The following is a 72,089-nucleotide window of genomic DNA, read 5'->3' as shown; positions in this document are numbered from 1 at the left end:
ATCACACCTAAGAAACCAAGGGGAGTTTTCCTCTTAAATGCTATTGAAACCAAACTAAGCTAAACTGAAGAGAAATTTAATGGTTGAAAAGCATGGATGGGACTCAGAAGAAAACATTTTGTGTTTATTTTGTTCTATTCTGTGATCATTTATGAAGCATTTATTTTCAGTCTCTTAATATGTAACTTACCAATATCTGTAACTTACAAATACTGTATCAGGAGAACATAAGGAGCTGCTATCCTCTTCAGCGTGCTACCAATAGGTGCAATAATGCTTATTAATTCAGTGAAAGAAAAAAAATTCCAGAAAGTCCTTTCAGTTATTTCAAGATTAAGTAAAAAGCATCAGGCATTTTTTGATGAACCAGCACAATTTTTTTTATAACCTGAAATGGGAAATTCCAGTCATTCATGAAGCCAAAGAGAAGACAGGATCCTCCCCCAGAAACACATTTGTAATTAAATCGCTTAGGATTAGTACTCCATCTCCTTTTCCCTCCTACAGACATTCCTTTTTTAGATCTTTCATCACATATCTTTACTAGAAGGAAATAATGAGGCTGGACAAATGAGTCTACCAATACTTAATCATTCATAATTTTTCTAATCTAGTAAAATTTCTCTTCAAAAGATCAGCTGAAGGATAGCACATCATGATAGGAAGCATTTTAAAGCCTGTATTTTATGTAGCATTAGAATAATGATGTAGTACAAAATCTCCAGAATTTAAGCACAGCTAGTATAAACCTCCCTCTTCCTTTAATTAAAAACAACTTACACTGATAGCTGATATTTTCACACGTACAGATGCAAATCAGATGGTTCTAGCCCTTAGAAAAAATTTGACATTTGCTGCAATGAATAAGTGCTACTTTAAAATAAACATATTGTATATTACTAGTTACTCATTTCTGTGTTTTCATATTTATGCTTAATATGGGAAGCTGAACCTGTAGACAGACTGTTTCTGAGGACCAGCAGACTCAGATTTACATTAATTAATTATATGTCTCTGGGAATGTTGCTTAGTCTTTCTAAAACTTACTTCCCAATATGTAAAGTTTGGGCAATTCTAATGGACATTTCCTATGATTGCCCTAAGGATTACATAAGAAAATTATGTGTGTGTGTGTGTGTGTGTGTGTGTATACTTAAATTTCTTCTATCTTTTTAGCCCCTACCCTCATTATGTACACTCCCCACCCCCTGCCTCTGGCAACCACTAATCTGTTGACAGATGACGAATGAGGTCTGTAGAAGATACTAGGTGTAGGTTTCCACCATAGCCATTTTGTGAACTTTAGAAGTTTTCAATATTGTAAAGGATTATAAAAGAGAGTCATTTAAAAAAACATTTTCACCCATGAGGGCAATGCCTTATTTGATGCTCAGGTGTAAATCCTGATTAAACTCATCATGGTAATATGGTAACAAGGCATATGTGCAGCAGCATAAATCTGGCAATGACAGCAAAAAGCAAATCCTCTGGTAAATTCTAGGAATGTTTTCCTTATTCTCAAAAAAGTGAATCTCTTCCTACTCCAAATATTGTCTTATTTGATTGTGACATCTGGAAATGGGGAAGTCATCTTGGAGGAAAAATAAAGAAATTATAATGAAATCAAAATGCAAAAGTTAAAATAACCAACTCTGGAATAATTCTACCTTTGTACGTTTTACTATGGGAGATAGTTTTGGCCTTAAATTTTAATTATTTTGAGTGGAATTTATCTTATTTTCAGTGGAAAGTAATTCCGTCCATTCATCAATTGGTACCATTAGCTGAGGAGAAAAGGGGGCTAACCTCAGTATTTGAGGTTTGGAGGCTGGTAGTTTCATTTACCTGGTGTAATGCACTTAAAAAAATATTATGTCTGTCTAAGAACAGAGACTATGTAATTGTCAAGCTGTAGCTTTAGTGAAAGAGAAAAGTCAAAATCTAGATGTCGGTAGATTGTTGGCCAATACCTGCCAAGGACCTGTATTTTATGAAAGTAAACTTTAGTATTTATGACTAAAACAATTTCCAAATCTTTGGTAAATAAAATATTTTATATATTAACTAATTTTCTTTATCTTGATTGAATTTACTATGATAAAATGCTGTGATAATTTTGTGGTCAAACATCTTCCACTTAGTATATATATATAGCTTTAAAAATACTTATAGACTTTTGTTTGTAACAATTAGGTAAATTAAGTACGCAGCCTTATACTAAAAACAACTGAAGAATGGTAGCTAACATATAGTTAACTTAATCAATCAATTGGAAAGGAGGTGTACAATACTTAAAAGCTAAAACCTAATTGAAGGAGAAATCCAGAGAGGTCAGCAGAACACTGAAAGTTTCTTTTGCCTTGAAAACATTTGATAAACCTTACTAACTTTTAGGCCACTATGGATGAAGCCCACAGCCTACTTAAATGTGAAGAAGCTCATAAGGGACCCTTTGCCCCATTAAACTGAGATTCAAGAAGAGTCAATCCTTACTGTAACAGTTAACTGTAACTATAATTATCCAATCTCAGTGCCAAAGTACATAGGAAAAGTGCCTATGTAAACCTTGGCTCTCAGGAGGGGAAAGTATTTTTCATTAGATTTCATAACCACAAGTCAACATCACACCAGGTTTGCATACCAAATTCACACTATCTGGATATCAGGCAATCTCAGGTGTACAATTTGTTTGAGGTGGTATTGCTCCCATATAAAATGTCAGAAACTGGAGCAATTTATTTCCAGGGTAAAATACCTTCCACTCTGGCTTCAAATTTTTCCTCAAACAAGGCTCAAAAAAAAAAAAAAAAAAAAAAGAGCTCATAGTGTAAACAAATCATAAAATATCCAAGAAAACAATAAGCCCCATGCAAGTATCACCTGGATATATATTGTTAATTGATACTCATTACTTTGGTTGTTTGTCTAAAATCTTCAATGTATCATCTTTCCTAGAATTCTTTGCTAAAAGTTTCCAGTTCAGTCTCACAAATAAACATACCTATGTGTGAAAGGAGGAGAACAGTAAGAAGCAAATCTAGCAGATGATACTGCTGTAGGGTACTTGTACTGGTGGAGGTGCAAGTCTACGACTCGGTCATTTGGTCACCCAGTCAGTGGAGGGCATGAGCTGCAACATCCCTCCTCTTCCCACAGCTTCTGCATGTCATCTTGAATCATCCTTGTCAGGGTTTCAGACAGGTGAGATCATTGGCTAAAGGTGCTAGTAATTGCTATATTTCTGGATTTTCTGGAAGCCATTGTCAGTAATCACTGGGGTTTAGTCTACCAGCCTTTCCAAGTTAGACTTTACTCTGCTAATCTAATCTCCTGCTCAAGACATGTCTTTTTCTACTAGACTCTGAATGATATACAAGGTAGGAAGCAAACAAAAAACAAAAGAAACAGATGTTACATTCAGAAGTTAAAATCCCTGAGGCGGACTATAAAATGAACATTTTGAACAATGTTTACAAAAGTAGAGGTAAGATTTAAAAATATGATTAAAGAGTAACAGACTATATTAATGATTGAATTGACCTGAACAAGAACTGATTACAACTTTTAGAAGTTAAAAAAAATGAAAATATTGTTTTTGAAAATAAGAATTTGATGAACAGTGTGAAGAATAAACAGACCTGAAGAGGGAAATAATGAATTTGGAATACAATTGGACATTAACCAAATAAAAAAAATTTTAATATGAAAAAGGGTAAAGAATATGGAGAATTAGTGAGAAGATCCAATATATATTTAAGGTGGTTTAAGAATAACAGAGAAAAAAAAAGGTGAATATTTGAAGAAATAATAGGTGACAGTTTTCCAAAAATGATGAAATTTACAGATTCAGGAAATTCTGTGAATCATAAGCTATATTTACACACACACACACACACACACAGAGAAACCCAGAGGAGATCGCTTTTATATTGTTAAGAATTCAAAGAGGTACTACCAAAGATATGGAGAAGATTTGTAGAATATCCAGAAATGAAAAACAGCTCACCTGAAAGCAGATTAGACTCCTCAATAACTGCCCAAAATTGATTAAATCATGTATGTAATGAGTTGAGAAGAACTATTTGGCAACTTATCATCACTTACAGGGTGTGTGTGTGTGTGTGTGTGTGTGTGTTTGTGTATGCCTGTGTATTTGTTTGTATGTGATTAGAATAGCACTTGGCAAAACTACCAATAGAAATGAAAATATCTTTTTGTTATTTTAAATTTGTTAAATATGGCTGTCAGTGATGGATCGTTCAAGCAGACAAAAATTCAAAAATGATACAGAAAATATAAAAACTGAAATACCAGATTAACCTGATACATGAAAAATGATTCGGCACAGTGAAAAATATATATTCTTTTTCAAACAATTGACCTCATGATGGACTGATCAATAAAGGAAAAACAAAATTCAAAATATTAACAACATACTTCAGCTACAACACACTTATGTTAGAAATCAGTAATAAAGAGATTGCCAGAAAAAATCCAGATATTTGAGCATGAAGAAACAAAAATAATGGATCAAAGAGAAAAATGTAATGGAGATTTTAAAATGATTAAAGTGAAAGATAAGGATGATGCTATTTAAAGAAACTTGTATACAGTTAAATGGTACTTAAAAGTGTATGTATATGTATAATAAAATATATGCCAGTTAGCATATGAAATAAACAAAGGTTAGATTATTGAAATAGAAAAGAAAAATGTAATAGGGAATGTCAAAATTGCCAAAAAAGTATCTTCACTGACAATTGCTAAAATAAACAAATATTTGGGAAAGATTAAGGGAAAAAATAAGGGATCTCCAATAAACGAAAATGGAAAAAAATGTTTTTTTGCAAATTAAATATAAAATAAAAATGTATTAACTAAAATTTATTTCAGAGGAAAATTTGCATTTCTCAATAATTTGCTAAAAATGGTTCAAAAAGAAAAACTTACTAATCTTACAATAATTTATTAAATTGAAGCAATATTCTAGTATCTTACAACAAATTAACAGGCCCAGGTTTTGTTTCCAGTGAATTCTACCAGCTTTATAAGGAACATGTAATTTAAAGCTTACTAAAACTATTCTAGAACCTTTATCTTATTTTATGAGGAGTACAACCTTAACCCAAAGACTGCTGAAGACATAGCCAAATGGAAAATTTTATGCTAATTTCATTCATGGTTATGAATATAAAAATCTTAAATAACACACTCGTGGTATGAATCATGAATCTGGAAATAAAATTGGATTCATTTCAGGAATGCAAGATTGATTTAACATTATAAAATTAAATAAAGTAATTCACTAGCATGTTAGCAGAAAAATAATTCATATGTTCACTTATTAGGCACAGAAAATATATTTTCACAAAATTTCAATCCACCTGTGATTAAAATTTAATCTAGTTATTAAACAGTATTCCCACAGCTTGATACTCCTATCAGAATAATTATGTTGTATAATAGATTAAAAAATAATAAGTTTATTTTTCACTCACTTGACAGTTTAGGGTGGATTCATATTGTTGACCAGCTGTCCCTTAGTGACCTCAGAGGTCAGTTGCTTTATTTCTCATTGTGTGATACTTAAATAAGATGCCTGTACAATATGTTATTCAAAATGGGATATCTTTGAGAGTGACTGGGGAAACTGTTGGTCATTCTTTTAGAATGCCAGGTTCAAGTCATTATTGTCCGAGACAAACTAGGGTAGGTGATCCTCCAGGAGGATCCTTCTCTGGTCATAATTTCTGTCTTTAGGATGGATCATAAAGCGTGAAAGAACAGAAAGATTTTACCTGATAAATTTTAATGAGTAATCTTGAAATTATATGCATCATTTTAAACAGCTTCATTTGCTATAATTTGTCACACAACCTATGAAACTGCAGGGTTGAGTAGAAAATTTGGTCAAAATTTTTGCTTAAAATAGGAGAGCATAGATTTTCATCAACAGTTAGTGGTCTTTGCCATACACAGCATGTCTAAAAAAATCTGGAGCAAGTATTATACTTAATCATAAAATATTTTTTAAAAATGACCCCTCAAGACCAAGAGCAAAGCAAGGATACACAATCTTATTTAATACTGTTTTGGAAATGCAACCCAGAGATAAATCTTTGTATGAACGATTGAAAAAGTATTCAAAGTGTTACTATTTACAGATAATATGTTTGTTTTTATAGTAACCCCTAAAATACTATATACAAATTATTATATCTAGAGAGTGTAACATGGGTTCTGGATACAAAATTAATATTAAAATATGTTATTTTTGCGTATTTTAATGTTATTTTTGTATCTGGAACCCATGTTAAACTTTGCAGCAACATGTATGGACCTGAAGAATGTCATTCTAAGTGAAACAAGCCAGAAAGAGAAAGAAAAACACCATATGCTATCACTTATATGTGGAATCCAAAAAAAAAAAAAAAAAGACAAATGAACTTATTTACAAAACAGAAACAGACTCATAGACATAGAAAACAGACTTACAGTTACCAGTGGAGGAAGGGGATGGGAAGGGATAAATTGGGAGTTTGAGATTTGCACATACTAACTGCTGTATATAAAATAGATAAGCAACAAGTTTCTATTGTATAGCACAGGGAACTATATTTAATATAGTGTAGTAACTTATGGTGGAGAATAATATGAAACAGATATATGTATGTTCATGTATAACTGAAACATTATGCTGTACACCAGAAATTGACACATTGTAAACTGACTATACTACAATAAAAAAATTTATATATACAAAAATTACATATCTGCACTCCAACAATGAATAAACACTATTAAAAATCACATGAACTGTTGGCTACAACAGCATTAATAATATGAATAAACCTAACAAAAGCTGTATAAGACCAGGATGGAAAATATTACAAAGTTTTATTAAAATATATTAAATAAGATCTCAATAAATTGAGATATATTAACACATTATCGATTAGAACACTTTATGCTAAGATATCAATTCTCAAGAAATTGTCCAGTATATTTATTGTGATACATATTAAATATAATCTATAATAAATAAAGTCAAACTAAAATCTGCAAAGAATTTCTCTTGGCAATCTGAATCATACACACACACACACACATATAAATGCACATGGAAGAGTAAAGAGCCCAATATAACTAAGATACTATTTACTTTTAGTAAAGTATTTCACAGATAACATTTTAATAAATTATGCATGGATATGTTTTTATTATGCTGTATATTTTATTTTTTCTTCCCAGTATTTTAGGGAAGAAGATGCCAGCTGGTTTAATGGATAATAAACTTAGACCACACGTATAGATAGGTCAAATATGCATGCTCAAACTTTTGCATGAGAATTCTGCAAGTGGCTTGACCAGTAAACAGTCAAGGATCCAGATCGATAGTTTTCACCTGTAGAGAGTAAAAATGCAAACAGGCTTCTCTCTTTCACAAATCTTTATCTTAACTCATGTTCTGTTGTGTTACAGACTTGTATGTCAAAGTCATATCTCTGCGTAGAATTTGTATGGGTACTTAAATTTCTTTAAAATTTTAATATATTATGTGTATATCTTCACTTCTCATCACACAAGATCTGGTTCAACCAGCTGTCAAAGTAGACACTTGGATGTCACCCTGAAGTCTTTCTATTCCTTCTCCCATTCTCCCATCTCTCCTACTGTGTAAAAATCAAACACTGCCAGAAAATAGACTGGACAGTAAAATATTTTGTCTTTCTAGCTGCCATTTTAAAATCCCCACTCGCTGGTTCAGGCTATTATAATTTCATAATGATTACTGAGACCCTGATTTGACTTCAATGTTGTGTCCCTTTAATCAGTACTTCTCACTGCGTATGGAGTACAGTTTCTAAATCAGAGTTGATGAAGTCACTCCCCTTCTTTAAATTTTCTAATGCTCCAAGTGCTCAAGAAATGTATAAATCCAATTATATAGACAGATTAGGGTAGATTAGGCTGTAGTATCAAATAAATTCCCCAAAAAGTATGCAATGACTTGGTGACAGAAGATGTTAAATTTCTTGCCTATACATCAGCCACATGGATATTGCTGGGTTTTCAGACAGCTCCTTGCCGTATACAATGATACAGGGACCCACATTCTTTCTATCTTCTGGCTCTTTATAATCTACTTCAAGCCATCAGAAAAAAAATCATAAGCAACATAACAAGGCACTACTACTTTCTAAAAGCCTAGAAATGATACTATGGCCTGGAAATCAATTCCATGATAACATCTAAGTGCAGAGGAGCCTGAAAAATGAAGTCAGGCTATGTTCTCAGGAGAAAGAGAAGAACATGGATTTTGGTAACCACTTAGTTTTAACGGTTTTATGATCTGGGCCTCTGGTCCTGCAGGCTTACAATGTCTCTTGCTGCTTCCTGGCTCCTTCCAAGTCTGTTCTCTGTCCATGATAAATTACTGTAATCCCATACGTTCTTTTTCCTCAGTACTTTTAAAAAAAAATATGTTGGCATTTTCTTATTTAGTTTAACTTTCCATCCCAGACCCATTGTTAGGAGCTGAGTTGTGTCTCCAAAAAAATCATATTTTCAGTCTCAAACCCAGTATGTCAGAATATAACCAAATTTGGAGATAATCTATTTAAAGAGGTGATTAAGTTAAAATGAGGCTATTAAGAGTGGGAGCTAATCCGGTGTGACTAGTGTCCTTCTTAAAAGAGGAAGAGATACTCGGGATGCCTGTACAGAGAAAGGCCGTGTGATGACACATTGAGAAGGTGGCCAAGGAGAAGTCTCAAAAGAAACGAAACCATAGATTTAGCTAACACCTCTGTCACATTTATGGTTTTCTCTATGGACTGATAGAGATGTGATAGATGAGTGTATGGGCCAGCCTAATCAAGTGTGGGTTGAGACGGGTCCAATGGAAAGAAAATAAGAAATCGATGTGAAATTCAGACATCTTATTCCATGAAAGGGAGAGGACTTTATTTCAAGACAGCAAGATGACCTAATGCATAAACTCTGATGAATAAAAACTAATTGTTTCTACAAACTTTGAACATACACATGGTTAGTTGATTCATTAGTACATTACCCAATACTGATGCGTAGTTTTTGCAAAGTATAATTACTGTCTTGGGGAGGGGCACCTTAAGAGCCCTGCACTATACCTTGAAATAACATGCTTGTATTTTGCTTGAGCAGGCATAAATTAAAAGATAAACACGAATTTACTAGGACTAGTAATTTAAATGTTGTATCCATTAATGTTATTTAGGAGGCTTGGTGAATAAGAGCTAACAAATTTGTCCCTCTTGTCACCAGAGTTCTCTTAGTTTGCTGAGTAAACAAGATCTTTGAAATTTTGGTTGTGAATATTTCTATGCTACTATATTCTTTGGCTTAGAACACAGATAATTTTTTCCTGCCTGCTCTCTTAAGCAGATAAATGCATGATCTCAAAAGTTATTAGCATATCAGTGTCTAATTGACTGTAATAAAAAATGAAAAATCCTAATAACATTCCTATATGTCATTCCCATAGACCTCAATTATTCAGAAGTTTCATAATGCTGCTGCTGCCTAGTAGAGTATAACCCATTAAATATGCAACTGGGCTAAAATATAAAAGTTTCTCAAATGCTCATAGGATGAAATCATGGTGGTGTTTTAAAATTTAATGTTGCTTAACCTGAAACACAATGAATTCCTCTGCCCAGATATAAAGTTTATGGTGTGAAAGTCGAAATTAATCCGCAGTGTTTTGTAAAACTGGTCACATCAAATTTTTTATTTTTCTTTTTTTGTTCAACTTTTGATTTCTGTTCTAAATATGGAGTTTGCTCTATCAAAGTTTTAACGTTTGAAAAGAAGAAAAGACATTTAATAAATTATTGTGGATGTTATTCACCTAAATCACAGGTAAATAAGATCAAGAAAAATTAAATAGGGAGAAATTAATGAAGTTTTTGTATATTTTAAACTCTAACATCTATCTTTGTATCTATCGAAGAGCAAAGAACCAAGAGGAAACCTGACACATTAAAAAAAAAACTTAAAAACTTAAAAGGTATTTCTTCATAAGCTTTATAAAAAATAAACATATTAATTACTACATGTTAGGTGACATTCAGCAAATTTATTAACTAGCAAATATGTTAGGTAACTTTTATCATTTTAAAATAAGCTACATTTTTGTCATATGTGATTAATATTTTATAATTTTTATTAAAATAAAAGTATAAAATTAAAAGAAAGTATAGGCTATTTTGACAATAAATTTGAATATACAGATGAGGAAATATTCAAGTCTACCCTTTGTAGCAATCAAAATCTGTAATTTAAAAAATATGTAAGAAAAATATTATGATATATGTCCACAGGACTTTAACAAGACTATAGATAATTTGCATTCTAAATATTATTCTTGCAGAGCAGTATTTCCAAAATGAGCTTAAACCAAGAACATTATTTATCATATTCAAAATCCATTCCTTGCTTAAAAATGCTTATCATTTTTAGAATTTATAGCATATTTCATACAGCTACTTTCCCTCCATCTTTTTATAGATATGGACATTTTGAAAAACATTCTGAGTTCAATTATGCAGATGATTAATTGCTCTGGGCAATAGGTCATAGGAAAGTTAGATTTTTCTATTTTTCTCTTTCTTTTCTAATTTCTGTCTTTCTTTCTTGTCTTTCATTTTCTTTTCATTTTGTTTTCTTTTCTTTTCTTTTTCTTCTTTCTTTCTTTTTCTTTCTTTCTCTCTTTTTCTTTTTCTTTTCTTAAATACCGCCTGGAAGCATAGATAAGGGGGTGAGAGAGGAAGAGAAGGGTAATCTAGTCAGGATTTGGGAGAGATTTTCTAATTTAAGATGTTCAAAGATAAATTTTCTTCTTTTAGATGTGGTGAATTGTATAATCAACTGAGGATGTTTTAAAATAGGCTAGGACAATAGTTGTTGCTGGTTTATGCTGAAAGGATTAAGTCATAAGATAATTCAACTTAGATTTTGATAACCTCAGTCTTCATTTTCTGCCTTCTTAGAAAGCAATGTTGTAAAACAAGAAAAGCCACAAGAGCAGTCTCCTCTCTTGGGTGGAGAAGCGATAACTACAACTTTCAAATAACATGGTCTGTGTGTTCCTTTCAAAAATCAGTACTCTTTTTATGCATTTCTACTTGTTTCACTCTATTAATATATCTTTACTTATATGGTATCAAAGAGAAAAATTAAAAGTCATGTCAATGCCCCAGTGGCACTCATGCCTTTCTGCGCACATGCACACATGCACACATGCAAACCCACCCACCCACCCACACACACACACACGCACACATACTTACACTCCCTAAAATTTAGTGTGTGAAAGATATTTTATTCTATGCCTTTTGGGTTAAATGGAGCAAATCAAAGGGATTGAAGTAATAATTAACCTCCAGTTAAACTACTTTTTCTTATGGAACGTGTGGAAGAAATCCACTTGATTCTGCTTTCAAAGAAGCAGTCATATAGAACATTTCTTTATTATTCTAGGAGTTGAGACATTTCAAAACTATGAGTAATTCATAGAACCTGTTGGTAAAATGTATAAACTTCCAAAACACAGCCTCCCCCATATATGCACATATATGCACACACTCTTACTATGCTAAAAAACTGAAATGTTCATCAACAGATGATTGGATAAAGAAGATGTGATACATATATACAATGGAAATACTACTCAGCCATAAAAAGAATAAAATAATGCCATTTGCAGCAATATGGGTGGACCTGAAGATTCTTATTCTAAGTGAAGTTGGTCGGAAAGAGAAAGAAAAATGCCATATGACATCATTTATATGAGGAACCTAAAAAATGATAACAATAATAATGACACAAATGAACTAACTATTATTTTGATTTCTTGAATATGTGTAAGCACATCCCACATTCTGTTGATTCTTATTTTGTAGTTGGCTTTATTCCTTTGATAATTATGTAAGTTTAAAAAGCTAAAGATCTAATCTGTTCTTAGAAACAATAATTAGTACATATATGTAAACCAAAAAAATGTGCAGTATACTATATATATGTATTTACATGCAATGTAATGTGTATGTGCTGTCGAACTGCAATAATTCTACCTAACAAAACTGAAAAAAGAGAAAAAAAACACTATTAGGTTTCCTTTATTTTTAAATCTTTTGGGTTTCCTGTGTCTACTTCAAATAGTTAGCATCTATATGTTTACTTGCTTGCAATATTACCAAATGAAGTTATGAAGTTATGTCAGTGAAGCAACTGTGTCAAATGATTATTTGATATCTTATGTAAAATAAGTATATAAATAAAAAAACATTATTTAAAATAAAGGCTTATTTATTTATTTAAACAATTGTACAGTCATTGAATCTTTTAAGTTCTGAAAATAAAATTCAGATGAGAGAATCAGGGCCATTTCCAGATTAAAAAACAAGTTTGTAGTAGAGGACAAATTTACAGTTTTTTAAAAAATTTAAGTACAAACATTTTAAAGGATGATTTGAAAGCTAACCTTTAAAAAAGTTGTGATGACAAACCAAAATTTTCTTTGTAATTTTCAATGTAAGTATATCTTACCATATTTTAAATTCTTTCCCCCCTTTTTTCCAAATTAATATCCCATACCTTGAAAAAGAAAAAAAAAAGCATTTGTATTTGTAGCAAAGCTTACATATTCTTTGTAAAGGGAAAAATATTTGAAGAAAATATGTTAGTTTATTCATTATAATTTCCATTGATTGTTTCAAAGTAAAACTTTTTAAAATTTAGAAGAGTTTTAGATTTACAGAAGAGTTGCAAAGGAATGGAGTGTTCACATACCCCACAGCCATATTCACCTTACTGTTAATACTTTGTTAATATGGTATGTTTGTCATACTGTACCAGTATTGACACATAATTATTGACTAAAGTACATATTTTATTCAGATTTCCTTAGTTTTGTTTAATGTTCTTTTTCTGTTTCAAAATCCTATCCAGGACTACATTATGTTTATTCATTATGTTTCAGACTTTCCTCGTTTTTGATGACCTGCACAGTTTTGAAGAATACTGATCAGGTAGTTTTTAGACTGCTCCTTAATTGAAACATTTTTGGAAATGTTGCCATGAATGGGTATTGAATTTTTCAAATACCTTCTCTGTGTCAATGAATATGATGATATGATTTTTTCCTTTAACCTGTTGCTATGGTAGATTATATTTATAGCTTGAATTTTGAAACAGCCTTATATACTTAGAATAAATCCCACCTGGTCTTGGTGAATCATTTATACTTTGTGGGATTTTTTTGAGGATTTTTGTGTGAATTTTCTGAAAGAGTTTGGTCTGTAATCTTCTTTCTTATAATATTTGAATCTGGTTTTGTTATCTGGGTTATTCTGGCATCACAGGATGAGTAAGAATTGATCCTCTTGCTTTTTTATTTTCTTGAAAAGATTTTAGAAAATGAACATTATTTCTTCCTTAAATACTTAATGGAATTTTGTGAAATCATCTGAGTTTGGTGCTTTCTACTTGGAAGATTTTCAGTTATAGATAGAATTTTCTTTTAGGTAACGAGCTATTGATGTGATCTATTTCTCATTTTGTGAATTTTGGTAAATGTGATATTGGTCAATCCTATCTAAATCTTCAAATTTGTATGCATGCATTTATCTATTATTTCCCTTATTAACCTTTTAATGTCCATGTATTAGTAGTGATAAACCATTTTTTACTTCTGATATTTGTAATTCATAATTTCTGTTTTATTGATGTTTTACTAAAAAAAAGCTTTTGATTTCTTAAATTTCTCTGTTTTTTTTTTCCTCAGTTTTGTAGAGTTCTGTTATAACTTTATTGTTTTGTTTTTTAATTCTTGGTTTAGGCTTAATTTGCTCTTCTTTCTCAAGATTTCTAATGCTGAACTTAAATTGTTGTTTTTATATATTTCTTCCTTTCTAATACATGTATTTATTTAAAAGTGTGCCATTTAATCTGCGGATATTTGTATTTCTGTTTATCTCCCATATATTGATTTCTAGTTCAGTTTCATTGTTATCTAAGCACTTAATTTGTATGATTTCTATTTGTAGCATCAGGGTTTTAATTTGACAAGGAGTTGGACTGTATATATTGGGTTATAGTTATAGTTCCTTGAGGCTTCACATTTTCCTGGTGTCCTTAATTTTGTCTTTCTTCCCATTTGGACCTCCCTAAGTATTCCTATGCAGAAATAGTATGTATCTGTAATCTTCTATTATTACACTGAAATTTTGCTGGTGTTGGTATAAGTATGAGTGGATGACAGACTTCCATAATCTTCTGAATAAATTTGTCTTTTCATGGACCTGAATCTCAGGACTGTAACCTTCACAAGGGTTTCTACAGTAGCGTAGCTTTTTATTCACGGTTCCTTTTCCCTTTCCTAACTAAAACATTCCCATTCTGTTTACATGAAGATGTGTTGGCTGTTTTGTTTTCCCTTTCTTCCTGTTAGGTGGGACAGAAGAGCTTGAGGATAATGGAGTGGAATGAAACTCCCTGTCTCCCAGCTAGCTAAGGCCCTGACAAAGTCTTTTCTGCTAAAGAGTAAACTTTTGATGTGGAGAATGACATGAAAATATTTCATAACGATACTCTTTGCTCTCCTTGCCAGAGCTATGAAGGGATCTTTCTCTAATCTTTACTGTGAGAATGGGGTGGGGTTCCTGGAAGGAAAGCCCAGGAAGCTGTGGGCCCTTCTAAAACTGTAGCTCCATTCAGTTTCCCTTTCATCCTTGTCCACACTTACCTTCCAGAAATTCATCACAGTTACCATTTAAGTGTTCCCCCTAGTTTATGGCTCCAGTAGCATCTGCTCCAGGCAGCATATCTAAGTTGCTGTATCAGTCTGGATGCACCTGTTCTCCAAATTTCAGGATAGCAGTTTGTTCTCTGACCTTAGTCCTCTCATAGGTCCAAGAAAGGTCATTGATTTTCAGTTTGCCCAGAATTTTTTCTTAACATAAGGGCAGGGCAGACAACTCTAAGCTCTTTATATAATAAAGGTGAAATCAATCAGTTCAATGACATAAAAAATTCCTAATTGGTCAAGTCATTAACTTCTCTGAATTGAATATTCATTTGCAAAATGTGAAACAACTTATCCTGTATAGGTATGTTATGACAATTAAATTAGATGACTGATATGAAAGATATTTGTAAACTCTAGTATTACATAAGTGCAAAACACATGTCTTGATGTTAGAGCCCTTTTTAATGTATTCTAAGTTCAGAATAAGTTCTTGTTTTATGATGGATCTTCTGTCTACAAGGATGGAAAGCCTACTTTCTTAACTGATTTTATATACTACAGTATCCTAAATAATAGTCTCCCAAAATGTCCACATCCTACTATATTACCTTACATGGTAAAAGAGACTTTGCAAGTATGGTTAAGTTAAGGATCTTGAGATGGGGAGAGTATTCTGGGTTAGCCAGGAGGGTATGACGTTAATCACAGAAGACCTTGTAAGAGGAAGGTGGGAGATTCAGGAGACAGGAAAAGAGAAGGCAATGTGATGATGGAAACAGAAATTGGAGTGATATTCAGAGAAAATGACCATAAGCCAATGAATAGAGGCCACTAAAAGCTGACAAAAACAAGGAAATCAGTTTTCCCCTAGATTCCAGAAGAAACCAGCCATGCTGACACCTCGACTACAGCCCAGTGTCAATGATTCTAAACTTCTCATTTCTAGAACTGTAAGAGAATAAATTTGTGCTGTTTTAAGGCACTAGGCCTATGGTAATTTGTTACAGTGGCAACAGGAAACTAATACATATACCAAGAAATAAGTGGAAAACACAGTGTGATAAATGAGTTCTATGAGATTTCCTGAGCCCCAGAGGAGTATTCCTATAGCAGAAGTTTCAGTCAAAGAGTCGGTGATTTGGTGAACTTGAGCTCACAGAGTTAGGAAGCAAATAACCTGCATTTGGAGAAAGTCTTCAAACAGGACCTAAAGCGAACGGTACTATGATACTCTAACAAATGGCACGCCCCACCCCTGCTCTTGCTCTCTCTCTCTCAGGCTCTCAAGTTCACATTCCTCTCTAGATCCCTCTTTCTCCCATCCACCCTCCTCTTACCCTCCAGCGCGGGTGCGCGCGCGCGCACACACACACGTACGTGTAAACTACCGTCTTTATAAATCCTCTCTGTAAGGGGGCTAAGCACTCAACTCAGGCATTGTGATGCTTTATAGGGATTAATTTATAGGGTGATGCTAACTCTGCCAGCCACTCCTACCAACTGTTTTACCTTTGGAAGCACGAATATGTGATCCAACTATACATAGAAATATTGAGAATGGGGGTAGAGGTCAAATATTTCTATATACGTGAAAAAAAATCAATGTCATGGGTAACATTGGTTCTTTTGTTGTACTCCAGCCTGCCTCTCCTTGAATATTTTTGCCTGCAGGTATTTTGATAGTTGAAAAATGCACAACTTCCTCGCTATGCCTTCCTCAGGAAAATATTTTTAAACTCATTTCCTTAGTAGCTAATCAATCATATTTTATATGAATGATCAAAAGCCTTGGGAGTTTTAAGTATATGTATGTAATGGCTTTAGGCATTAATAAAGCTATCACAGATGTGTGGGATGTCTGCAAAACCTGTAGACTGCAATTCTGTGACCTCTGTTCATTTACAGTGTTCATAATATAAATATACTCACAATGTACTCCACTTACATTATGCTTGAGTACAATACTCCCAGCAAAAATATCTGCAAAATCAACACATCAAACCCAATGTATTTTTTAAAATTACAATAAGGCATTTTTTAAGGATGACTAGTGCCTCTAAGGAATAAAATGAAGATTAGGCAAGTGTATGATTAAAATAGAGGCCCAAGAAAGGTTACATTCTCAAAGCATTCATTCTTCACAGGGCGCACAACTGCCTAAGAGTAAAACAAATACTTTCTAGAACTGAAAGACTTCCATTTGGAAAGAAATGCTTAAAATAACAAACTTTGTTTTACCATCACATTTCCATAACATATAGAAGAATTATATTTCTTCATCACATTTCAGTAATAAGCTTCTTTTTTGTTTGTTTGTTTCTTTTTTTTAAACATTTTTATTGATTTATAGTCATTTTACAATGTTGTGTCAAATTCCAGTGTAGAGCACAATTTTTCAGTTATACATGAACATATACATATTCATTGTCACATTTTTTTCTCTGTGAGCTACCATAAGATCTTGTGTATATTTCCCTGTGCTATACAGTATAATCTTGTTTATCTATTCTACAAGTTTGAAATCCCATCTATCCTTTCCCACCCTCCACTCCCTTAGTAATAAGCTTCTTTTAACAAAAATTACATTTTGTCCCTAGAAGATGTATTGAAATAGAAATGTAGGACATGGAAATATACTGATACTGAAATCTATTGCAAATAAAGGGGAAAAAGGATTGGAAAATAATGGTGTTTTAATGTAATAGTTTATTTAGCAAATTAAGTGGATCTTAAACAAATACTAGTATCATTAATATTAGTATGCCTTTTTGTTGTTAAATATTGTAGATTTAACTATAACAATTACCAAATACATTGTCTCTTTACTATTCTTATTGCCATTACTGAAACATGCTTTATCTCTACCTTGGCATCTCTACCTTTCTAAATTTATTAATCATCTGGACACCTTTTTCTTCCTCACCAAAACCTATACCACCTGCTGCATACACAGCGTTATCCTCTTCTGTATGTAGCTAAAGAGGAACATCATGGTTGGAAGTATATTTTTGTTAAGTTTTTCTGTATCTTACAAATGTTTCATGTAATGTACATACACATTTGTTATTTTTTAAACTGTTTCATGTGTTTTTCCTCTGGGTTTACCTTTCTTCTAGCTGAAGTACACTTGTTTATAGTTCTTTCAGTGAGATAGCATGTATTTTGAAGGTTTCCGATTTTGTGTATCTACAGGTGTCATTTTGCCACTATTCATGAAAGGTAAACTTTTTGGTATAAAATGCTGGACTAACCATCATTTTCTTCTATACTAAAAATTATCACTTAATGATCTTCTGGCCTTGTTTCTTCAGAAAAGTTAGTAGTCATTCATTGGTAGCATACTATATTTTTTAATCTTTATTTCTAGTATTACAAAATTTCATTAGGACTTCTGTAGACAAGAATTGCTTTTCATTTATTCTGCTCACTAACTTAGAGTTTATTTCAAATATGAAAACTTGTGCTTTTCTTTAATTCTGGAAAATTTTAAGCAATATTATTTTCAAATGTTGCTGCTGTATTTCCTCATTATCTTGTTTCTGGAATTCCTGTTAGATAACTACCAAGTCCTGTTATCTGTGCTCTTATTTTCTTGTTATTCTTTCATACACACACTGCATACACATACATATTTGATGCTGGTATAGAACCCTGGTGGAGTTGCTCAGTATTATCTACTAAGTCATTTATCCTGCCATTAACCAGATCTAATAGATAGCTTATCCCAATTATTAATTTTTAATTTAAATTATATAAGTATTTTTAATTTGGGGAATTTTATTACACTCTTTTGCAGAAGACTTAGAATATCTCTGTACTTGAACATGACTAATTTTACTTTGGTTCTAAAACTAATTTTATCATAAATGGTAACTACTTAAAATACCTGGACAATTTTGTAAAATCCTAAAATGTAATAATGAGGAGTTGCAATCTTACTGGTTAATGAAATTTGAAAGTGAAAAGAAAAATCGGAACCTGAATGTTTTACAAGGAGTCCTGCAGATATTAGCTTCATCCTTTGTTTTGTTTTTTTGTTTGTTTGTTTGTTTGCTTTATAAGTATTAATGTTTTCAGCATTATTGAGGTATAACTGAAGAAATGGAGTTGTAAGATATTTATAAAGTATACATGATGATGATTTGATATACATAGACATTGTGAAAGGATTCCTTCTATTTAGTTAATTGACACATCTATAATCAAACACACACACACACACACACACACACACACATTTGGTGAGAATATTTAAGTTCTACTTTCAGCAAATTTCAATTACACAATACAGTCTTCACAACTAGTCGCCATGTTATACATTAGACCTTCAGAACTTATTTATTTTATAGCTACAAATTTATATCTTTTTACCAGCCTCTCCATGTTTCCTCTACCCCTCAGTCCCTGACAGCCACCAGATACTTTTCTAATCTCTTTTTCTGTGAGTTTCATGCCTTTTTTTTTTTTAATTTCCTCATATAAGTGGTATCATTCAGTATTTGTCTTTATCTGTTTGGCTTATTCACTTAGCATAATGTCCATGTTGTCCCAAATGGCAGGATTTCCTTCTTTCTGATGACTGAATAATATTCCAATATACATAATGTACATCTTCTTTATCCATTCATCTATTGGTGGACATTTAGGTTATTTCCATGTCTTGGCTATTGTGAATAATGCTGTAGTAAACACAGGAGTACATTTATCTCTTCAATATCCTAATTTCATTTCTTTTGGGCATGTACCTAAAGTGGGGTTGCTGGGTTATATAGTAGTTCCCTTTTTAATTTTTTGAGAAACCTCATATTGTTTTCCATAGTGGCTGAACCAATGTATGTTCTCACCAACAGTGTAGGAGGGTTTCCTTCTCTCTACTTTCTTGCCAACGCTTGTTATCCCTCGTCATTTTGAGATAGCCATTCTGACATGTGTGAGGTGATGTCTCATTATGGTTTTGATTTACAATGCCCTTATGATTAGTGATGTTAGACATCTTTTCATTTACCTCTTGGCCATTTGGGTGTCTTTTTTAGTTCCTCAGCCCATTTTTAAAATTGTTTTCTTGTTATAGATCTTTATGAGTTCTTTCTTTATTTTAGACATTAACCCTTTGTCCAATATATGGTTTACAAATATTTTCTCCCATTCTGTAGGTTCATATCCAGACTGCCTAGCTCTAAAATTTCTGATGTTAACCATTATGTTATCCTATGTTGAAGTTTGGTTATTTGTTCTAATTAGGCTATTTTACATTCAGATGTTGTTTGTCAAAGCCCTTGTGTGGAGAATAGAAAGAAAAGTACATTTAGAGTCAGAATACTTGATATGAAGCAGTGGTTCTTGACCTTGTTATTAATGTAAGAATCACCTTTACAGCTTTAAGTAAGTCATAGTCCCTAGAGATCCTGATTTAATTAGTCTAGGATAGGCCCTGAGCTTTTTCTATACGAAGAACATTCCGGATGATCTTTTTGTGCTAATGGGTGTGGGGAGTGGTGAAGGAATGGAGAGAACAACAGGAATAAATGATTGTCTTTCCTAATTAACAGACTTTAGATTTGGGGATTACAATCCTGCAAAGCAAGAAACTCCTAATCTGTGAAATGGAAATGATCAAAATTTATCTTATTACCTTACATTATTTTGGTAGTAAATAAAGGAAATAATGTATGTAAGAACATTTTACCAATCACTACATACTTGCAAATAAGTTATTGTTCTTACATGCTTCTAGATCCCTTTATCATAAACTATTATTGTGGCTCCCAATTATGTAATTCTAAAGCAACAAGATACAACATTCAAAACACTGTCAAAAATGATCAATGCTGAAACAAGGTGAATTTAAGCTCTGTTAGGCATTCCTCTGTACATTGTCAGCATAAGTATTGCAATAGCCCCTGTTGTGGCTACACTTTTGAAACCTTTTCCTTGTGCTTTTTTTTTTAAAGCAGAAAAGATTTGTCTTGCAAGTATGAAAGTTCCACAACTTAAGTATAGTACATGGAAGTAATGGGCAGATAATCATATAAAAAGTGAACTTGGTAGTTATTCTTAAACTTACTGTGATTATGTAGGGCAAATTCTAAATGTGACTCAGAAAATGTCAATGTAGTAACGATTATCACATATATATACTCCTTTTTGTCAATGATTGACAAGTAGCGCACAATGGAGAAAATTGAAAAGGGATATTTATCTTTTTAATGAACTTTTCAGTGGTGTTGCTTTTAAGGAGTGGATATATTGTTTTATATTGTAATTAATCCATTGTTTTACTTTTTAGCATTTCCATTTCCTTCCCTAATTTAGCCTTAAGATAATTGATAAACAAATTTTCACTACAGATAAAATCAACACTATAACCTTTCCTGTTCCTTTGTACATTGAGCAAATCATCTGTAATTTTTAAGCAAAAATCAAAGACTTTCCACTGAGGTAATGCAAAAATTTCAATAATATATCTATTATGTATAGACTTAACAAGAAAAGATTATAAATGCCTTCTGATGTATGTTCAAGTAAGTATAGTGGTCATTGTATTATCTTTCTAAACTTCAAGTTAGAGGATGTACTACTATGTTTAGGAAACCACCAATGCAGATGACAAAATTGGTTTTATTTGAATGTAAAATATATGGATATACAGTTGTCCATGTCATTGCTTTGACAGGAAAGAGATGTGTCATGTGCAATTGAAAATTCACATGAGCCACGTTTCTTACCAACCCATCTCTACCTATATCTGGTCCTTGGCATTCTGGCTGGAACTGTTGACTCTCTGTGTTATCACTCTCTCTCAACTGCATTAGCTGCATATTTTGCAGAGCAGTCTAAAAGCGTGATAAAAGCTATTAACCACATACCCTCAGCTTCTATCACTGATTCCTGTGAGTGCTACTTCATGGCAAAGCTTAACTTTTACCATCTCATCCTCAGTTCTTGATGTGTTGAAAGCTATCCTTTGATTTTATAGCATAACAATTGCCCATACCAAGACAGACTTTTATCCCCCCTATTTTTTGGAAATGTATTTTCTGTTGGCCTGTAGCCATATGCTCTTCCTGGGATTAACTGAAGAAATTTCCTTGCCAATCTGAAAGCTTATTGAGCTGATTTTATGAAAGTGCTTCCTTCAGTGTTATGAAGTATATGATACCATTGGTCTATCAGAAATGTGGACTTATGATTTGCTTTTATGAGCAATTCATTGAAGAATGTTTCTGGGTGTTACTGTTGTTTTGTTTTGCTTATAAAATGTGCTGATCATAACATTTTAGATAAGTGCATGAATCATGTTTGACTAAATTGCTGAAAAGCAAATGGGAGATGGCAACAAATGCATGAACATTTTGTGAACAAGATGCTCCCTGTGCTAAGCTATTTCCTATGTAAATTATTCTTCCTTGGCAGTATGATTCTGTTCAGTTTTAAATTATGATTGTACTATAGAATTTTATAGTTGACAGAGGCCTTTGAAAACCTCATTTTTAACAGTAAGGAACCCAGTAGTGAAGAAAGAGAGTATGCAATTCACGTAAGAAATACTATTAATTAATAATGAACTAGGAGCTAGTACTCAGGTCTTGTCATAGTCTGTTTAGTTCCCTGCTTTAACTTTACCCATACAGGTAATTTATTTTAGGGACATATAGGAACACTATTTCATAATGACTGAAGTTTCATATTTAATTAATTTGTTACTGTTGCAAAGCACACATACAAAAATAAAACAAAATCAAATAAACACACAGTGTTTTGCTAGCAAATACTAACATTTGGTTCAGGGCAAATGTTTCTTATTTTCTGTTTTCTGTTTCATCTAAAAGAAACATTAACTTTGCTATATTTTGTGTAAATGGTATGTTTTTAACACATCAATAAAATTTTATTTAATTTATGTGCTGCAACTGTCAACTACATGCAAATCCTGTTAGTGCAGTGATATGGAAACCTTTCCCTGAAATCTTGTTAAAAATACCTCTGGGAATTCGTATTCATATCCATTTAAGAGAGTGGATGAACAGAATCTGCCTAACGTAATTGAGGGAAAAATCAATAAGATTCTCTTATCAACTGTCCTCTTTGCTTTCTGGTTATTGCTAGTACAGTAAGTATAGAGAAGGAACTATTTCTAGTCTTTAGTTTGTTCTGTTTATTTTCATAATAGTTATTTTAGTTCTTTTAGAAAGTAAAGATGAATATTCTGCAAATTTTGGATACAGATCCATTACTTTGTGTCACTTGAAGTTAAGTTAGCCATCTTTTTCCTATACATCAGCCATTTTATAAGTTATCTTAGAGATGAGATGGTTAAATTAACCTCTCACTTTATTGGACATTGTAGTTTAGAGAGAGTAGGTCATTGCTCAAGGCTGTTCAGAGAGCAAGACAAGACTTTAACTTTGGTTCTTGACTCCTAGGTGCACCTTTCCCACTCTACCACACCACCTTTGATGACATAAATGTCTTTAATCCATTTGCAAATGTTTCATCATATAAATAATGTGATTGCATGAAATTGAAAGCATTTGTTGATTAAAAACAGGCAAATGTATATTTTTTTAATTAGGATACTCCTAAAAACAAATTCTGGTGATAGCAAATTGACTGTGTTCTTATTTACAATTCAACAAATATTGACTTAGCTTGTGCTGCTATAATAAAATATCATGAACTTACCAACAACAGAAATTTGTTTCTTACAGTTCTGGGGGCCAGGGATTCCAGGGTCAAAGTGCAGGCAGATTCTGTGTCTGGTGAGAACTCTCTTCCTGGTTGCAGATAACCATCTTACTGCTGTGTCTTCACACAGCAGAAAGCATAGCTAGCTCTTTGGCCTCTCATTATAATGCCACTCATGAGGGTTCCACCCTCATGGTCTAATTATCTTCTAAAGGACCCACCTCCAAATACTGTCACATTGGGTTTAGAGTTTCAACATATAAATTTTGAGGGAGACATAATCAGTCCATAATATTATGAACAAAGCTGCAGGAGGGACAAGTCCTTTTCTCTCATGTCTTGAAATTGTTTACATAATCGTTTAGAGGCACAGCCAGCAAATACCTATGTGAGGGATCAGGTAAGCTCCTCTGAGAAGCACAGGTGCTCTGGTGCTATGGGCCAGAAAGAAGGCCCAGGCGGCTGAGCCAAGAAAGCAGGAAAGACGCTCATTATTTGAACTGAAAAGCTAAATAAATACCACCCATACATGCAAATAAAGTAGACTAAATTAAATTTTTTGAAATATTTTGAATTTTATTTCACCATATTGATGATACTTAGCCAAATAATGAGTTAAATGATCTATTTGAAATGTAAAGTAATGCAGTTATAATCGCAATTACTTAACCAAACTAAATTCCAATTTTGGGGGTTAAGGTAGGGTTTGTAAATCAGTTTTAGAAGCATCTAAAATGTTTGATTCTATATTTTGTTCTGTGTCAAAATAACCACAATTTACTGAAAGCAGAATCAATGTTCAATTTCGGGAGCAGGATATGAAACTATTTTAGGAGAAGAAAATGAATGTATTTAACTTAATATTGTGACTATTTCTTGATTATGGTCTTTTGATTATAGTGCCACTCAAAGATAAAAAAACACAATTTTGTTTTTGCAAAGTTATGTCTCCTGGTGTAATTTCTGACAGCTTTCCTTACTTACCTAAGTTAGACATTGTCCTCAAATAAATATATTCCATTTCAAATTACTTAATATTTATAATACCCTTAAGAAAACACTGTCATACACTTGAATCCTTTAAATGGGTACTTCATTTCTGTAGATCAAACTGAAAGTTTCATTTAACTTTAAAATATAACAGCTTTACATTTGCAATTCAGAACTGGAAAATCCTAAGTGCATTTCCACTAATTAAAAAACACACACACACAATTTTAAATGTTAGCTTTTATATTATTCTGCTGATGAGAAGGAATAAAGTGCAGTTAAGTGACTGTGAGCTGTGGAGGCATAAAATTTGGTACTATCAACTAATCAGTATGCTCAGTCATCTGTTCTCACTTTATGTCTAAAAATGTAAAGATGTTTCTGTAGTGTTGCCTTCTCTGTTTATCTGAAGGTTATATTCAAATTCTTAGTTTTCTAAAAATCAAGTACACTTCAAAAACTCGGAGGAACATCCCATCCATCACCACAGTTTTTATCTTCTACAAAAGCATGTATTTTTCCTAATAAGGTATTCATGGGATCTGTTCAATTCACTTACTGAGTTCTAGATTACATCAAAATATAGCAGTGGATTTGAGTCTTACAGATGACTGCATCAGAGAATGAATGATTTGACACCAAATATACTATACTATTCAGTGTCTCATGTTTTAAATAGAGAGAGGAATGCCATAATCTATAATTTAATTCAATGAGCTTTGAAGTAATGGTACATACTGCTGTTTATGGTTTAAGCAATACAGGCACAGAATTCTTATTTGACAGAGATTGGGACACCATCCCATTTCTTACTGATCTAAGTTTAACAACAGATGGACCCCTCATAAGGAATGAAAACAGTGAGGGTGATAGAAATGTTACCTGAGGAAAGAATGTGTCAAAATGCTCTCAAGGAAATTAAAATTATAAGATGTGAGATTTTGTTTTGTTTTGGTAAATGCTATCTTTGTTAATGTTTTCACGTCTCCACTTTATAATGAAAAAAAAGAATTTCAGTACCTAGGCAACCTGTTAAGTCTCGTAAAGGTTTCGGTGTTTAGAACTCCCTGGTTATACTATGCACATAATGAATTGTCCCCCTTGATGTGATAAATTATGTATTAGAATAATGGATAGATCAATCAGTGGAGCTGTGTAAGTGAAACACACAGCTTTTGGCAAAGCAGGGTTTGCATGTTTACATTTATCACCCAAATGCCTTGACTTTGATGTAGACCTTTGAGATGCATTTATTAATCATGATTTCATTAAAATTTTTGGCAAACTAATGACTTTTATTTGTCAGAAATATTGCTGATGATATACTGCTGGTGTCCAAAAACACTCATCTTCTTTTTGCTACTTAACCTTCTCTGTGATTGTTAAACAGTAACTTGCATGAGACATCATATTTTAGATTACTAGAAAGGTCTTGGTGTCAGAACTACGCAGATTTTTTTTTTTCTGATAGTGGGGTGGTGTGGCTTTTTCAAGTATGATTCCAGCTGGAGTTCACTTACCACACCTCACCTATTGAAGAAGGAAGGGCTCTACTCTAGGGGAAAATGAATACTTTTGCTGTTAATATGCATGAAATGATTAGTGGTGCAAATTATTAATATTTTAATATATTTCAGTAATTATGAAGAACGAGTTTGAGTAAACTACTCAAAATAACCAAGTGTATTTTCCTTTATGAACTCTTTTTATTCTATACATAAAACCATCTATTGTGATATAAACTCTCAGTAAATTACTCTATGGGGAAAGAAAATTGAACTTTTCAGTAATCTCAAGGAATTTATAATCTACTTGGCTAGACAAAGATTGTTATTATGGAAAGTGATAGACTAGTAAAATGTACTATATATTAATGAAATAACGATAAATAAACAATGCAACAATATGGGAAAATAAATAATACAAAACAGTACTAAAAAAAAAAAACCAGTACTGTTGCTTTAAAAAGGGAGAGATGTGAGGGAGGGTATAGCTCAGTCGTAGAGTGCATGCTTAGCATGCAGGAGGCCCTGGGTTCAATCCCCAGTACCTCCATTAAAAATAAATAGATAAATAAATATAATTACGTCTCCTCCCAAAAAATAAAAAGGGAGAGAGATCTTTGTGAATTTTTCTATAAATTATATTTAGTAGGTATAATTTATACTTAGGTTAATAATTTGAAGTTACCTGGAAGAATCAGTTTCCCAGTGTTTAGAAAACAGTTATTGAAATACATTCTTGAGTCAATTTAGGGTATGATAGCTAAATGAATATAACTCATTACTTGATTAAAGAATGATTGAGTTAATTTTCTAAGTAAAAAATAAGTTCTTTGTGTGGTTTTATTGCTAATTAAAATCACCCAGGTGAACCAAGATTCTTAGGTTCCAGGTTGCGTCTCTAAGAGTCCTCAATCCAGTATTGGTAATTACATATTTTTCTGACTAAATGAAGATAAACGACTCAGTTTCAAGACCATGGCTTTCACCAAAGAGAGTTAAGTGAAACCCTAATCCCTGCCAGCACTAAAAATCCCCAGAATTCATCAACTCAGAAAGAAGAGGAAGGCTTTATAAGAGCTAAGTCTCTTACTGGAAATTCTATTTTTCTCATTCTTTCTCTGCCTGTTGACTTTATAAAGTGGAATATTTCTTTAACTCAGTTCTTTATGGTATTATGCATAGATTTAATCCAAAAGAAGCATAAAGTTGAACTAGGTTACTTCTGAAAACAAGCCTTTGTTTTCTTTATTTTAATCATCTTAATACATTTACATTTATAAATTAGGTTCATATATTACTTTGATTTTAAAAAGTAAATATGTCATTTTAAAAAGAGTCAGCAGAAGAGCAAGCCACTTACATAGGAGAGCAAATAAAAAGGTCCAAAAGCACGAATAAGCTTGGTGGGTTCAGGTAATTGTGGTGGGGAGAAGTGGGAAGGAGTTTGCTAGATCACAATAGATGAGGAAGAGAGTAACTGTAGTAAAAAGAGAAGCAATTAAAGAATAGGAGGGTATAAAAAGACTCCTAGGAAAGGTATTTCTTCCTCAAGGTAGCTCTCCAAAATCAGTTGACATCTGGAGATGGGTGACGATTCTCCTATCCCCATGTTCAATCCACAGTCAATGTATATCCTTCCAAACTGATTCCAGTAGACCATTTCAGAGAAAAGATTGTTTCCTCTTTGTCCTACGTCTCTCCTGTCTTAGCAAAGGATCTGAAGCACAGCAAATCCACAAAATGTAATTTGCTTTCTTTTTGTTAATTAGAGATCAAAAAGAGCCTTAGAGAAGTAGTTGCAACCCATAATTTTATAATAAAAAGGTGAAAGCAAATAGTAAGACAAATATCGCTTGGTAGAACTGGGATTATAATTTATGATTTTAGTCTCCTAATGCAGAATTGCAACCTTACTTGACAAAAAAAGTCTAAAGGGATAAAGCCAAAATATTCCTAATAAGCCAAATAGAATGTGGGAGGGTCCAAGAAATTTTAAAAAATCTTTAAGAGATAAATTTAATATTAGAATTTTTAAATAAAATAGACTTTAAAAATGGTGTTTTTGTTGTTTACTTGTTTAATCATTTTGATGATTATTAAATGAAAATCAGAGAAAGATGCATTGTTCAGTTTTCAGCTTGGATGAAATGCACATTATCTTGACCCTATAAATCTGTTTTCCCTAAATGAACCTATTATGTTTTGTGATGAAAATATTCAAGTCATCAAGAGATTAAATAAAGGAAGCATCAGCAAAGGGAGACTGGGACAGGGGTTCATTCATAGTAAATTTTCATTTTATTTGTCAGATTTTAGAAATCAGCTATTGTAATGCATATAAAGAAAAAACAAATGTTTAATTATCGTAAGCATTTAGTTTCAAAGTGTGTGCACTCTTACGTTTTTGGAATATCATCCTGTGTGTAAACATCAACCAAATGAAGAGAATAAACTTTAAAATAGTATTCTTTTTAAATGTAACTTCCAGGCTTCCAGCATGTACAATGCAGTAAAACTAATCACGCTAGCATGAGTTACATCTTAATAACTAAATATCATTTCATTTAAGTGCAATGGCATAAGGAACATGAATTTAGGTTGTAATAAGAGTAGGTTATATAAACTTTCTTCATCAAAAAAAAATTTAACATGGGTCTGAACTATGGATCAGTAAACTTCATCTTATTTAAAAGAATGTGCTTCTTATCCTAAGGCAAAAAATGCACTTTATGTTCAAGAAGCCTACATAATATTTGTTTTTGGCTCATATCCCTAAAGTACCCTTTTTCACTTCTGTTCCATTTGCTTAGTTTGCCTAAGTTGAAAAAAGTTTCCCTCTTTAACACAAGTGCTATTTTAATAACTCCCCTCAAGATTCCGGGAGAGAGAAAATCATCAGTCCAACTTCCTCTATGGCGTCTGTGGAGGAGATGAGCCTGTTAAAGTCTGCTGATTCCACACACACACGTTCACTGACAGGGATTAGAGCAAGAGAAGGAGAGGAAGACTGTCTCAACAACGTGGGAGCTGGTGGCTCTGATTCAAGCCCAGGGGCTCCTATCTTTGTCAACCACATATTGTTGAAATTAGAAATCTTTCTAGCCAGAACTTCTTTGGAGCAAAAACTACCATAGAAGTTGAACAGTAGAATCCCTCATTCATAAGTAAAAAGACTGATGGCCAGAGAAGGTGTGTTTTATATGACAAGTTTGTGAAGAGACAGCATACAATTCTGAATTTATAAAAATCTGGGCCCATTGCTCTTTCATATTATCCATCCAACCAGTTAAAATTTAAGTAGCATTTACTTATTGGGTGTCTACTTATACCATTAATTTCTTCGTTGGAAATTGACAGTGAGCCACAAAGGATCCTGCCCCTACCCTCATGGAACTTACTTTATGTGAATTATGTTGACAGATATTTGTATAGCAACTATTAAACAGAATTTTCAAAAAAAGAAACTCTTGTGTTTAATGGGCTTTAAAATGCTGTGAATATTTTTTTCCTTCAATCAGATGGTACATTAAATCACCAACAGTCAGAAATATGTTTATCCATTTTCTTCTAACCCTTAGGCTAGTTGAAAAAACAAATCTTACAATAAAATTATGCTATTATATTCCAAGTTTTAAATTTTGAAAACCTCTGTTTCTTGAAGAAGTTCAGGATTGTCTTCTAGTAAAACCACTCTTAAAACCAATATAATATTTGAATAATTGATAAAAACTTTGACACCATTGAAGTTTTTCCCCCATTGAGCGTTTGACTCCCATGCATAAAAGACAAAATGATAAGGAATGAGGAGTAACATACAAATTAAAAGCATGTCTCAATTTTATACTTCACAGATTATGGTGGTGGGCACAAATTCCCTGGCTCCACATAATGCAGATTTGGTCACTGTGAGTCAAGTGAGGAACCAAAATATCCAAACCTGCATTTTAGTTAGGCAATTTTGTCTATCAACTGTTTAAATTGCATTGAAAGAATGATCTCAGAATTGAAAGCATTGATTTTGTCATTAATTACTTTAATATTTAACTTAATTTTCCGTTTTACTTGTCCTCTAAAGATAATTACAGTGAACTAACCCTACTCTATTCCCACCCCAAACATGTAGAAACAAAGCAAAAATTCATGACTCTAAGAAATGGCTTGCTTATAGAGATGGAAGGAACAGAAACCTGAAATATCTTCCTGCTTTCCACTGACATCTCAGCCCAAAGATACTGACCTCAGTTCCCATATTGTGTGTGGCTTCATATGTTCTGCTATTGTGTCTTTTCTTAGACAATAAAACCAGGGTATTCCGAATGCTCCAAAGAAACATATTTACAGCATGCAGCCTGGATAATAACATGAGTTTGTGGATGAGACACCGTCAAAGGATGTTATTATCATGGAGAAAAATAGAGCTGATCATTATCAGAACAACTGATGCTGCTAGAAAAAAGAGCAGAAGGAGTATACAATTTTGTTTGTGTCTGTGTTTTATTTCCTGTGGATGAGCATATTATACAGAAACAAACTATTTATTTTAGGATTGCTTGGACATTCTTGGTGTTTTACTGAAATGAACAATGCAAAGCAAAAAATTCATAAATGTACCTTTAAGAAAATGATTTATATCTGTGACTATACTTAATTCTAAAGAGTACCAGATCAAGTGTTATTCCCATAACACTTTTTAAAATAATGATAACAGATGGAATTGTGGTGATCAGCATGATGCTACACCAGTGACATTATATTATTTCTCTTAATAATTTTTAAACTTCCTAGAGTATAATGCACAGTGAACAGTTATCTTTCTTAGGCTAGATGATGCACAAAATGTTTTCAACTGGTTTGTCCAATTTGGCAGTATTATCCCTACTGCAGATGTCAAGTGTGGTCTACCAAATAACAATCAATAATATTAGAAATGCTTCTTAATGATGAAGTTAGTGAAAATGTTAAGCTGGAAAATAATGGGAATCGTACTGTGGAATACTATATATATACTGTGTGAAATACAGTATATACATATATTCTATAAATTAAGGCAAAATAAATTTAACCTAGGGCAGTGGTAAGACTGAGATGAATATCCTAAGAATAGATCAATCACATATGCACAAAAATCTGAATGATAGGCTATGGGGTTTCAAATACTATTTTTTAAAATTTCCTCTTAACTATGACATTTTAAAACTCTTCACTCTTTCTGTTCTCTTTTGTTTTGAATTTCTCTTCTGTTACTGATCCTCTTGTGCCTAATTCACACTATTCATCCACATCATCATGTTCTTGGCTGACCATACCCTTTAATTAGTATCCATATTACTATGTACAGCAAATTCTAAGTCTCTAAATATTCAAAGTTTACAATAATTGCATATCTTGCAGTTGTACGTTTTCCAAAAACGGTTATTTTGCTCTAAACACCATTTTTAAAATACTGCCATCAGTATGTTTTTGTGTGCTAAGAGTGACAATTCATGATAATTTCTCTAATAAAGCCCCCCAAAGCTCAGTGCCTTTAAACAATGTCTATTTGATTTCATAGTTTAATGAAGGTCAAATGACTCTCTTGGGCATGTCCTCCATTCCTTTTTGCAGATATTACATTTCATCTCTCTTCTTGTACACAGAATGCTCTCACTTTTGCCCCAAGAGTGGCAACACAAAATTTCATCATCCAATCTCCAGAGATCAAATCCAGAATCTCCAGTTTATCTACCATTTTTCCCATTAAGTCCAGATAGTTCTTTCCAGAAAAGTGACCTATGAATAATTATAGGTAAATTATTGCACGTATGTGCATGTGCATGCACATATTCATGCACACACAACACACATACACGCACACCCTAAATATACAAGAATGTAACAGGGGGAAAAGTAATTGGAATAAACTCCTACTTGGAAAGGGAAAGAATGAAAGGCATGCAAAGTGTATGGTTCACCTGGTTGTTGAAATCCACAGAATCTATATAATGATACAAGCAGCCAGGCTTCTTCCATTGTATGGTTTTTGTCATATCACACTTCTTTGAATTCATCCCAGAGGACTGAGGCCAATAGACTATGCAAGACAAGAGAGGACATTTCAAAAACAAGTTTAAAATATTGTATTCCTGTGGCCAAAACAAAGTCACACTTAGCAGCAAGCGGTAACTGGTAATATATTCCTCTTGTATGACTGGTGGAAAAATGAATTGGCTTGAGGAAAATAAAAGTATATCTGCCACACCAGAATGGCTTATGTTTCTTCTCCCAGGACTCTGCAATTCTGCTCTTTTAAAATCTGAAATCAACATATTTTTCCATCTATGCTCTGCCTCCTTCATCAAAATGAAAATGGTATCTTTAATATAAATCTTTATTGCTGGAGTAATAACTTCATGATTGAATCTAAACTGCAATTAATCCTGCCTTAAACAGTGACAAAAAAAAAAATCATGCTTTTTGTGTAACATCATCAGTATCTTCTCTGACTCCAGTGGCAAAGGGGATTTTATAGCTTGGAATTTATCTGCCCTTATTTGGAAAACAGCAGAACTGGTTAGACACACATTTCTTACCTGAGTGCTATTAGCCAGAGTTCAAATTATCTAGAGTTATATTTGAATAAAACATTAGTTTGGCCTTTTGGGTGAGATAAATATGCTCTTCCTACTCCATATGCATATTTTTCACCCAGTGTTGAATGCATTGGTTATGAAAAATTTGGCACAAACCAATTCCTCCCTTGTAATATTTATTTGTGTTAAAAGATAAACTGAGCCATATTAGAATCTTTAAGAGTTTACTTAATTAAATAAACTCTAATCCTGCAGTGACAAATCCAAAGGGATTAGCAGCACCATGCTAACAGGAGTTATGGGAAACGCTTTCATCCTGTAGACCCGGAAGCAAAGGGAGGACACTGATTACCTGCAGCTTAAGTGATTGCCTTGCTTGGGAAAGTGCAGCCTGCTGTTTGTGATTGGTTGTTCTTAAATTTTGTTTTCTGGGATATGAACGCATTTACAGAATTGACTCTGGCTTATGTTTTGGTTTGCATAATTAAGTAGGCTGCCAAGGCCTCAGAGCCACCTCAGTCTAATGGCCTCTTGTTTAATTGCTTTAACATGTGCAAGGATCTAGGCACAATATTAACAATAACAAAAACTAGATGAACTCTTAATATTTTTAAGTTTACTTGCATTGATCACATGTTTTTGTATTGTATCTAAGTCATTTAGATAACCGTGATACCCTATAAAATATATGTTCTTCTTTGTTGAAAAGTAAAAAATGAGTATCTGTAATCTACTGAACCAGCAATAATTTCTTCCCAAGCAACAGACCAGAGATCATTACTTGATGACATTCAATTATATGGATTGCCTAGCACAGACTCTTCTGACATGAGCAGGAGTCCCATCTTTGAAGTAGGAAGTAAGCATAAGGATTATTAGGTGTTTTAAACACAACAATAATAACAAGTCATTTTTATACCTAATTTGAGGTTATAATCTTGGAGAATGCAATGGTGAAATTAAGCTCTGTTCTGATATTCTGAACATAGAATCACAACAGATCTTAATCCTATGCTGAAATTCTCCATGGTGCTTTGAATTGAAACACTTTGTATTTTCCAAAAACACTTAATTAAAAATAAACTTCTAAATGATATTTAGATAGCTAAATGATATCAAAGATAATATGAAAATTAAACCTACTTCTTTATTTGTGTTCAAGTCATCTGAGCATAGTTTAAAATTCTCATCTGATGTCCAACAGACAACCTCAACCAATTCTGAATAAGTCTCATTCTGAACAAATATAAACTCTGGTAATAGCATGAGACAAATCTATTGTCTTAACCCACCATTTGGATAGTATGGCTTTGAAATTACTATATGCCTTCAAAAATAGATCTCCTAAGATACTTATATGCTTTTTACTTAGGAGAGTTTACGATTTTATTTGAAAGAAATCAAGTCAATAATTAGCCTTATTAATTTTCCTACATATTTATTTAGTCTCTAGAAATTATAGTATTAGAAAATTTGGCATTCAAAATCCATGAATTTCAAGAAATAGAAACTACATTAGGCACAGGAAGAGAGTCTGTCAGGAAAATTCAAAGTTGCAAGACCAAGGAAGGTGGCACATTTTCTTTTGCACACGCAGGTTCCTTTTTTCTTCTCCTCTCTTTGCTCATAAAGGAACTTTTTCTACTTCACAGTACACATTGTACACAAAAAGTGACCCAAACCGTGGCTTATACCTCAAATTCTATTTATGCAATTCTAGCTAACTAGAACAGCTAGAAGGGGGATTTAACAAGAAGTGGGTTTTAAATAACATTTGTACAAAAAAAATTAAAAAGAACAAAAACAAAGTCACTTTATTTTTCCATAGAAAGCTTGATGCTCATTGTCAAAAGCAAATCTAATTTTAATCTTCAACTCTTCTTCCTCATAATACAAACTGTAGTTAAAGACTGCATAGGTTTATTTATAGCTATATATACGCAGTCTTACATAGAAGCACATATACATGTCAGTTTTATTAGTTCTAATCAAGAAGAGCTTTGAAGCAATTTTCCTGGAGTGAGAAATAGAAAGTTTAGTTGGAATTAAAATTAAATAAAAGAAATGGATTAAATCTATTCTGGGCAATTTTTAGAAGCAGTTTATGTATTTTATTGAAAAATGTCACATCATAGCTCAACAGATTGTTTTGTGGTAATCTACCATATTTTTTCAACAGAGGTACTGGTTTCAAAAAATTACTGCTCCATTTAAATGCTAATGTAGATACTGCTATGGAGGTCTCTTAAAGATTATGGGTTCTGAATACTCTAGTTATAGAACATTTGGCCTTTATAGATAAAGTTTCTTTACTTCAGCTAAAAAGCTGTATCTATAAAAGGAAAATGACTTTGTCACTCCATTGGTTCCTAATATTATTTAATATTTATTAAGATTCAACAGGACACTAAGCATTTATAAAGAATAGAATAATATTTACTTTAATTAACCTAGTATCTGTAGTCTCTGAAGGGAGATAGATATATGGTACACAAGCTTATATATTGCTTTTCTGGCTATAGATAGGATTCAGAATCACAGTAGCTCAGGTCTGTCATCTTTTGTTTATTATTATGGAATTAGAGAAAACACTCAGTTTCCCTAAGTCCATAAGAGTAAGCACCTTAAACTATAGACAGATACATCTTTGAAATAGCCCTTACTGCTTGCGTAGTTTTGTTTTTTTCTAATTTTTATTTTGATGTTTATTGTGCTTAAACAGTGTTGATATCCAGAATGATCAAAAAGCAATACATATATTTATGGCTCATGTTAAGATACTGTAATTTTTCTGTAATATATTGAATCACCAACTGTTGGAGCCTTATGAGATTTCTAAGGTACACTCATTCACTTTGCCAAAAGAAAATGTATGGCTTAAAGAACTTAAGAGCTATTGACAATCCAGTGCTGTTATCAACCTGTCAGTTATGAGGACAGACAGACAAGTGAGCTTCCTTTATTATTGAAATATTTCTCAAAGTTATACGGTAAATAGTTCATTGAATTTCAGGGTTAAATGCCACTATTTTAATGTTAATTATACACAAATACACACAGACCAAAGGCTAGGCATAAATTCCTACTCAATATTTCTAATCAAATAATGGGAGAATGGGAATGACTCTTCAATACTGCCATATGCCAAGAAATGACTCAACACTCTCCTAACAGTCTTCTCTTTGAATTACTATTAAATTGGTGCAATGAAACATGATACCATTTGGCCTCCACATGACAGGAAAGGATTATTTGTCTATTAAGTTTCCCTCTGTTCTTTTCCTATCAAGTTGTGATACATCCAGTGGAGCTACTTGGTATCCAAAGGCAAATACGGAGACTGAAACCACCTATTGTACTTGGTGAAGATGATGATGATGATGATGAATGTGGTGGTGGGAATGATGATCATTAGTAACATTATCATGGAAATGATCATGTTATATAACATTGGTCTAGGACCTCCGATATGCTAAGCATTGTTCTTACCACTTTAAATGTATTATTTATCACAATAGTTCTATGAAGTAGCTACTATGGTTATCCTCTTTTTTAGATAAGAAAACTCATATATAGAGAGATAAAGTACCTATATTCAAACCATGCACATTATACATAAAATCCTAGCTCATCCCATTTATAGAGATACATGCACATTTATTAATACTCATTAATATATGATGTATATTTGTATACTTATGTATTTATACATATTTCATATGTTTATTCTAAAGAATTTACAGTTAACTTGAACATCTCAAAAACTGAGTTACTGAATTTCATTTTGAGATCTCCATTTTTATATCACCAATAGAAGGCATCTGTGTATACTATCCTAAAGTGATTACTCTTAAGATGATTCTCATAAACTGTCTTTAAAGGTTATAGGTGAGAGTGTTCCATTTAATATAAAGTAATACAGCTGACTTAATTTCCTTATGCAAAGTAAGAAACAAAGATCACCGTGCAATTTCCAGTAATTTACACTTTCAGTCATTTTCCTTCTTAGAAAATTTTACATTCACATTTTAAGATATTTTGGCTTAGCTCAGTGACTCAATTATTCATTTCACAATGTTAGAAAAAAAATTAGTGGTCCAAAAGTCATATAAAAGTATATATTGATAATGAGCTGACTGTAAAAGTCAGATTAGATTAAAATGGGAGGTTATTGGAAATTTCCTAAGTTTTATAGTTAAAGTGAGTTGCACTTACTTTATCCTCAGTGTAGTCTGAAAAGAGAATTTGATATATAAAGAATATTATTTATTTGGATTCGAGTGATTCTTTTAGATGCAACATAGATACTTAGGTATTTCAGGCTGTTCAAAGAGACAAGCTCAATAGTTCAATACAATCATCTTCTTTTCCTTTCTCCCCAGTGGGTATATATGCTCCCTCTACATCATATAGTTCTTATTATGGACTGAATGTTTGTGTCCCTCTCAAATTTATATGTTGAAGCTCTAACCCCTGGTTTGGCTATATTTGGAGTTGGGGCCTTTAAGGAAGTAAGCTTAAATGAGATCACGAGGGTGGGTCCCTGACCTGATAAAATTAGTGTCCTTTAAAGAAAAAATACCAGAGGGCTCCCCACTCCTCTCTGTCTCTCTCTCTCTTTCACTTTTTCCCTGAGTGCCTAAAATAGAAATTGTGTGAGAAAACAGTGAGAGAGAGTAGCTACCCCCAAGACAGAAGGAATGTTCTCACCAGAAATTGGCCATGCTGGCACCTTGATCTTGGACTTCCAGCTTCCAGAACTATGAGGAAATAAATTCCTGTTTAAGCTGTCTAGTCTGTAACATTTTGTTGTCTCAGCCTGGGCAGACCAATGCAGTTCCTAAATATGATTTTCCCTTGTTTCTTTTCATATCACTGCACAGTAAGGTATTTTGATACTAAAATTATTGGGACAGTGTAATACCTTGGATTGTATTTACATCTGTCTTTTTATTTCATTTTAGCTCCCAGAGTTGTTACATTTGACCTCAGCTTAGTATTCAGGGACTATAGGCATTGACTGCAGACTGTGAGAGTTAATACCTCCTTAGAAGAGGTCATCAAAGAGATGTGACTGCCGGTTGACCTGCAGCTGGCTCGGGCAATTGGAGGCTCCCCAGTCCCTCCCCTGTCCCTGGAATGTGTTCTCTCCTTGCCTTCCCTGATCTCAGAAGCTGTTCCAAGGATACAACCTTAAGATAGAAATGTGGTATGAGGCTCTCTGGACTAGGTATGTGGTTGAACCTGGTTAAGGTCTCCTGTGTATGTGACTGAACCCAATTAATCGTAATTTTTAAGATTCTGATGGGCAGCTCTGGAAATCTGCTCATCTTGCAGCTGCTCAATACAAGCCTCATCAGTAAATTCCCTTGCTTATTAGAATTACCATCTGCTAATCTGGAGTGTTCTGCCTCTCCCTCCCGTGTCTCTCTGCCCTCCATGTAGGGGACCACTTTCAGAGTACACGTAGGGAAGCTCCTGAGGAGGTTCCCATGAACCAGCATACATGGAGGCGGATATCTTTCTTTGTAAATCCTCGACTTATTTTTGTAATTGTTTAATCAAATCTTATCTAAGTCTAATGTGAGAAGTCAGCTAATTAATACTTAACTGTCCCTTCAAAGCTTTGTAACAGAAAAATAGAAATGAGAGGTTTTTATTTCCAGGTTTAGATTGGGGTGAGGTATGCTGAAAATCATTGGGTTATCTTTTCACACAAATCACATACTTGAAAAAGTATCTTGGAACTGATTAGGTAGTAAGGTATTTCTAAACTCAGTTACACATTCACCTCTTCAGCTCCACTTCAGATTTTATAATTGCATGCGGTCAACAAAGAACTTAAAGCCGATCCAGTCTGGCAAGGCCAGCATGAAGCTTACCTACTATTGGTTGTGAAACTGAATGTTTAGACATTCAATCAAATAGTTGTTTTATATTGTTACCTTTTAAGTAACAGCTTCTAAAAATATTTTCTACTTCTGAAATAATCTCATTTAAATATGTGGGAAGTAGATCTTTTACTAAGGCATTGGCAAATCTTAAGCAACCTGAGTAATCTTGATAATCTATGTGAACAATCTTCTTTGAGAATACTTTTTAGAGAGATTACAATATTGGAAAAGCTTCCAAAGAGGTCATTAAATTCTTAACCTACACTAGACAGAAAGGTGAAATAAGATTTCAGTATGCTGACTGGAGAATTCTAGGCTGCTAATGCCAGTGCTATAGCTGTGGCATTATATGAGACCTTATTATCTTTATTCACTGTTATACTATAATTGATACTGCTGCACCATTAGGAGAGTAAGGATTAATTACACAGGCTATACATATGCTTTGTAAATAAACTATCACTTATTTATAAGTGTAGTTAATGTGATATTGATTTCCCCAGCTCATTGTGCAATCAGTGTCAAATCCTGACATTAGTCAGGTAAAGAAACTTTTTCTCAAGGATGCAACCTGAATTAGTGAATGGCTTAATATTTTCTTATTTTGTACAAAATGACTTTTACAAAGTTTGAAGGATTATAATTTAGATTAAGCTGTTTTAATGGATTCTGGAGATGGAATTTTTTTTCATCTTTGGTTGAGGTTCTCTCTGAAAGTATCTGCCTCTGGAGAAATTAGATTCCATTAGCTGTCTGATTCATTTAACCTGAAATTCTCAGAAAACAAACACACTGGCCATCACCAGAGGCTTTATATTTGAGCAGACTGCTTTGGTCTTATAAGCCTGTGGGCTTTTTTTTTTTCATCTACTCAGTGTGCTTAGGTAAATGGTATCTGACTGTTTACCCTGTGCCTTAGAAAGACTGTAAAAAGTGCTTACGCTTTGTGGAACTTAGCCAAATTAAAGAAATAAAGTTTCCATGGAAGTACAGCTGACTGCAGTTAGTTCTGTTCTCCACTACATCTGTGTTTTCTAACTTGTTCTCCATTCTAAATATGCCTTTCTTCTCTGAAATACCTATCTCCTTTATGCATAGTGATTTAGTGGTAGTTTATTTTATCTGCCTGCCAAAATCTACAGAGAAAGGGAACATGTTGTCATTCCAACTTGCATAGGCAAGTTTTGAGATTTTGCAACTATGGTTGTGTGTATGTTAAACACTCCCCTGCCTTCTCCTGCATGTGCATATGGAAATAGCATGCTTTATTCAGCCCCCCGAATAATTCAACTTCGGGGTAGAAAAAGACATATGCTGAATCGGTATTAGCAACTTGAACGTGTATTTACTGACTTTTAAGTGAAGTCATTCTAAAAGTCAAGAAAACACCAGAGATTCTCAGAACTGTATGTTCAGGCTTGGTGAAAAATGTTCCAGGTCCTTCTCTTGGTTCCTTCTGCTTTCTGCTCCAAGTTGAGTGCAAAGAATGTAAAAAAGCCAGCATTCTGCTAAAAAGTAATTACCTTCGTGAAAATAACTTATGGAATAGATCTAAATTGACCTATATGTTTATTTATGTGGTGTGAATTTTTACTAAAATTATACTTTTAAACGGACTAAAAGTTTATCAATCCTGAAAATAACTGGTTTTGTCACTTGCAAAGTTTCTCTTCATTAGCCACTCCCTCTAATATGTACACTACATAACCTGAGAAGATACACAGTAGATGGTGAGAGATCTTTACACCAAGGGGGGAAAAATAAAGAAAAACAATTATACCCGTATTGTTTTCTTCATTGTATAACCTTTTATGAGGTTCTTTAAAATTACTACAAAATATAAAACTAAGAGTGGGCTAAAACCTAAGAACCACAAAGTCAAGTTCATGATGTAAGAATCTGTTTTAGTTCAGGGTACTTGAGTTAGGAGGGTAAATTAAAACCGAGTGTGGAGTTAAGGGCTCTAAGCAAAAGCAAGGTGTTGCCTCCCTAAGGATCTTATTTCATAAAAAACTCCTAAGACCATTGGGAAGACTGATTCCTTGTATGAAATTCACCAGTGGACATTATTGACCTGACTTGGTAGTTACTGTGGAAATTCCAACAACTTACATGAGGTGTCTCATTAGAGAAATTTATCTTCTCTGATAGCCACATAGTATTGTGATCATAAAATAATGGGGTAAAAAAGAGTCTGTTTTCATATACTTGGTAGTGAATTCTTTATAAACATCTCCCTATTCTGTGATAATGCAAATACGAAATAAAACAAAAACTCAGATTTTGGGGAGATGGTTTTTGCTCATGCTTTATTGATTACTGTTTTATGAAAATTGGCCAAACTGAAACTCTTTGGATTTCAGTTTCATATTCTATAAAGTAGAAATTAAAAGAGTCCCTGTTTTTCTTTGTATTTCACAGGAATTTTCTAAGTACTCAGTGTTTTTAAAGTGTGTGCGTGTGTGTGTGTGTGTGTGAAGTAAAGCATTTTGAAAAACATAAACATCTGAATGTTAGATAAAAGAAATAAAAAATTAGCCCAAAAGGATTATTTGTGCACTTTTCTTTGTATAGGAGGATCATTTCAATTTTACCCCCTAAATATTTTTATTTTATATAGTACTGTATATTTATTTTTCAAGCCCAAGTCAGTCAAATTGAATGCAATTTTATTGAATACTTATAGCATGTGGGTACTGGACTAGGCTGGACTTTTAAAAAATTTAATTTCTGCACTTATGCTGTAGTTATGCTTTTTATTTTGATGGAAATAAGATTCTCCTTTTGAAACTTTAACACTGGTATTTTGATCACATCAGGCATTTTGCTTCTTTTCTATCACACAGATACTTGCTTTAGAAATGTGGTTGTCTCTCACCTCCCAGAGCTGTATACTCCACTTGATCAATCATTTCAGGTCACTACAATTTTAAACACAGGGGGCCTTTACAAATCCATTCATGGGAGGTATGTTTCTAGAAATAGATGTTATCCTTCCTTTTGAACTTGGAAGCATGGGGAATATCCTCCTTCATTCTCCTCCCAGAATCTCAACTAGGTTTAGAGATTGTGGAATTAATAGAAGGTATTTGCAGTATAAGTAACATTTTTGAGACTGACTGTCCGTGTCTTTTTAATTAAATCTTAGGAAAGTTGGATTCTTTTCCTTCTTAAAAAGATGGATAACTGGTATCAAAATTATAAGTAAGTTGCTTTTAAAATATTTTCAAATAGCCTGCTCTGATTGATAATATTAAAAGACACTCTGTAGCTATCCTGAGGGTAGATTGTGTATATCATCATTAAAACTAAGACCGCTATAAATAAATATTGCCTCATATAGCTAAGTTCAGAAATGTATGTAATTTGGGGGGTAGTCATCCCCTGGAGTATAGGGGTTTAACATGGCAATTCTGATATATACTGAAATCAAGTTTGAAAAAAATAATTCGTTCATAGAGGATGTGATCATAAGAAATGCTAAGATACGCATTTAATAAATGGTTACTATGTTTCCTGTACTGTGTTTCATATGTGATGTATTATATAATTTCAGTATTATATAAAATAGATTTTATTTTATAGCGCCTGTTAAACTCCTATTTTTAAAGACTTTGAGGTATTCAGTGGCTAGTTGGGATTTCCACAGTGAGAAAGATGTAGACCCAGGATTCAAAGTGAGGAAGAAATTTTGCTCTCACCCACTTACCTACAGCTTCCTCATGCCTGAAGCCTGTCCTATTTCCTTTATACCTCATCCTAGTCAAGTAGACATACAATGATAAATAAACTGAATAAATTGACTTTCTTTAAAGATTTTAGCTTCTCTCAGAATATTTCATGTAGCATGGCAGGATAAGGTCTGTGTCTTTAGGACTGGATCTTAAGTGAGTATCTGTATTCACATGCTTGTTCTACCTCATTTGTCTTTCCATCTAGAATTGGAGTTGACATGCCTGTTAGACATATTCCATTTATCTGTCTGATTGTTATTTGTCATTTTATCTGTCTAGCAATCTACTTTAATATGCATCTACTGGGTCTTCATATATCATTGTTCAGCCTCAGAATGCTTGCTATGTCCTATTTCATTTTTCAATTCCTTCCCCATCTAAAAGATTTAATGATTTCTAAAGTAATAGCAATGGATGAAATTTGTACTCCAACAGGCTTAATCTGATAAACTTGAGACTATAGTAGTGTGTATTTTTCCTTTCTTCTGATTATTTAATTGTGCTTGAAACATTATGCATGTAGATACAATACTGAAATTAAGAATGACTGAATTAAGTATACACTTACTCTAAATGTTTATTTTCATTGTAACACATACTAAAATTTTATAGGCCTACTAAACCTCAAACAATATGTTATGGCATGATAGTACCATATCTAACTGGTTCTTCATATCAAATTCACTGGGTATAATACAGTGTTTTAAACAGAATAACTTTTATCCCCACTACTTACAAGATTCTAAGAAGCTGATATAAGCACATTTAGTTGAAGCAGGAGCAAATACTTGTAATGGCTAGCTTGGGCAATAGACCCACTGGGGCGCTTAACTCTCCTCCAGTGATGATTTTACAGCCTTGGGTAAGATACTTAAATTTTCTAAAACTCAGTTTTCCCAAATAGAAATCACAAAATCACAAAATTTGTCTCAAATTGTCACCATGAGATTTCTGTTTGATATATATAGTTCTTTGGTATATATATTTGTATATTTTACAGATATTGGACATAAGCAGCATTATTCTATATAGATGAAAAGGGAAGTAACTACTGAGATCTTACACTTTGCCTGGAGGCACTTAGCAAAGTTTGCTGAAATTTGTGTGGTGGGGTGTTGAATAGAGAAGAAGATCCCCAAATTTGTATAGGAGTCTCTAAATTTTGATCATGTAATATACGGTGAATATTCAGTGTGAGTCTCCATGAGATTGACAGAAAAATTACCTTGAAACAGTGAAAACTGCACAGTGTACTGGGATATGTAAAAATTCCAAACAGGCAGTCAGGAAGCATATTTGAACACCACAGACATTTGGTTAACCTCCTGAAAGGCCATGCCTAAGGATTAAGGTAACTCTAATGAGAGGTCTTATAGTCCTACCCTAACTAGGCTAAGAACAAATATCCAAAAGATAAAGCAATTAAATTAAATCAGCTACCTGACCCTCTCAAAAAAACCTTAAAAGACAATAAAATTCTTTCTCAACATTACAGCATTTACAATGTCCAGCATACAACAAAAAAATTACTAGAATTGCAAAGAAGCAGAATAATGACCCATATTACGGAAAAAAATAGTCAACAGGAAAACAAGTAGAGATGCAAAGTTGTTGAAATTAGTGTCAAAGGATTTTAAACATTTTATAAGCATGTTAAAGAGAGTAAGAAAAAAATGAACATAATGAGAGGAGATACAGGGAATTTTAGCAGAGAAATTAAAACCATAAAAACAAATTAAATACAAATTTGATTAGAAAAGTCAATATCTGAAATGAAAAATTGACTGAATGGGCTTAATTGTAGGCTAGACACTAAAGATCAGTAGACTTGAAGGCAGATCAAAAAAACTATCCAAATTAAAGAAAACAGAGGCAAAAAAGCTAAAAAAGACGCAACCAGAAAAGTATCATTGGTATCAAGGAAACTTGCATTTCTGTAGTTGCAATCTTTGAAATCTAGAGCAAAAATAAATATTTGAGGAAATAAGAGCTGAAAATATGAATATGAAAATATCAGTGGATTCAAGAAGCTTGCCAAGTGCCTACCAGGGTACAAATCAAAGGAACCCATACCTGGGGACATCATAGTCAAATTGATGAATATCAAAAGTATATTAAAAGAGATTAAAATCATCAAAGAAAAAATGCATGTTAAACACAGGTGAGTAAGGGAGAGCATAAGAAATACCATTTATTTCTCTTCTGAAACAATCCATTCTGCAGACAATTAAATGGGGTATTAAAATACTAAAAGAGATGTTTAAAAATTCAACCTGGAATTCTATAATCATTGAAAATATCTCTCAAAAATGGAGGAAAATAAATAGTTGAGATAAACCAGTGCTGAGAAATTCACTACCAGGAGACCTGTATCACTAGATACACTTAAAAGAAGTTATGATAAGCAAAGTCATAAATTTCTTTCAGCTGTGACAAACTGAAACACACTGCCACATAGATTAACAAAGAGTAGAAATGGTGACTATGTAAGTAAACATAAAAAATTTTTCTCTTTATATTTTTGTTGAAAAGGATGACTGCTTAAAGGAAAAATAGTAACAATGAATTTTAAGATGTATAACAGAAGTAGGACCAACATGTATGATAAATTAAAAAGGTGTAGGAGAGAGGTAAAAGGAGATGATGTTATAAGATTTACATAATACCTGAAGTATAATAATATTTACTGATGCTAGATTGTGAAACGAATAAGAAGCATATTGTAATCCCCACAGCAACTTTTTAAAATAATGCTAAAAAAATCAATAAAGTAGAAAGATAAAATTACTTAATCCAATAAAAACAGGTAAGGAGGAAAAGAGAAAACTGAGACAAAAAAATAAGAAGCAAGTAGAATAAAGTTATATCGTCAATTCCAGTTATTATAAATCGACTAATCACCGAAAAAATAGAGATCGCCATAATGAGAAAAGCAAGAGTCAAATGCATGCTGATAACAAAATGCATGTTTTAATAATACAGTTTAAAATGAAGAAAAATAACATGCTATTATGAATTATAGGTAAATTAATGCCAGAAAATAGACTTTGGACAAATATATCTAGTTATAAAGAGGGATATCTTATTATAATGAAAGAGTCAATTTTTCAAAAATAAATAACAATCCCAAATATGTATATACCTAATAATGGAGTTCAAATTATATTGGAAGCAAAACTGTCAATTAGACATATCTCAACCTATAATTATATTTAAAATGTAAGCAGTCCTCTTTCACTAATAGATAGAATTAGTAGACTGAAAACCTAACAAGACACTTACCTATTACAACACCTAAAGTCCAAAAAGCTGACACTACCAATTGCCGTTGAGAATGCAGAGCAATGAGATCATCATTCATCGCTGATGGGAATGCAAAATGATGTTAATTTGGAAGACAGTTTGACAGTTTCTTACAAAGCTAAACATAGGCTTATGTGTGATCTAGCAATCATGCTCATAGATATTTATCCAACTAATTTGATATATATACAGAAGAAAAACTTTTGAGCATTTAGAGCACCTTTATTCATAATCTCCAAAATTGCAGGAAACCAAGATGTCATTCAGTAGGAGAATGGACCTAGATTCCAATTTTAGATTCTAGGAAAGGCAAAACTACAATGAAGGTAAAAAGATTTTGGTGACCTGGGTTTGGTGGGGAGATAGAGAAAGATGAATAGATGAAATACCTGGGATTTTCAGAGCAGTGAATCTAGTTTGTATGGTACTACAATTGTGGATCCATAACATTATGCATTTGGCAGAACTAAAGAACTTTATAACACCATGGATAAACCTTAATGTATGTAAATTTTTAAAAAATCGTAGAAGTTGGGGACACCAGAAATGTAAAAAGTGACAAATTAATCTAACTGCATTACAAATATATGTAACAACTGTCTTGAATAGGGTGAGGAAAATAGTGCTGACCTAAGTAACTTTGAAAAGAATTGGAGTCTGTAAGTCCAAAGGCAAGTAAACTGCACATAAGCAATGTATACTAACTGATGAAGTTGCTTTCCTTGAGGGTGAAGGTTAACAATATTGATACTCCATTCATGTACACCGGACTGAAAATATTGTGTAAATTAATGGCATATGCTGGGAGCTAAGATTTTCTCTCTTAGAATGGAAATTTACAGATAAGCAGGAGCAAGAGGCTAATATGAGCGGTGGAGTAATGAATTCTAGTTGGAAACATCAGAATGAATTTATGCTTAGCTTAATGTAGATACAGATGGTTACTTACAGAAGTATATGTAGATAAGTGAAAATACAGAGTAGTATACAAGCATATATTTCCACACTTTTTCATCATTCAAGAAGCAAAGACTGCAGTAGCAACAAGTATTCCCAACACCCAAATCTTGATTCCTAATACCATTCTCCAATAAAAGGAGCCAAGACTCCTTGGAGAAATGGCTGATTTAGTATTAGTACCCATAATATACAAAATATAAAAGATGAAAATGGAATATATTATTTTAAAAAATTGACTCACCCACCCACACACATTTATGGGAATATGGCAAAGATTCACAGTTGATGCAGCTGAAAGAACTCCCAACATCTTGAGCATAAAATAAAGCAAAATTGCGTAATGACCTCAAATAAAAATATTTATGAGTCCATACTGATATGGATAAATGATTTAAATATATAAATAAATGTGTGAGAATAAAATAATCTCATGTGTGAAAAGTTCAAATAACTTATGTATATATATATATTCTGCCTTCAAGGAGATTGTACATAAATCTCCCCACTTCTTAAGTGTGGACTGGCATAGTAACCTCCTTTTGAAGAGGACAGTACAGGAAGTGAGGAAGAAAGAGAAATGTCAGAGTGGAGAAATTTGGCAAACTCTACCTCAGCCATGTTATCAAGGTCAACACAAATAGAGATAATCCATGTTGATAGTATGTGCACTTATCATGATGTGATGAAAATAGTACTTTACCTTTGTGGTCTTCCTCCCTAAACACATAACCCTAGTCTATCATGAAAAAACTGTCAAAGAAATGACACAACTGTATCTGAACAGTCCTCCTAAAAACTGTCCAGATCAACAAAAACAAGGACAATCTGCAAAATTGTCACAAGTGAAAGGAGCCTAAGGAAAAATCACAATTAAATGTAATGTGGTATCTTGGATGGGATCCTGGAAAAGAAAAAAAGTCACTAGGTAAAAACTAAGGAATTTGTAATAAGCTATGTATTTTAATGAATAGCAGTATGTCACTATTGGTTCATTAATTGCAATAAATGGACCATAGTAATGGAAGATGTTAATAATAACAGGAGAAACTCAGTGCTGGGTACAAAGAAACTTTTTGTATTTTCTTTAAAATTTTTCTATAAATCTAAAACTATTCTAGTTTTAAGAATTTTTTTGAAAATATCAAAAAGAATACAGAAGATTTGTACATATATTATCAACCAACTTAACCTAATTTCCTTGATACAACACTACATCTAAAATGTGCAATATACATATTTTTTAAGTACACATGAAACAGTCACCATGATAAACCATATGCTAGACTTACCTCAATTAATTTAAAATTATAGACCCATACAAATGCATTCTCTGGCCTCAGATAAATTACATTAGCAATAAAAAAAACAAAGCTATCTTTAAAAAATTCAAATGTTTGGAAACTAAGAAACTATTCTAATGTACACAACTAAGAAACCATTCTAATATAAAATAACAAGAGAAGTAGAATGATAATGAAAATATAACTTACCTCAATTTTGGGATGTACAGTCTGAGAGAAAACTATATATACCAAAAAATCAATATATTAGAATAAAGGAAGATTATAATAAATGATATGGACAAGATAAAAGCAGATGTCAATAAAATATACAAACAATAGAGAATATCAATTAAAAATCAGATCTTCAGACACATCAATTAAAATTTAAAATCCCTATTTAGACTGAACAGTTAGTGAGGAAAATATATATCCTTATATAGCAATGATTAATACATTATCCTTATATATTAATTTAATTTATGAGTAATTAATAATAAATGATAAATTATTATTATTATTTCAGGATTAATATATATTCTTAAAATATTCCCACATAGCAAATAAGTAACAGTGCAGTGTATAAAATGCAGTATATACCATATTTGTCTTATCCTAGAAATGCAACTTGGTTTTACATTTGAAGAACAATCAATGCAATTTACCACATTTACAAATTAAAATAAACAAAAAAAAATGATTATCTAATAGAATTTGAAATCCTTTGATGAAACTTAGTACCAATCTGTGAGAACAAATTTCTGCAAAAGAATTAAAAGAATTTCCTGGATATAATAAATAATGTCTAAGAAAAAACTACAACTATTATTCTAATAACTAGAACTGAATATTGGACTGAACACTTAAAACTGAAACAAGGTAAGAATGTTCTCTTTCATGTTTTCTAAATAGTATTATATTAGAGGCCCCAGACAATGCAAGAAGGCCAGAAATAGAAAATGAAGGTACGCGGATTAGAAAGTAATGAATAATACATTTTTTGTAGGTGACATAGAGAATGATTAATCTAAAAAATGCCTATAGATATAATAAATAAATTTAACAAGGTTGTAGGTACAAGGCTAGTATATAAAATTTAATTACATTCTATTAAAAACAAATGGAAAATATAACTTAAAAAATATATTTTTTACAATAGCATTAAGAATGTAAAATTCTTAAGCAATCAATTTATTTCTAGTTTCAATAAAAAATCAAACACAATTTTTAAATAGCTAAAATAAAGAAAACCTTAATTAATGAAGAGACATACAATATTCACACATTTGATGACTCTGTATTACTAAGATATCACATAGTGTTGTATAGTTTGAAATAATCCCAATCAAATACAATGTCCTTTTTTATAAAAATTGACAAACTGATTCTAAAATTTCTATGGAAATGTAATGGATCTAGAAGAGTAAAATTCTGTTTGGGGGAAAAAAAACAGTTTTCAGGGCTCACACTGCCTGATTCAATCACCTGATGTAAGCTACAACTGATAATACGGTATACCTGATGAGAATAGACATATAGATTAATGCAACTGAATAGTGAATTAAGAAATAGATGACCCCTTCATACTCGTATATTCAATTTCTGAAAAAAAAATATAACAACAGTTCAGTGAGAGAAAAGATATTTTCACTAAACCATTTTGGAGGAAGTAATTATCCATGTGGGGAAAAATAAACCTACCTCACAGTTTCAAAGAAGGACTGTGAGTGTCAATTTGTAGCCAGAACAAAAAATGTTTCCTGGAACTTGGAAAATTTGAAAACCATGTCTCTTGGAACTGTGAAGTCTGAATATCCATTACCATCGGACCACAACAACATGACATAAGTAATGTCAGGCAAGAACCATCTATTTGAAAGTTGCCAACCCACAAGACCAGAACAAAAAATAATTTGTTCTTTTAGACCAATAATTCATGAGGAACATAACTGGTTACTCAACAACAGGTAACTGAAATGGGAGAATCCTAATACAAGGAGAAAACAAGAGAAAAACAACAGCAGCAACAACAAAAACAGTTGCAAAGAGCTCACACACAAAATTTTAAACATGGCAGGAAATAACCCATAATAAGGGCATTCAGACAGCACAGATGATTAATGATCTCAAGAACCTATGACAATAGATAATCTGAAGGAATGCATATTATGTAACAGGACTATGCTAGATGCAATAAATCAGAACGTCTTTGTATTTTACTTGGGAGATAGAATTGTATCCTAATCAAAGTTGAAGCTTCTGTGCATTATGAACAGTGCTGGATATACCTTATAAGGAATGCAAAATGTATGACCTGAAGTGAAATAATATTTAATAAAACTTAGTATCATTTATATTTAGAAGCCAAAAGAGTAACCAAAAGTTCTTATAATAATCTCATTAACTTGACTATACCTAGTAAGTTACTAGTAATTTGTTTTATTTTATAGCAATAAACTATGCTAGAATAACCATTATTATGTATTTATATTGTTTGTCATTAACTTGTGTTGTTTTAAATTATCCATTGACTGAGAAGAGCAGACTAGCTTGAGATTATAAACACTATTTATTACATTGTTTCTTGAGAAATAATATTCTGAATATTAGAGAACTAGGTTATAAACATAATTAAACGTGAGAATTAATTGTGTTTCATAGAAATCAATTACCTTATGTGAACAGTGTAAATCATTTAAACTTTGTTTTTCAATACAACATGTATATTCAAAAAGCTCATGATTATCCTCTACGAATAATAATTAGATATATTTTTAGTCAAATTACCTTCTATATAGAGGAGTGCTAACGTTGCTTGTCTTCACAGTGAACTTTCAGTTCCAGGTCAGGTTGTAGCTGAGCATCTGCTGTGGCCATATGTTATCACAGTAGATTGCCACCAGGTGAAATTTGTTATGAGACACACCAAATTCTAACCACTATCACAGGAGATACTGTAATAAATAAGGCTTTCCCCTGCTTGGCCTCCCAGTCCCAATGGGGGAGATAATTCCACATTTCAGCTAATATTGTTTTGGTTCCTGCCATGAAGCTGGAAAATATTTCTTGCAGTATAGAATCTCCCACTGGCATCTAGAAAGTGAGTATAAGATTAAAACTCAGAGAAAGAATTTATTCACCATGGGGAAATATTTTTGTGGACTAGAAAACAAAAGTATCAAGATGACAGTATTTTCCTTGTATTATTTTTCATGCTAGACTGACCCTAAGTTTCTCACTTTCAGAGACTCCCGAAAGAGTGATTAGATTTTTATGCTATTTTAGGGCACCCAAGCTAGTTTAGCTACCTTCTGTATAGCATGAACATCCTCGATACAGTAAGAATCTTTCAATTCCTTAAATTCTTAGAAGTTTTATATTTTACTTAAGCTGTTGTGTCTATTTTTCATTAATATAAATCAGTTTATTTGCTTTTAAACAGAATAAAGTCTCAATCTTTTATTAAACTAAGTATATTAGAATATATTAAGATAGTATAAAAAGTGCAGCATTAATATATTTACCACAAATAATTTTTAAGTAAATGTAAGTATTTATTTTTCATATTCAAGTTTTCAAACAACAGTTTGGTGTAGATTAGGAATGCAGAAATTCAAGTGTGAAAAACATCAGCATAGTTAAAAGAGACTATATTCAAATAGATTAAGTACACTTTAGCATGTTACATTTGAAATGTGTATAAAAACCATGTACCTGGGTATTAAAATAACATCCACTATATTGCTTATCCTTAGGAGTTAAAGCAATTCCTAATCTGATCACCTAGAGAAAAGGAAGCTTATAATGTTTGTATCAAATTTGGGAAAATGATTTGTGGTGTACAGAATTCTAAGACATCTCAAGTTTTCTGCCCCCCCCCCCCAGTATGTGTACCCTATGTAAGCTCCTACTCTTGAAAAGTGAACCTTTGTATATGATGAAATGCCATCCCTGTGGTTCGATCACCAATCAGTTAATTTTGATTTAATCAAGAGGAAGCTTTTCATGGATGGACCTGGCTTAGTGAAATGGGCTATTTAAAGGAAAGTGAAACATTAGAAAGATACCCTTATGTTGACCTTGAGGAAGCCAACTTCCGTGCTATGGAGGCCATAGGCCAGAAAACAATGGATGGCCTCTTACAGCTGAAACCTCCACCCTAGAAAATTATAAGGAAATGAATTTTTCCAGTAACAAACGGGTTTGCTTACATGGCAATAAAAGTAGAAAATTTTTATAGAAGAGGAAATGAATTTGGGAGGGCTGTAGTAAACAGAAAGTGTATAGCTTTTCATTGGCTGAGTCCTTGCTAGGAGAGAAGAAAAGTCCTTCTTGGTGGCCTCTGCTGTCTTCGCAGGACTCAAGAGCCCCCTCTTCTGCTCTCCCAACTGTATTTAATTATGGTTTCTGTTTATTAATTTTTTTCTTATCTTTCCCCCTTTTGATCAAGATCTTTCTCTGAATGCATTGCTGATCAAGAGTCAGGTTTTAGTCTTGGCAGCTTTTAGTCCCTCAGTGCCTTCCTGAATCTTTTTTGGGCATAGTGTCTGATGTCAGAGGGAAGATGCACAGATTGGAATCCTACTGAGGTCACATACTGATTAACAAAGGAAGGGTAGGAGGATGAATGTTCAGTCACTTTTTGTCTAAAGCCCATGTGTTATGGAGATCATAGACATTGGAGATTATCTGAAATGTAGTGTCATTATCAAAGGTTTGACAATAAGCTTCCAATAGGCCTGGGCCAGATATCTTGAGAAAGCTGTTTTATCAAGTAACATCTGCTTCAGTTCTGGGAAATCCTTACTTTCAGGTCACTAGATGATTTTCAGGTCTAGGCAGGGTCTGGTGCTTTCTTTGAGTGTGTTGCTTGAATCCAAGAGTCTACTGCTTGAAGTTTTGTGACACAGAGATTGGTTAGCAGTAGCTGATAGGGGACTCTCCAGTGGGGTTGAAGAGAGTTCTTCTGGAGATGTCTTTTCCAGTACACTTGTTAAAGTACCTGGTCAGTAAAATGGGTTCCTTGATCACTATGAAGTTCAAGAGGAGTTCCCATGTAGGGAAGTTCTAATAGAACTTCATCCACAGAAGAGGCAATAGCCTGTATACAAGGGAAGGCTTCAGTCCAATATGAAAACAGACCATGACTAAAACATATTTATATTTATGAGATGGAGGGAGTTGTATGAAATCCATTTGCCAGACCTCAAATAGCCCATTAAGCAATTTAAAATGTTAGGAACAGTATACACAGACTTCCTTGAGTTATACTCCAGACTAGTGGGACAAGTGAGATAGACACTTTTCTGTGGCCTTGTTAATGTTTCCACACCAATATCCTTTTACTCATGCCATTATTTTGTCAGTAAACCAGTAGTTTAATGCGTGCACAGTGGTGAGGAGTGGGGATTTTAGAGTCTCTGGGAGGACTGAGTTGTTTTTTTGGTCCAAACCAGAGCTTAATCTTTTTATCAAACCAACAATTGTTGAATTTCCAACCTTGTTTTTTCTGAGGCCAATTTTGAGCTTCTCTAGCCAGTTTTTCTAAGTTATCATTTGGGGAAACATCTCTTTGGATCATGACAGAGGTTTGGTTGTTGTTGGTTCCTTTAAGGATAACATCCCTTGTGGAAATATCAGCAAGGTGATTCCCCGTAGCTGCCAGAGAGTCAAGTTTAGAATGCCCTGGAATCTTGATAATAGCTGAAGTGGCAGGTAAAAGCATTGCATCTAGTAATTCTGAAACATAGGCACCACTTTTAATTTTATTTCTGTCAGAAGTAAGGAAGCCACATTACTTCAACATTCTAAAAACATGAGCTATTCTGAAAGCTTATCTACTAACAGTATAATCTTTGGTTGTTTCATCTTGGTCATGAAGTGCAAGCCCATGTAGAAGCACGTAACTTAGCCTGTCTGGCTGAGGTAGACATAGGCAAAGATGCTGCCTCAGTAACATCAAAGGGAGTTGCAGTAGCACATCCAGTACAGTGTTTGTCATTTTCATCTTTTAGACAAGAACCATCAGTGAACCATAAGAAGTCAGCAATCCCCAGAGAAGCTTCCTGCAGACCATCACAAGGAGTCAGAGGGTGACCCATTAGCTTGGAGCAGCCTGAGAGACTTTGTCAGTGATGGAGGGGAGAAGAGTAGCAGGGTTAGTGTTGCTACAACATAAAAAAGTTATATGAGGAGTGGTTAATAAAAGGACTTCATAGGAGGTGAGACAGCTTACTGAAAAATCATGAGTGTGGTGAGGATTCAGAAGATCTTCTGCTACATGCGGTACAAAAGTGGTTAAAGGGGATCCCACAATGATTTCCTTGGTAGTCTTAACCAAAAGAGCAGTGGTCAAAATGGCTCTAAAGCAAGAGAGATATCCCCATAACACCGGGTCCAACTGCTGGCTATAATACCCAGTGGGTTATTGGTGGTCCTTGTGTTTTTGAGTGAGAACCCCAAGGGCATTCCCTTCTTCTTCATATACAAAAAGGGGAAAAAGGTAATCTGATCGTTGAGATGCTCATGGGCAGGTGGGTTCATAAAACTCTCCTTTAAGTCCTTGAAAGCCATATTGTCTGGTTCTTTCCATAAAATAGGGTAAGAGTTATTATTGTTTAGTAAAATGTACAGAAGTTTGTCCATAATAGAAATATGGAATCCAAGTTCAGCAACAGCCAGCTAGCTCAAGAAAATCTCTCACTTAGAGCTTAGTTTGGGGCTTTGGAAAACTTAAGACACCATGAAGTCATTCTGGATCTGGGTGTAGCCCTTGTTTTGATATCAGATGCCCTCAATGCCAAATGTGGATTTGGACTAACTGCAATTTTTCTTTGGCAACCTTATGTCCCTTTAAGACTAAAAGCTTTAGCAAGTGGATACTGTCTTCCTATGAAGAGGGAGAGCAAAGAAGCAAATTCCGCATATAATATCAAAGTAGAACCTCTAGGGAACTTTATATCATCCAGATCAGTCTTCAGGATTTGCAAGACATTTTAAAAAGGACACTCAGTAAGATCCTGAGGCATTACTGTCCAGGTGAATTGTTTTTCTCCCCAAGTGATGGCAAATAGATATTGACTAGCTTCATCACCTTTAATACTAAAAAAGTCACTGCATAAATCAATTACAATGAAGAATTTGCTTCCAGTGGGAATGGATCTTAGTAATATATGAGGGTTAGGAATGATAAGGTGTCAAAGAATAACAGTCCTGTTCATTGCTCAGAGACCTTGAGCAAACCTCTACCCTCAGCCTTTAGGTTTTCTCACCAGCAAAATGGAAGTGTTACAGGGGTTAGTACAAGGGATAATGAGGCCTTGTGCCTTGTAATATTCTATTATGGACTTTATGCCTTGAAGGGCTTCTTTTAGGGTATTGATTAATTCTGAGAAGAGGTTGTTGAAATGCACTATGAATTTTACCAATATCAATTGGAGACTTTGTCCATAAAGAAGATGGTAGCTGATTCAGTAGGGACAAATGATGAGTGTTTCCAGAATCTGCTCTAATGCAATCAGAGATGGAGCAAATAAGAGACATCGTAAGGTCATTTAATTCACCAGTTGGTTACTTTGATGGCTACTGTCAAATTCTAGAATTACTTACCCCTTTTCACAAGAAAGAAAATTCCACATGACACTTCTGTAAGAAGTCTTGGACTAACAAATGGTTAGAAGCAGAGGAACTAAGGAGAAGGATGTGAATCTCTCAAAGCACCTAAACAAAAGGAAATAGAATCAGAGATTAGAACCTCTTGAGGTTCATCAGAGATCCCTACTATTTGAACTATTTTAGTACTTCAAGGAAGGGACTATTTTTTAGTAGTGGGTTGAGCTCCTAGAATGTAGCTTCATTGTCAGTTAGGAGTGAAAGACATTCAGTCCCAATCTAGAGACATGTTTCTCTGAGCCAATTAAAAGGAAGGATTGGGAAGAGCCCCTGTAGTTTCTTGGAACCCCTTCATTAAGAATTGAGAGGATGTTGGAAGGACTGATTAGAGGGCTGAAGGCACCTAAAGTACTTAAATGTGTAACAGTCTCTTTTCTAATGTTCTGGCTCTTTGCAAGAAGAGCATAAACAAGGAGGGTTTTGGTTCCATTTAGAAGCCTCATTTACTGGAGTTGAAGATTAAGAATTTCGGTGGCCCTTTTTTGAGGTGATTCATCTAGAGTGTGAGAGATTTGGTTTGCCATAATCTGGAGTGGATATAGTTTCCCATTCCATCCTGGTACTTTTTACTATAAAGGAAAGGTCCTGGTTCAGCCCATTAATAAATATAGACTTAGAAGCTCCCTGGGTAGGATTAACCCCTGAAGGAAAACCAGACTTCCCTTTAAAAGCAATCTGAAGTTGATTGTAATAATCATGAACAGGCTCATCAGATTTTTGTGTGCAAGCCTGAATTTTGTTCCAATCAACAGGTTTTAGAAAATCCCTAGGAATTGCTCAATGAAATCACTTAGAGATTGCCCAAGCCTGATCATATAATAAGTCAGTGGGCTGGTCTCCCAGTTATAATTCTAGAGACTTCTCAAGATTTTCCCAGTTAATGATTTTCATCCAGTCCTGGGCCTGGCCTTCACTGACAAGCATATGAACTAGCTTATGTAAGTCAGAGAAACCAGATTAAGTTTGAGTGGCTGTATTAAATTTGTCAGCAAATATGTGAGGCTCTTTGGTTACTTTGGGAAAATCTTTGACTATGGCTCACGGTTCAGCTTCAGTGCAGGGAATATAGGAAATTAGGCTTAGTCTCTGGATTCTCAGAAGACTTACTTTTAAAGGGAAAGTTCCCTACAAGTTCAGAGGGAAAGGGAGTAGGGAGAGTTTTAGAGAAAAATAGAACTTTGGTGAGAGATTAGCATGGGGGATTTGAGGGTATAGAGGAGGCATAGGTGGCAAGAAGGAAGGAAGGAAGATGGCATCAGAGGTAGAGACTGGCCACAAGGAGCCCAAACGAGAGAGACAAGATGATGCCAGAGGCTAAGCCCAAAGACCAAGAAGCCAGGGAAGAGCCTGAGACTTCAGGAGCCCTTTTACCTTTCTTTAATCATTTGTTTTTCTCACATAAGATTTCTCACTCTTAAAATCTTCTTTAGTAAGGAGGCGATTTTAGGTTTCTGATAACATTTAGAAGTCTCGAAATATCAATTACAACAAACATTCCTATTCAATTTTAGGGATATTAAGTTTGGGGATTTCAGAAGTTCCCCATAATGACTATTGATAGTCTAAGTTGCTTTTGGTCAGGTTAGCCCATTTTATTTAGAAAGGCACATGAGGAAGGAGCACTATTTTTAAACATAAAACCAACCAGAGTCCCTGCAGTGGAGGGCACCCTCAAAATATTTACATAATCGGAATCCCATTTCTGAGAGGTTTTTCTCTAGAGTTAAAGAACACTTTTCAAATAGCTCAAACAGCTTATAACTCAAACAGCTTGCAAGCTAATCCCAGCCAATTCTAAGGAAACAGCTTGCTCTGAAAAGAGCCATGCCAAAGGCTTTTCAGCCAATTTCTATACAGTAACCTCTATTCCATAGGAATAGGCCAAAGGCTGGACAACTGGAACAATTTTAGTGAAGCAGCCCCTGTTCTTAAAGGAATAGGCCAAAGGCATTTTCAGCCAGATTTGATTGAAACAATCTGATGTCAAAGTCAGACCAAAGTACCAAACCAAGTACTCACATGCAGAGCAAGGAAGGCCTTAACCAGAAAGACAGAACCTTAAAATAGATTCTTAATAAAGCCTGGAGAGCTTCAAATGCAAAGAGGGTGTGAGCTTGGATCCAGGAGAAAGAGCTGCTCCTTCAAACTCCAGGGTCAGTGAGAAAAGCAGTGAGCAGCGGCAGACTCAATTGTGAGTATCATACCTATTTGCTCACCAGCCCCGGAGCATTTGGGGGTCTTCCCTGGGCCCTGTATGGACCACAGAAATGTTGATCTGAGACGAATAGACTGTCAGATACTTCTGCAGGAAAGGTGAGTTTATTCAGGATCAGCAGAGAATTGCAGTTTCACTATGCAACTACAGCAAATCATGTATGATTCCCCGAATGGCAATGGAAGGAGAATGCTTTCATAGAGAGAAACAGGAAATTGGGGGTTGGGGAGGGCTCGAGTAAACAAAGAGTTCCTGGCTTTTTATTGACTGAGTCCTTGCCAGAAAGGACTTTCTTCTTCTTGGGCCCTGCTGTTGTCACAGGACATGGGAACTACTCCTTTTGGTCTCCTGACTGACTCTATTAAATTGCTGTTTCTGATTATTGGGGTTTTCTTTTTACAGTGCTGTACATTTGGACAGCATAAAGTCTGTATTTTGAGGTTGAAATGTAGTAGTTGGATGACTAACACATATATTATATATTATACATTATATTCATGTATTATATATAAGTCCTCTCTGGGAACAAGATATGTAAACCACCTAATAGTATGTAAAATGAATCCTCCCTCTCTCTTTATATATAATATATGGGATAACTGTTGAAAATTCAACAGTTCAAACTGTTAGGCTTCTTACGTATAAGAGGAAAGATACTTGCATGTCACCCAAGTCAGAAGGCAGGAGAGCACCACTTTGGTTGTGGAGCCAAGAAGTATACGTTAGAAATGTCAGCTACTTCTTAACTGCCAAGATATCACTAAGCAAATTATTTAATCTCTCAGGGCTTCAGTTTCTAAATCTATGAAGTGGGGATAATACTGATTTCCTCATGTTAGTTCTTTGCAGGCTTCATGAATTAGAATATGTAAAATCTTTGTTTCTCACACATAGTAAATGCTTGTGCTTTACTCTATGTCAGGAAGACCAGAAGTGCAGTTATAAAAGATTACTACAAATGTTCATTTTTTTGTTATTTTTAGCACAATACTACCTAAATTGAAATAATTATTCTAAAAAATGTAAATTCTAAAAATGAAGTGTTATGTTTCATGTGTGCTATGCTTAATTTATGCATTGCTTGGCCAGATATATGATTTGTCAAGGTAAAGAAGATGATGTTGATTTTTAATCTAAAATTAGCAACTGATTTGTTTTGTTAGCTTTATTCAGCATTGTATATAGTCTTATTTTCCCTTCTAGTTATTTTGCCTGTGTGTCTTTTAACAACCCTATTTAGTTTTATCATGTTGTCATATTCACAGTTTGCTTGGTTGTTTATAAAATCGCCAAACTGAGTTTATCAAAGGAATAATGAACACTCCATATGACATTCATTATTTTGATTTTCAGTAAGTAGAGTAAATTGCATCCACAGTTTGTTACTCATTTCACTTTGAAATGAAACAGGTAGCCTTTCCAATAATTATTCTATCTTTCTATTGACAGTAACCAGTCTCTTACATGAATATCAAATAAAGTTTCTATTTCATATCCATGATTATACAACTGTATCAAATGCAGACATCTGGTTATTAATCTTTACTATGAAAATTAGCATTGAGCAGTTCAACAGAGAAAGTACCTATCATCCCTGTGGGAGGCAGAATAATGCATTTCCTCACCCCAGGGTATCCACATCCTAAACCTAGGAACGTGTGAATATATTCTGTTACATGGCAAAAGGTAATTAAGTTGCAAGTGGAAATAAATTTGCTAAGCAGCTGACCTTAACATAAAGAGATTATTCTAGATTATCAAGATGTGCCCAATGTTACCACTTAAAAGTGGACTAAAAATGCAGAAGGGGAGATTTTAATGACGCAGTGTGAGGGGGATTCAATCTGCCCTTTTGAATTTGGAGAAAGGGGGTCTTGATCCAAGGGAAACCTCTAGAAACTGGAAGAGACAAGGAAACAGATTTCCCCCCAGAATTCATAGAAAAGAACTCAGTCCTACCAAGCTCTTGATTTTGCCAGGGGAAACCTATGTCAGACTTCTGATCTAGTGAGCTCTAAGTTACTAAATGTGTCTTGTTTTAAGTCACTCTGTTGTATCTGCTATACCAGCCACACACACACACACACACACACACACACACACACACACAAACTAATATGATGCCCATCTTCTGGGGGGTACCCTCCTTACTGTCTCATAGTCCAAACAGACTGGGTGCAAATTGAGCACCTATGACCACATACAACACTTGATTTTCAGCCAGTAAATTTGGCAGAGGAGGAATATCTCGCGAGCCTCCACTAAAGAAAGATTACTAGTTTGACAACCAGTCTACCAGCAGCACTGTGTATAGTGATTGATGCCAATTTTATAAAATCCCAAGTAAATTCCTTTGCAGGAAAAATAAGTTAGCATAACATATCACATGAATCTATTTAACATACTTTGATAGTTTTCCCAGTAATTTTAAATTTTACTCAAATTGTGATAGACATCATACAGTTTTCCATTTTCTGCTTGACAGCTTAGAGGGTCCCTAGATACATTGCTCACAATGTTTATTCAGGGGATAGATAGGTAGGTAGGTAGGTAGGTAGATAGATAGGTAGATAGATTTAAGTTATATATAATTTAGCCTTTTCAAAAAAGAAGAGAAGAGGCAATACTTTGGTTTAGTTTTAGAAATATATAGCTGTGTTCACTGATGAATTTGCTCTCCTTAATTGGAATGTGCTTTTCCTTCCATCCTCTCACAAGAACATTCTTGCTTTGCTTGCCAGCATTTGAAGAGCAATGAAAGAATTCATAAGTTATGAAGGAAAAGGAAATTCCTCCTTACAGTTGTCACATTATCTTTCTGGCCACCTGGCCAATGCTCTGACAGAAGAGAGACCAGTTTAGTTTATTATTTAAAGCTGAACACATCCGTTCTTCAAGAGAAGCCTAAGAATCTAAAGGAAGTACCTCACTGCAGGCCAGACATTACTGTGACCGTGACTCCATGTTTCATTAGTAGTAAACTATTCTCATTTCAAATGTCTTTTTATGCTAAAGCAGCAGGTTTGTTGAACATAAAACCATGGAGAGAAATTGTGACATATTTAAGGATTTTTACTTTTCATCATTATAACTCTTGAGAGTTATTTAGTTTATTTTCAGAATGACAATGTGGTCCATATTAGAAACAGCAACCTAAAATGTGGCAAACATTTTTTTTAAGTTTTACTTTTAAACTTTTTTAAAATAGTTTTTTTTCATCTGTTAGATAAAACACTGATTTATGAGTAATTATTTACATTTTTCTCCTTTATCTTCCTTTCCTTCATTAAAGAAGCACCGTTAACTCACTCCAGAATGGGTGGTATTGCTTCCTGTTGCATTAAATGCGGCATACAACATGGAAATGACACATTTAAAACTTACAAAATGGTGGTAATACAAACAAGTCAACACACGTACTATTTACCATGTGAAGGCACTGTTCTAAGCATTCTTTATGTGTTACTTCACTTAATTGATACAAAAGCTAGGAATATCTTGCTTGCATTTTATATAGGACAGGTTAAGTAACTTGTCAGAGTTGCATAGTTGATCTGATAAGCATAATAATCTTGCTAATAGGGAACTTTTCTTTTCTGTGCTTTTATCCAAAGCTTAGGTTAAAATTAATTTGGCTCTTTGGTTGCAAATAACAGAATAAATTCAAGAAAGAAAAGGCAAGACAGTAAATGTATATATGTATGTGTATATATATATATATATATACACACACATATGTGTATATATATATATATACACATATGTATATATACATATATTTTTTTTTAAGGGCATAGTGGCATCTCATGGAACACAAGGATAGAAGGTCCTAAAGAAGGGATTGGAACCATGCAATAAGAAGCACTTAAGAATCACAGTTCCATCTTTTACTTCTGACCTTTCTCTTCTGCTGCTTTAGTCTTTCTCTCTCTAGACTAGTCTTTTCTGTTCCCTTATCTTCGTGGTCAACAGAAGCTAGCCACCATTTAACCCTCATGACCTAGGTCTTTTCATTCCATGACCAGTCTGTATGAAGCTTGTCCTAATTATACATTCTGAGAAATATGCTAAGAGGTTAGATTGGTCAAACATAGGTATCCATCTCTGTCAAACAGTTCTATTGTTAATAACTTCACTATGAATTACCTTGAACATAAGAAGTAGAGGAGAGATAGTTGACTAGAAAATACCGTAATTTTGGTAACTGGAATCTTCCAATGTGAACTAATTCAAGTACATGTGATACCCCCAGTGAGAAGCTGATGATCTCTTGCTATGCAAATTACACGACTAGACCAAAGAACTTCAAAACTAAAATAAGAAGCTTTTCATTGACTACCACTCCGTTTCAACGCGCGCGCGCACACACACACACACACACAGAGAAAGGCTGTCCACAGAGAAACTCAATAATGTGAAGAAATATTTGTGTGATTATATTAAAACAGTGTGTATGTATATTTTACTTGATTGATGTATACTTTTGTAATGCATTTTGAAATAAATATCACCAACTGTGAACAAGCAATTTATTAAAATCCAATGATTCTTTGTTCTCTATCCTTTGTTTTATGAAAACTCTTGATTTCTTAAACAAATTCCATTTTATATATCCATGATAAAAAAAAATCAGGTATAATTTGAACAGCCAGTTATGGTACCTGCTTCTAGCACATTTCCTGCAAAGATACTTCTTGAAGCTTACTATGAAATAACTAAATTCTGCATAAACATAAATCTTATGGATTTGGGGGCTTGCAGCACACTCTAGAAGGCTCTCAGTGGCCAAAAATAGTACTAAGCTTATGGAAATGGTAGGGTTCTCTGTAGGGTGGGAATATGAATAGGTGTCAGTACCATCATGAGAGAAGACAATGGCCATGGGATAGTTCCACGTTAGTAGCACACCCTTGATCGCAGCAGAAGGAAATGAACGTTCTCTCTGAGAGACAGCATCATTAACTTAGGCCCCAGGTTTCCACAAATTATGAAGTGCTATATAATGGACTCACAATCAAATATCTCACACACAGACACACACACAGTCACCCTGAATGAGAATCTCTGGGGGCAATAAAAGCAACAATAGATTTAGTTTCTGATCGATGTTGACATTTCAAGAAATAAATATAAATTGATTACCTTTAAACTACATGAGAAGAAAAAGGTAGAAGAATGAAAGTGAGCCAGCAACAAGTAAATAAGTGAAAATAAAATATAGAATACTTGTATAGATTATAATACCATTTAAAAATGAAAAATTAGTAAAATGAAACAATATATTGTTTAAAGATAAACATGTCATAAAATATAAATAAAAAGGCAAAGTGGATGATTTGTTTAAAATTCAAGATGTTATTACCTCTTGACTGGGAAGGAGGCCAGCAGGGATTTGCAATCCTGAATGAGGAAAGTATCAGATGGAGAGAGTTAGAGTTTGTTATAGTAAGGTTGCAGTTCTTAAATTGTCTTCAGGTTCTCAAGTACTCTTTCATACTTCGTAACTTACTTGCATGCCACAAATATTTATATATATATATATAAAGTAATTAAAAATAATAAAAAAAGTTTTAAGGGGATATATATATATATAGGCTAATATAAAATTAAATACTGTTTTATAAACTAACTTTAAACTTTGTACTTTACTGTATACAGGAACACATGATCTAAATCAGTGTCTCCCTGGGAGCCATATATTCCTGAAGGTCCCCCATATTTCTCCTCCTTTTCCCACTGTTCCTCCTCTCTCTCCTCCTTTTTCTTGGTGGTTACTGTAAGAAATTTTTAAGTGGCTGCATTTACTTCAATTTTAAATTAAGTTAAACAATGTAGTATAGTTTGCATTATTTCAGTGGTTACCTTAGAGCTACATAGTTAATTGTAACTATAATGGCAACATTATAGAATGAATTCAGTAGGTGGATTTACTTTATGATTCGTTGAGTGAACAAATCATTTTACTTTTTAATGATTTCAGATTAATGAGAAAAGAATGGAGGTCAAGGAAAAATAAAATATTCTTGCTAAGCCAAGGCCATGGGACCTCATGGCATGCTCAAATTATACAGCAGTTTGAATAACTAAACCAAAATTGATTCCAGAATGGCATCATCACATACCTGAAACTAGAGTAACTATACTGAACTCAAAAAATCCATGCTGGTGTGGCAACACTGTTCTTATATTTAAAGAGTTTATTTAATTTCAGTAAAACATTATCTGCCACATTACATTCATTTATTGTCTAATTTCTCAATATTTTTATGTAATTTAAATTTCTTTAGTAATTTTTGGTTTTTTAGTTGTATAAGTGATACAATAATTACTAGTTTCATGTTTGTGTTTATTTAATTAAGTTTATGATTAAATAATTTGGCATCATTGAAAGACTAGTTCTGTAAAATATGACTAATATTTGATATTCTTACCCACCATTTCAGCTCACTGCATTTTGCTTGTTACAGACAAGATATTCATGTTTATTTTTATGAATTGATGAATGAATGAACAAATCAGCAAATAAGAGAACAAATCCTGCAGGAATCTATTTTATATCTCAGCATTGCCCTCATTCAACAGAAAATGTGTTCTAGGATCCTAAACTGAAACTGATTGTCTCTTCTGGTCTATGGCCTGATTCTTTCATGCTTCCTTTAATCTCCTGATGGTTTCTTGCTCAGATGCTTCTTATAAATGCATCTGGATATAATTAAGATCCAAGATGCCTTCTGAAGCCAGTGTCATTTCACTATTACATAATAAAGTTTTTTTTAAGTATAATAGCTTAACTTTGAGTCTAATACGCAGTAGATATGACATTCCAAAGATGAATCACCATTTGAAGAATCTACAAAGAAAATGTAAAGTAATTAAAACCAGTTGATTTTACTGTTTTGGATCCTCTCACCTCAAGTATGTAAGAGATGAGAGAAAGAAAGGAGAAAGGGTTTTGGGGGAGAAGATATTAGGAGGAAAATATTTTTGAGTAAAAATATGATGTGATATTCTTTCCCCCTGCTTCTCCCTCTCTCTGCTTAAACATTCATGTAGGGTGCAGACCCGTACAGGGATCTATGGAATGCTTAACACTTTACGCCTTCATTTGGGAGGGAGGGTGGACTAGGATATGACTCCCACCTTGGAACTGTTGCAAAGAAAAAAGAATTAATAACTCCTTGAAGAGTGATGCTATTTGGGGGTTGATCTACATACACTCACTGGATATAGCCTAACAGTGGATGAATGCTTGTAGGATTCTCTTCCTAGCTGTTGTAAACTGTGGAGAAAGCAAGCTGTCCTGATTTCTGTCTAATAGCGCCACCTGGAGTCACGGAGGGAACAAAGCAGCAAGAAGCTGCAGGTGCATATTCAGAGTTCTGGCAAAGGACTACTTAGAATAGCAGTCAAAGTAAGGCAGGGGAAAGGTGGTCTGCAGGGAACCTTAGAAAAACTAAGAAAAGAAACACTTGCAAAATATGTCAGGCACCCAGAGCTGAATGATGATTCAAGTAAGAACTGTCCTTACCTTGAAAACATCATCTAGAAAAGAAGGCAGGGAAAAGAATTGTTTACGAGAAAAATTTAGATGAATACATAGAAAAACCAGCTATACCCATCTTCAATCTTCAGAGCATCCAGCCTGAAACATGCTGGTGTTAATAAAAAGTCTTAAAAATATACTGATAAGTCCAAATTCTGAGTAGTGATGAGTATCTTGGACCAAACATTCTAATTACTGAATAGTGTTTGTGAGTAGCAATTTAAAGTATACCTAGAACAAATTTTATCTAAGAATGAGCAGGAAAGCCCAGACAATTACCTTGCTAAGTATATTTTAAAGGGGCAGTGGGTGATAGAAGTAAATTTGCATTTTGGATATGTCAAAAGGAGTTGTTCAACTTCCAGGTTACATACGAAAATGTAAAACACTGTTTAAAAAGCTAATTCAGTTCTCTACACTGTCAAAAACAGGGGGCTGTGTTCTTTGAAAAGGTTGCATTTGGCTTTATTTCTGTTTCCTCTTATTTCTTCTGCATTTATTATCCAAATCTTGTGTCTTGACAAAATCTGAGAGTGAGGGCAATCATCACTCTCATAAAAATTCTGTTTCTAAGAATAGATATGAAATTTTAACAAACTTTTGTTATTACAGCTTAACTTTTAAACATTTTAATAGTTAAATATTGAACGCTTAGTGTTATAACAAAGAACAGCAGTTTCCTCACTGTCATCTGTCAGATTCCTGTTGTAGACACTGTAATGCACTCTTGAAATATTATTTAGATTTTCATTTTCAGCTAAGGTCAAGGGAGAAGCAAGTTTTTTTTTCTTTCCTCTTTAATGGTGAGAGTCTAAGGTTAAGTTTTATCTTCTCTTTAACTTAGGGATTTGGACATGGTGAGATGCAGCATCATTTAAGCAATATGACAAGTTGAAGCTTTATATACACTTGTAAAAGAGGCCTTCTAAATACGTTCCCAAACAGATTTAAGGCTGTTGTTTTCATCTGTATTTTGTTTTATTTTTTTATTTTCTCTACTTGCTGCTTTACAACATCACCTGAGTACTTAGCCTTAGGTGTATAAATTTGACAGTGGTGCCATTTAATTGTTTTTCAAGAAAACAAAAGCTTTTGGATTTTCAACTGTATTTCTACTTTCATTGTACACCCACTAATTTTAGCATCTTTACTGCAAAAAATGTAGAAGACATCTTTACAATAGGTCTCATGGAAGAAATGCACAGATTTTGAAGATACAGCAGTCTCATATTTCATCAGCAGCTATGAGCAATTGAACAACTTCTTATATAAGTGGGCATCAGTTGTTAATGAGCTCTGCTGTTTTAGTATCACTATTTGCAAAGTAACGTATCTAAGATTTCTGTTGCTCCAGCAGCCTTTTCACACTGTAGTAACAGCTGTTACATTTTATTTGAACACTTTGTGTAAATATGACAAGATACAATTTTTTTTCCATGCCAAGATGTTTACTTAGGGCTAAAAAATGAGGAAGATAGGTTGGGTTTCCTGTTGGCTTACAACTGGTATTTTTATTTTCTATTTTGTTATGGTAAAATTGTTTTATGAATGCTTAAGTGCAGCATGTAAACAAAATAATATATCATATGCTTTTGATGCTTGGATTTGTCTTAATCATATTTATCTCATTGTCAGACGGTAAACTGATTTTCCATCCTATAAATATTCTTTTTAATCATACTGCCCTGTTGTTAGTTGAATAACATCTCGAAATCTATCATCAAGCAAGTAAACAGAAACTTACTTAAGTTAGTCATAAATCCATGACACTGTCGGGTCATAAAAAAGTCTAACTCTACATTTCATAATATCTGATGTGTAATAATTTTAAATAGCACAGTTTATTATATAACTAACATTGTGCAAGAATGTATGTACTACTACAGTAATTTGAACAAAATATTGTGGTAGCTCATGGGAATGAAGAAGAAAGAATGCATTGGTGATGAAAAACTTTTGAGGTAGGAGATGTTTTAATTTGGTCAAAGAGAATGAGTAAGAATTCTCCAGACTAAAAGCTATAGAGCATTTTAAATGGTTTGGCCTCTACCCTTCCTCTTTTTCTCCCTCTTTTTTCCCTTCTTTCTTTTTATAAGCTGTACCATTGGTCTGGGTTTTCCAAAGTTTCTAGATATCCATGAATAACTAGAGATTATCCCTTAATGATATGGGTGTGTATTATGAATATCAGGCACAGTGTCTCAAAAAGAACATTGAGTATTCTCATTCCTTTTCATTGACTATAAGAGAATCTATTTTTTAAAATTTACCATACAGGACTCTTTTTTAACATTTTTTATTGATTTATTATCATTTTACAATGTTGTATCAAATTCCAGTGTAGAGTACAATTTTTCAATTATACATGAACATATATATATTCATTGTCACATTTTTTTCTCTGTGAGCTACCGTAAGATCTTATGTATATTTCCCTTTGCTATACAGTATAATCTTGTTTATCTATTCTACATTTTGAAATCCCATCTATCCCTTCCCACCCTCCGCCCCCTTGGCGACCACAAGTTTGTATTCTATGTCTATGAGTCTGTTTTTGTTTTGTGTTTATGCTTTGTTTGTTTGTTTTTTGTTTTTGTTTTTTTTTTTTAGATTCCACATATGAGCAATCTCATATGGTATTTTTCTTTCTCTTTCTGGCTTACTTCACTTAGAATGACATTCTCCAGGAGCAACCATGTTGCTGCAAATGGCGTTATGTTGTCGGTTTTTATGGCTGAGTAGTATTCCATTGTATAAATATACCTCTTCTTCTTTATCCAGTCATCCATTGATGGACATTTAGGCTGTCTCCATGTCTTGGCTATTGTAAATAGTGCTGCTATGAACATTGGGGTGCAGGTGTCATTTTGAAGTAGGGTTCCTTCTGGATATATGCCCAGGGGCAGGATTACTGGGTCATATGGTAAGTCTATTCCTAGTCTTTTGAGGAATCTCCATACTGTTTTCCACAGTGGCTGCACCAAACTGCATTCCCACCAGCAGTCTAGGAGGGTTCCCCTTTCTCCACAGCCTCTCCAGCATTTGTTGTTTGTGGATTTTTGAATGATGTCCATTCTGACTGGTGTGAGGTGATACCTCATTGTAGTTTTGATTTGCATTTCTCTGATACTTAGTGATATTGAGCATTTTTTCATGTGCCTATTGATCATTTGTATTTCTTCCTTGGAGAATTGCTTGTTTAGGTCTTTTGCCCATTTTTGAATTGGGTTTTTGGTTATTTCTTATTAAGTCGTATGAGCTTATGTATTCTGGAGATCAAGCCTTTGTCGGTTTCATTTGCAAAAATTTTTTCCCATTCCGTAGGTTGTCTTTTTGTTTTACTTATGGTTTCCTTGCTGTGCAGAAGCTTGTAAGTTTCATTAGGTCCCATTTGTTTATTCTTGCTTTTATTTCTATTGCTTGAGTAGACTGTTCTAGAACATTTTTGAGATGTATGTCAGATAATGTTTTGCCTATATTTTCTTCAAGGAGGTTAATTGTATCTTGTCTTATATTTAGGTCTTTGATCCATTTTGAGTTGATTTTTGTGTATGGTGTAAGGGCATGTTCTAGCTTCACTGATTTACATGCTGCTGTCCAGTTTTCCCAACACCATTTGCTGAAGAGACTGTCTTTATTCCATTGTATATTCTTGCCTCCTTTGTCAAAGATTAGTTGACCAAAAGTTTGTGGGTTCATTTCTGGACTCTCTATTCTGTTCCATTGGTCTATATGTCTGTTTTGGTACCAATACCATGCTGTCTTGATGACTGTAGCTCTATAGTATTGTCTAAAGTCTAGGAGAGTTATTCCTCTAGCCTCTTTCTTTCTCTTCAGTAATGCTTTGGCAATTCTAGGTCTTTGATGGTTCCATATAAATTTTATTATGATTTGTTCTAGTTCTGTGAAATATGTCCTAGGTAATTTGATAGGGATTGCATTAAATCTGTAGATTGCCTTGGGCAGTGTGACCATTTTAACAATATTGATTCTTCCAATCCAAAAGCATAGGATATCTTTCCATTTTTTAAAGTCTTCTTTAATTTCCTTCATCAATGGTTTATAGTTTCCTGTGTATAATTTACATGACTCTTTATATCACAACTGAAATGAAAATCTCTGGTGGCTGTCATTTTGTGTCCAAATCCTGGTCTGATTAAATATCAGTTATGTGATTTTATATTATTTTCCTTCTGTTAACAGTGGAAAATAATGGCATTTACTTGATAGAGTTGTTGTTATTGTAGCCTTAGTCCCTGCTGTCATGAAGAAGCAGGAAGCCAAGAAGGTGGTAAATCCCCTATTTGAGAAAAGGCCCAGGAATTTTGTCATTGGCAGGACATACAGCCCAAAAGGTACTTCACCCACTTTGTCAAATGGCCCAGCTACTTTGCCTGCAGCTGCAAAGGGCTATCCTCTATGAGCAGTTAAAAGTGCCTTTTGCAATTAAGCAGTTCACCTGGTTAACCAGACCTTGGACTCCAAACAGCTACACAGCTGCTTAAGCTGGCCCACAAGTGCAGACCAGAGACAAAGCAAGAGGAGAAGCAGAGATTGTTGGCGTAGCCTGAGAAGAAGGCTGCCAGCCAAGGGGATGTTCCCACCAAGAGGCCAGCTGTCTCCCTAGCAGGGGCTAATAGTGCCACCACCTTGGTGGGGAACAAGAAGGCACAACTGGTTGTTATTGCACATAATGTGGATCCTATTAAGCCGGTTGTCTTCCTGCCTGCCTGCATCATCAAGTGGAAAGCCAGGTGGGGGCGTCTAGTCCACAGGAAGATCTGTACCACCCTCGCCTTCACACTAGTTAACCTAAAAGACAAAGGAGCTCTGGCTAATCTGGTGGAAGCTCTCAGGACCAATTACAACAGATATGATGAGATCCACCCTTACTTGGGGGGCAATGTCCTGGGGCCAGCATCAGGGGCTCTCATTGCCAAGATGGAAAAGGCAAAGGCCAAAGAACTGGCCACCAAACTGGGCTAAGGGTATACTATTGAGTTTTCTGTACAGTAAATAAAAATTATCCTTCAGCCATTGTTGACTGAGGGGGAAAAAAAAAAAGCTAATGTAGAGTATTTCCATTAACAGGTTTGGTTTATAGATGTTAAAATAATCCACTGATTTCTAACTTTTGTGTATATGCTATCTTGGATATTCACCTCCCTGGTTCTTTATTTTAGATCGAGAATTGTACCCTTCTCACTATTATCTTTCTCATATATTCTTTACAAAAGCTAGCACTGTGCTTTTCAATATCATTTCAAGAAAGTACTTATTTCTCAACAGTCATTCAATATGAAGAGATGTAATAGACTCTTGCCTCTAATCCTGTAATTTTAAAAATACTAGAGGCTAATATATTTCCTTTCAATAAAACCAATGTCACCTTGTTTTTCTGTAGAACCATTAAAAGGTCTCTATCAGCATCTTTACCAAAGGTGCTTCCCTGTCCTTGTAATTTGTGCTTCAGGCACTCTGCTGATTGTGCATTTACTCAGATGATATTTTGAGTCCCATTTATAGTAGATCTTTGACTGTCCTTTATGCGAGGTGTATTTTGCCCCTAAAAGTGAAACATGGGAAACATTAATCCCCAAAATCTCCTTGTCACTGTTCTCTTTCACACTCCCATTACCCTGTGCCTCTAGAAAAGAGAAAAGTTGAATGTAGATAAATTAGATATCCAGGTTTTTAAGAAATTTATATTTAATGATAAGAAATAGACCTCAAAAAAATCCAACAGGTTCATACCAATATATGCCGTGCTGTAGAGAGGTGGTAGGTGCCGTGGGATACGGGAAGCAGAGAAGATAGTACGTAGTGACAGAGAGTTGCTGTTTTTCCCTAGAACTGACGAAGTAGTCCTCTCAGATGAAGTGACTTTTACACAAGACCTTGATGAGAGGGAGGGAATAGTTTTGTGAATGTTTGAGGGGCCAGCATTCCAGGTAGAGGGAACAGCAAGCACAAAGCCCTGAGGTAGGAGCATGTTTACAAGAGTATTCAAACAATACAAGGAGGATAATCTGGCGGAAGCTGAGTAACTCATAAGAGTGGTAGGAGCTTGTTTCAATGTTAGCCAGGTGGAGCCAGGGTAGGGCAGTGCTTCCAGATTGTATTGAATTGAGCACCTTCGCTTTTAACAAATATATGTATGTGTGTGTATATACGTATATATAATAGGGGACAAAATGTGACACCCCAAAATGTACCCCTTATTTTGAGCTGAAGGCATTTGAAATTTAATAGATGGGAAAGAAACCTTTCCAGAGCTTCCTTAACTGACAAAACTTTTGAGGTATGAGGACTGCCATAAATTCTCTCTCCTGAGAAGTTTTATGGCCATGATGAAGAGGAGAAGTTGGCATCAAGATGGGCAAGCGCAAACATTACTCTCACAGTTTCCTCCATATATTTGCCTTCTCACAGTTTGCCACCCTGGAAGCCTAAAATCTTTTCTCTTGCTTTGTCATTTTTCTACACATATGTTGTTCTTTGTTAAGATTCTAGATAAGCCACATTTCTAACCACTCCTTAGAGTTACTCATCACTCAGTTTCTCCTGCATGTAGGCACACTACACATGGTAATAAACTACATTTTTTTTCTCTTGTTAATCTGTCTTTTGTCAGTTTAATTCACATGGCCTAAGACAGAGAAACTAAGAGAGTAGAGGAAAGAGTTTTTTTTTTCCTTCTCTACAATGTATTTTTAATTTTGCCACCTTCATATGAAAATCATAGGTTATTTAATTGAGGTATGCATAGTGTTTTTAAATGTAATATAAATGTCCTAACAGTAATATGAAGGAAAAATAAAAATAAAATAACTTATGAAGGTATGCATTTCAGTACAAAAGCACAATTACACTTTATGACACAACAAAGCTGCTAGACGCTTGCCCTTGTATGTAGAATTTCTATGACCCTTGCAGCTATACCTGTAGT

The 72,089-nt window shown here is 33.8% G+C and overlaps 1 pseudogene; it reads left to right on the top strand.

Annotated features, from left to right (window-relative positions):
* The first annotated feature begins 42,961 nt into the window (after window positions 1-42,961).
* LOC105093627 (large ribosomal subunit protein eL8-like) lies at window positions 42,962-70,126 on the top strand (annotated as a pseudogene).
* The last annotated feature ends 1,963 nt before the right edge of the window (window positions 70,127-72,089 follow it).

Source organism: Camelus dromedarius, chromosome 3, assembly GCF_036321535.1.
Source record: "Camelus dromedarius isolate mCamDro1 chromosome 3, mCamDro1.pat, whole genome shotgun sequence".
Classification (NCBI taxonomy): Eukaryota; Metazoa; Chordata; class Mammalia; order Artiodactyla; family Camelidae; genus Camelus; species Camelus dromedarius.
This window is presented reverse-complemented; position numbering and strand designations above follow the sequence as displayed.